The sequence below is a fragment of the Furipterus horrens genome, unplaced genomic scaffold, assembly GCF_987537825.1.
Source record: "Furipterus horrens unplaced genomic scaffold, mFurHor1.1.pri manual_scaffold_7, whole genome shotgun sequence".
Classification (NCBI taxonomy): domain Eukaryota; kingdom Metazoa; phylum Chordata; class Mammalia; order Chiroptera; family Furipteridae; genus Furipterus; species Furipterus horrens.
The window spans coordinates 1,199,598-1,267,736 of NW_028327177.1; the positions used below are offsets into that span (position 1 = coordinate 1,199,598).

Consider the following 68,139-nt stretch of genomic DNA (forward strand, 5'->3'; position numbering starts at 1 on the left):
GCGCAGCTGGTCCCAGTGGACGAGAGGCCGGCAGGCTCAGCCCCTGCAAGGACAGGGCTTGGTGGGTGGTGACAAGAGCGAGTCTGTCCCCAGGGTCAGGAGCTCAGCAGGCGTCGCCCAGGGCAGCCAGCAGTGGGGAGATGGTCACCTAGAACCTGGGCGGGGGGGAGTGTGATACACGCGGTGACAGTGGTAAAGAGGACCCGCGCGGCAGGCGGGCCCCTCTCCTGCCCCAGGCGTGGCTCTTGGCTCATGGTGTGTGTGTGGGGGGGGGGAAGGGGGGGAGAACAGGCTCAGATAGTGACCGTGCGGGGTGCGGGCCCAAAGGCACACAGGCGCTGGGCCCAGGATCCTTCCCTGGATCCCAGGGCCCTTCCTCCGGGGTGTCATCTGGAGGCCGAGGGACGCGGTCCTTCGGGAGGAAGGCGGCCCTAGGCTGGGGGCCCCCATGGTGGAGGGCGCACCTGGGCACAGCCCCTGGAGCTCCGTTGGGCCTCAGTGTCCCGGCGATAACAGGCACCTCCGGGCAGCCCACCAGCGGGCCCCCCGCTCCTCCGGCTCGGACACTTCGGGGTCGGGCTCAGCCCGGGCAGGCGCGCATTCCTGGAGAGCCTGTGCGGCCTGGCCCCGCGCGCTCCTGGTCTAACGTCACCTTCGATGTCACCCCGTCTACTGGTGGGGAGAGGCTGGGACTCCGGTGTGAGAGCGCGCAGCCGTCTTCCTGCGCCCGGGAAAGCGCGGGAGCGCAGTTAGAAGCTTCAGGGCCCCCCGCGGCGTCCCGGGCCGTTTCCGGCCGCCCGCGCGGGACGCTCTGGAACTTGTAGTCCCGAGCGCACGCCGCGCACGCCGCGTCCGCAGCTCGGGCAGCCATTGGCTGACGCCAGGCGTCCTGGCCCACGGGGCGGGCGGGGCCTGACCTCGGGGCGTTCGGCCGGCTCAGGCGGGGCCGTGGCGTGATGTTTGGGTGCCGGCTCCGCCCCCCGCACCGCCCCTCCTGCTGAGAACGCGAGGAGCGCGCCCGCGAGCGACCCAGGCCCAGGTGAGGCGGCGGCGCGCGGCGAGGTCGGCTGGCCGGGGCGGGTCAGCGAGGGCTTGGCGGGCCGGCCGGGAGGGCGTGCGGCCCGGGGCCGGGGAGGGCGAGGTGGAGCGGAGGGGCGCACTGGGCCCGCGGGGCGGGACAGGCCGGGGGGGCGGGGCCGCCGTGGGAGGGGGCGGGACGGCCCCGGCCCCGCCTCCCCGAGGGCAGCGCGGCGGCGAGCCAGGCCCGGGAGCTTTCGCCGGGTCGTGCCCCGCGGCGGGCTTTGCGCGCTCGCTGTACCAAGGCGGTGTCTTCCAAGTTTGGCTTCCACGACGCCTCCCGGTGCTCAGGGCTGCGGCCTCGCGCCCGAGGAGCGTGCAGGTGTCTGCGATCTGTGCCTTCTCCCCGACGCCCGCCAGGGTGTCCTGCTGGGAGACCCCTGTCGCCCTCTGAGCGCCGTCCGGTGTGGTGGCCCCTGGCTTCGCGTGGCACAGGTGCGGAGCACTGTCGCTGTCGCAGGAAGTTCCGTGCGCCGAAGTGCTGGGCGGCAGGGCCCGCAGCCGGCCCAGCCACCCCGGGCTCCCCTTCCTGCCTCACCTGCCCGCCACCCGCCCTCAGAGCGGGTCTGGCTCCCTTGCCTGCGCCCCTCTCCCCGCAGGGTGTCCTGTCTCAGGTTCCGGCCCCTTCCATTTTAGCGTTCCCGGTCCTGCCATGCCGCTCGTGTTCTGCCTTCTCTGTAGTTCCTGTGAGGCAGGCACGGGGGTGTGCTTCACTGCCCCTCCCCGCCCCCCCCCCCCCGTTGTGGGCAGAATGTTTCAGAGGAGGATGCAGGTGAAGGTCATCGCGTGGGAGCGCTCCGGGCTGCTGTAGCAGTGCTCTCCCGCGGGGCAGCCTCACATGCTGCAGGCCCTTGGTAAGAGTCTGGTGTGGAAAATGCCTGCCAAGGCGAGTGCAGCTCAGGAGCTAGGTTGTGACTGCAAATGGCCGTGGAAGATGGGCAAATCCCCGCAGGCTTCCTGGAGGAGGCCGGGCTTTCGTTGGCTCACCGACACATCACTCCTGCTCTGCAGGCGCTGAGGTGGGTACCGAGGCACAGGAACTACCTACGGTCTGGGGGGTTGCAGGTGGGCAGGTGTCCTTAGGCCCTTCCCTGCCTGTCATGCAGGGGGAAGGTCAGGGTCTGGCTCCTCCCTGTGGCTCCAGCCACACCTTCCCTGGTGTGCTTCACGGGCTGCATCAGCGCAGAAGTCCTGCCTCTTGTGCGTCCCACGTGTTCTCTTCGCAGCGTGGGCGTGTGGGCACCAGGCCCTCTGCTTGGCACACGCTTGTCCTCCCGATGCCTCCCTGGAAGCCTTCTTGTCCCCTGCTTCCCCTAGGTGCACTCCCCCGCTTTGTGCCTGTGGCCATCCTGGCAGGGCTGTTGGTGGGGCGCTCTGCGGCGTGGGGCGGTCCGTTCCAGGAGAGCCCTCGGAGGCTGGCCCCCACCCAGAGAGGCTTGGGACGCGTGCTGAGCCCGTGGGGCCGCCCCGGCCTTGTCAGGGACGCGGTTGTGCGTGTGTTAGAGTGGGGTCACAGCGAGGGGCCTCCCGAGCACGTGGCTGTGGGTGGGCTCGGGGGTCTGGGCGAATGTCTGGGGAGGGGCCCTGCGTGTTGGGTGCTGGTGAGGCCTGAGCTGAGCTTTGCCCTGAGGGGCCGGGGAGGCTGCGGGAGGCTGCAGGGAAGGCCCGGGGGGCGGGGAGGGAAGGGGCTCCCCACAGGCGTTGGGGCCGGGCCGGGCCTTGAGGGCTTGGGAGGCAGGCGAGGCCTAGACTTGGGTTTCCCTGACCAGCGTTAGCCTTTGTCATACACCTGTGGGCCGTTTGTGTCGTCGGAGAGCATTGCACCCAGGTCCCTTGTCCTCCCTGTAACTGGGTATGAGGGTACTGTCTCCCACTGCCGGGTGGCAGGGGTTCCTCACATAGGTTGCAGGTCAGCCCTCACCGGGCGTGTGGTTCGCAGCCACCCTGGTCCGTCGTTTCTTCCCTCCGCAGCGCAGAGCTGTCCAGTTTGACGTTGTCCCACTTACCTCCTTTTGCTTCCGTTGCTGGGCTCTCGGGGACACACCCGTGACATTATTGCCAAGACCTGTGGCTGTTTTCTCCTGGGAGCTTGTCAGTGTTGTGTCTTACAGGTGCTTACGTGCCTGGCTCCCTCTCCAAGGTCAGTGGCCATACGGGCGAGAGTTATTTCTGGGCTCTCGGTTCTGTCCCCTGGTGTGCGTGTCTCTGTGCCCTGGGAATGCTGGTTAATTACTGCAGCTTGGTCGTGTATTTCAACATCCGGATGCCTGATGCTTCCCTCCCCCGTCCGGGGGGGGGCGGATCGTGTGCGTCCTCTCGAGCTGGTCCATGCCCGTGTGTGCAGTTGGCCGCGCGCTCCTCACTGCGAAGGCCTCATCCCAGGCTTCAGTACCTCGGAGAGCTCCTCGCCTGCGCTGTGGCTCGTTTGTGTCTTCCAGGTGGCTGTCTTTCTAGCGTGTCTGTTCTTTACCCAGTTTTCCCACCAAACACATGTGCACACGCTAACCCCCCGCCTGATTGGCTGTGGGTGGAAACTGTGCTAAACTTACAAGCTGCCTGAGGGAGAGGCACGTCCTGATGCTAGGGAGTGTCTTCCCATGTCTGTCTCCGTCTGCCTCGGTTGCCTCGGGTTCTTCCGTAGTGTTTCCGAGTTTTCTTCGCTTGTCGGAATCTTAAACTTCTCACGGTTAGGATAAGGGGGCTTGCGTTCTGCTGTGACCTGCTCAGTCAGTAACAGCGCCGTTCTCGGTGTTCGCCTTTGCACGGCGAGGCCGCCTGCCCTTCTGGGACCGAACACTCAGCTCTGACTCCCGAGCTCTCACGGAGGAGGTGATGAGCCGTGGTGCCCCTTGCGTCCTCTCGTTTCCCTCTCGGTTTGTGTTAGTTGAGTCATCTCTCCCTGGTCAGAGTATTCTGTTACTTGCTTCCATCTGTCACTCCGACTGCACGTCCGTTTTAGTCTTGCGTCTGCAGTCAGGTGTGTTTGATGCTCACGGGCAGCCCCTTTTGGTCATGTTTGCTCTGCCAGCCGCGGGCGGGCTGAGGTCTGTCCTGCAGGAGATTTCTCAGAAAGGCTGGCGGGAGCCTGGGCTCCTAGGGACGTACATGTCGGGCTCTGCTCCCGGCCTGATGGACCGTGTGCGTGCTGGCGGGCTGCTCGGTTTAGATCAGCGTTCTCGGGGAGACCGGCGGGGGCCGGACCACCCCGTGGAGGCAGGGTCGCTGGCTTAGCTGGGAATGCCTGGTGTTTCTTCTCTTCAGAAGTGACATAATTTATTTTTACCTTCTTGTGCTCACTTTTCTTGTTTCTGCTTTGTGACATTTGGTCTCCCCCCTGGAAAGTCTTTTCTGCCTTTGCTTGTTCTGTTTCACCTTCACATTTTGGACCTGGAGGTGCATCGCCTCCAGCACTCGCTTCGGCGGGGCTAGGCTTGCGGTGGGGGAGGCGGGCTGTGTCCCGCAGCCACGGCCGGGCGAGCCTTGCTGTGGTCCCAGCCCCTCCGCCCGAGCCCGGCCGCCCTGCTGCCCTCCCCTCCAAGGCTGCAGCTCAGCTGTGTGGGAGGACGGGTATCGCACGCCGGTCAGCCCTGATGCTCACCTGCTTCCTGAGGTCCGCCCTGCTGCCCTGTCCCTGCCCCACGCGCGGAGGTCGCTGCCCTTCCACCTGGGAGGGTTCTGCCCGGTGGTCCTGGTTCTTGGTGACCCCTGACCACTTGGAGGGCTGCAAGTTGTTCAGTTTTTTACTTTTTCTAGATACGAAGTGGGAGCTTTTAAATGTTTTGTCTGGTGATTTTTGGGATCATCCTCCTCATCATCTTAAGGTGACTTCTAGGTGGAAATACGAAGAACCGCTCTAACGTAGGTTTATACTTGTCAGTTTCCTCACGTCAGTGAGCTCCTGGGACTGACAGTGAAAAGGAGGATTCTGCAGATGGAATGGCTGTTGCGGTGCGTGCACACAGTAGGCGCTTAGTGAGCACTCATCCTGACCCCTGCTCCCTTTTGCCGGGACAGTGGGGCCCCCAGCCCTAGCAGGACTTGGCTCCAGGCTGAGGGCAGGGGACCGAGAGGCGCTGAGAGGGCCATGGCGCCCAGCACCGTGGACAGCTCCAAGGCCCAGAGCCGTGGGTGGTGCCCATCTGGGAAGCTGTCTGTCCACGGGCACCTCCTCCCTGCCAGCCTGGATGCGTGGGGCTCCCCTGGTGTGCCAGCTGCTGGCCTGGCCTCAAGCTTAGCACCCGCAGTGGGCAGGCAGTCAGGGAGGGCCGTGTGTGGGGTTGTGGGCTGGGGGTGGGACCCCTCAGCTGGATCTGCTCTGGGTGGCTGGGCTGTCTGGTGAGGTGGTGTGCCCAAGCAGAGGCGCCGCGCTCCCCAGCGCGTGTGCAGCCCCCACCCTGCTGCATGACTCGGGCACAGTCTCCGTGCCCCTCTGCTGTTCCTCGTGGGAGAGGGCTGGACTGACGAGCAGGCAGCCTGGCGGTGGGCAGAGGGGGCAGGATCAGTGCCCCGTGGCTTCCTGGGGCTGAGCCATGCAGCAGGCGGAGAGGGAGGGAGAAGGGCGTGCGTGGCCGGCACCCCGGCTGCTTCTCTGTGGCCCGTTCTGAGCTCCTCCCTCGAGGGCCCTCGGGTGCCCAGCTGGTGTTCTGCTGATGTGGAGTCCAGGTTGCTATAGCGACGCTCCGATGTGTGTCATGGCAGCCCCCAGCTCGGCCCTGTGCGGGCGGAGAGGCAGGTGTGGCTCACGAGGGGGTGGTGGCCCAAGAGCGGGTGTGGGCACGGCCAGAGGTCTGTGACTCAGGGGCTCCCCGCCCAGGCGCCCTTCTGGGAGAGGAGGGTGAGGGTCCAGGTCACTGAGAGCGGCTGGCCCCAGCCTGCAGCTGACTCCCCCACCAAGGAACCAAGAGAACCCAGCTGCCTGGACTGGTGGCTGGCGCCTGTCCTCTCGGTGTGTCCTGCCCTTCAGAGGCCCCGGACCGGGGCTGGCTGGCTCTCGGCGGCAGCATCTGTCCTCCAGAGCCACTCTCTGGCCATCTGCACGGGCCACTTTGGCGGAGGGCCTGGGGCTCCCTTCTCCCTCTCTGCTCTGTGGTCCTAGTCAGGTCTCGGCCCGGTCCCCCATGTGAGGCCACTGCAGCCTCTTCCTCACAAAGGGCCGCGGCGAGTCGGGGGGGGTCTGCCACGCTCCTCACTTGAGCGGAGGTCCGGGCCCCTCGCTCTCAGGGTTCCCTGCGAGGGGGCTGTGGCGAGTGTCCCTGCGGGCCCCCCATGCTCACACGCCTGCTCTCTGTCCCGCTTCTTCTGTGACCCTGGGAGGCACAGTGTGTACACCCCGGGAGTGGGAGGGACTTTGTTAAGCCGCACGCTGGTCGGAGGCCGCGTGGGAGCTCAGACCCGGCGTCGCCCGCAGCCTCCTGAGCCCGAGGAGCAGGCCGCTCACGGCGTCCGGCCTGTCGGCTCTGGGGTGCTGAGGCGGGCGGCGGCCCCCGGCCCTCCCGCCACCCCCGCGGCCCCCGCGCCCCTCCTCCGATGCCCTGGCGCTCCTTAGTTGCTGCCTGGCCCGGGCCCGCTGGGGCATGGGCTGCGTCTACGGTGTTGGGACTTGTGCACAGGGTGGGGTGGGGTGGAAGCCGGCGCTGGCTTTCAGGGGGCCGCGCAGCCCTGCTCGCAGCACAGACCGGTGGCGGGCGACTTGGTCTGGAAGCCCACACTGTGTGCACCGTAACTGGCCTGTGTCCCTTCTGGGGCAAGGGCACAGGAACTCATGGTGTTTTGGGGACTTGCCTGGTGCCGGGTTCCCGCAGGCTCTCTCCAGTGTGGATGGGTCTAGCTGCAGCAGTCTGGTGGGGGGCGAGCTGCGGGGACCTCCCTGGGGCACCTCCCGAGGACAGGCTGCCCTGGCCCCGGGCTGAACCTCGCTTTGCCCTCCAGCCCTCCTGTGGTGTGGTGACCTTCATCCAGGCTTCCAAGGCTCCCGCTCCAAGGTCACGTTCGAGTGGCTGATGTGTGGGTAGCTGACAGTAGAGGGAACTCTGGGTCAGTCCATGTTCTGAACAAACATGGTGTCCATGCCCTTGGGGGCTGGGGGGGGGGCAGCATCACCTGGAACTGGGTGGGTGGCCCTGAGCCTCGCCGGGGTCCCACCCTCTGTGGGAGCAGCGCTGCCAGGGCCTCCCTGCAGCCCCCCGGGCCTGGCTTTCTCTGCCCCGTGGCCTAGGAGAGCGTGAGCTCAGCCGTGCCACCGTCCTGGTCCCTGGAGGCTGGGAGGGCTGGGGCCGAGCCTGCGCAGGGCTGCACCCCAGGGCACTGTCCCAGCCCCGACACTGGCCTGGGGCCCAGGTCATCGGCATCCAGCCTGGGCCTGGGCCCGGGTGCTCCCCCTTCTTGGGCCCAGGGGCTTTGTCCCGGGGGAGGGCTGTGTGGCTGGGACGTTCCCTGGCACGCTTGCTTCCTCTGCTGCCCTACAGACGGGATCTGGGCCGCACAGGACAGATGGCCCCTTCAGGCCGCTGGGGGCAGGGCCCTGGGAAGAGCCGGGCGGCAGCCTGGGGCGTGAGGCCGGAGGCGGCGGGCAGACCCGGTGGGCGGCCACGGAAGCTGCTCAGTAGGCGGTCTCCTTGGGAGCGGACATTGTTCCTGTGAGCTCTGTCCGGCAGCTCGGGGCAGTCTGGGGCCAGTCCAGGCACCGCCGCTGACCAGCATCCGCTCAGCCCACGGCCTGGCCCTGCCATGGCTTCTCCCCGCCCAGCTGCCAGCCGCTCTGACAGCCTTTGTTCAGCTCCTCCTCCCTCTTCCTCGCCTGGCTCCGCTGTGGCCCCAGCCTGCCCTCGCCGGTGGGGACGGCCTGGCTGAGAAGCGAGGGCCTGGCCTGGCTCTGGGTGGGTGAGCCGCAGCAGCCGGGCAGAGGCAGAGGGCACAGCTTGGGCACGAGGCCCGGGGAGCCTGGGATCTGGTTTGGCAGCTGAGTGCCGTGGCCCCTGGTGGTCTCCTGGTAGTCGGGGACAGACCTGGGGACTCAAGTGCGGCCAGCCAGGTGGGGTGCTGAGCAGCAGGTCTGTAGCTGCTCACGGGCTGAACAGACCCAGAGGTGGTCCCCGTGTTCCGGGCACAGCAAAGCGGGATTACACGTCACAGGGCTTGGGGGCTGAGGTCCCCCCTTGTCCCCCCTCGGGACCGTGACTGTGCATCAGCTGCCACTCTCCTGCCTATGCCTCTGCTCCTCTGTCCCTCCCAGCTGCCCTGCCTGTGGCTGGGCACATTGTGGGCTCTCGGGTGGGGGGTCCCCAGTTTTGCCCACCCAGCCTCTGTCCCTTCCTCCAGTTGGCCCTGGTCTCTTTTGTACTCCCACTGCCCCTCCTGTCCTCCCAGAGCTACCCCCGGCCCTCTGCTGTCAGACCCGCTGGCTGCCTCCTTCCTGCTCCTGCTCAGATCCCTCAGCCTCCTCTGGGAGCTGCCTAGCCTGGGTCTCACTGCTGTTGCCTCTCTTCATCTGCTTTCTGGGACACTTCTTTCAGCGCGTCCTCACCCTCCTACCGAGCTCTGCCTTCCTGCCCGTGGGTTCAGTTCTCAGCACTCTTCCGTGTTCTCCGACAGGCACGTTCTGGGGACCCCATCAGGGTTCTCAGTGTGTGCTCCGAGGGCCCCTGGGGGTCCCTGAGGTCCTCCCCCTGCCAGCTCCCCACGGTGGGGCTGGGTCTCTCGAGGCCCCACCCAGGGCGGTGTACGCGGAGGCAGGCGCGGGGCGTGGCCTGTGTGCTCGGCCCGCCGCTCCCGCTGCGGGGCTGCTGTGGGGACGGGGAGGCATCTGTCATGGAGAGACGTTATTTATGTTAGCAGGTAACGAGCTTACTGAGTTAAGTGCTTTTTAAAAACTTCATTTTAATTTCTGGAGCAGTAAATAGCTATGGTTATGATCACCATAAACCACAGCTCTTTGGGGTCCTTTATAATTCCTAGCTGGGGACTCAGGTGTCTGGGCCCCTGTAGGCAGACGGTCTCCTATTCTGGGTGGCCGGGCGACGCTGGCTGTGAGGAGTGTGACCCCGGAGCCGGGGCCCCGCCTCGCCTCTGTGGTGCTTGCTGTGCTGCTGCTGCGGTTCTGTGGGGGGCTGAGCAGCGGCTGCAAAGTGCTGTGAGCCCTGCGGCCGGCATGGAGCACCACCCGGCCCCACTGAGGCTGTCAGCGTGCTGCAGGTCACACTCATGCCGGAAAGGCCACCCAGCACAAGGGCGCCAGCCTGGGGTCCCAGCGGTGTGTGCACAGGCACTCTGAGAAAGCTGGGGACACTCGAGGGTCACAGGTGACAGTTCTAAGGTCAGAGGTGTCCCTTCCGCCACCCAAGCTGGGGTCCTGCGAGTTCAGACTGGGCGGGCGCACGCCTGGCAGCGGGCTCAGGACCCGGTCTGTCACCTGGGTAGCGCACTCATGCGTGTCTGCTCGCTCGTCCCAGCAGCTCGGGGCCAGCCTCTGCCACCCTCTGCAGAGGGTCCGGGGCCCAGAGGGGGCCAGTGGCGGGTCCCGGCTGCACAGGTCGTAAGTGACCGAGGTGGGGGCAGCCCTGGGCAGCCTGCCCCTGCCCCCGCCCTCCTGCCATCCTGTGAGACTCAGGTGGTCAGAGCCCGAGACGGAGGTCCGGCAGGTGGTGTGCGCCCGCGGTCCCCAGCCTGGTGCACTGCTCAGCTCCGGTGGTGCTATGGGGGCCGGCAGGCATGGGGGACCCGCTGGTCCAGGAGGTGGGCGGGCAGGCTTGTTTAGGGGAGAGCGGGGGACTGGGGTTGGGGCTGGGACCACCGTGGCCTTTGAGCAGGCTCCCGCAGGAGGGCTGTTGTCAGGGTCTCCACACGGGACGCTGGACCGGCGGCCACCTGGCAGGGGCTCCCTGGGCTGAGGGGCGGCATGGCCAGCCGGGGCGCAGACAAAGCAGCGTCGAGCTCGGGGCTGCTGCGGGGGGCCGGGGGGCACGTGGTGGGTACCAGGGCCTGAGCACTGACCCCCCTCCCTCCCGGCCCTGGTCTCTGTGTTCTCTCCAGCTCCGCGGGACGGTGGCCCTGCCCTCCAGGAGAGGATGTCCTACGGATCCATCACCGGCAGTGGCGGACTGGGGAGCCGTGGCCCTTTCGGGGGACCCTCGAGACAAGGCTACCAGCCACTAGGTAATGACAGCAGCCTGCCCCACAGGTGTGGGTGGGGGAGGCAGTGGGCGGTGGCAGGCAGGTGTCTGCTGTGTCAGGTTGTGTTGGTGGCTGTACATGGGCTCTGTCCCCGTGAACAGTGCGTCCGTGACGGAGGTGCCGCTGCCTCCGGCTGGGGCGGGGCTGTTGGCGTTGGGCCGAGGTGGCCCTTCTCTTCCCAGTTTTGCTCGGTCGGAGGCTCGTTTACGGGGACCGCGTGGTTTGCTTTGTTCTGCAGCTGCTTTTGCTCTTGAGTCGCCAATGTGCGTGGCTCCCAGGAGGGGCAGGTCACAGGGACAGAAGTGCACTGTGGCATGTTCCTGGCCCACGTGCGAGGTCAGTCGTGGTCGTCCGTTTGGGCCCCCTTGCTGGGCGCTGCTGAGGGCCTGTGGGCACCGCGGCCTGGCCGGCGGTTGGCAGGGACAGGTGCCCGGCACACTCCTGTCGGGAGCACTCGCGCCCCTGCTCTCACTCTCGTCAGCACCACACGGGGACGACGTGGGCGTGGGACGGTCTCTTCTGGTTAAAGCTCTGGTGACTAACGGGACCCATCAGTGGTTCCTGCGTATTAGGCACGTGGTCTCTCCTTCCGCTCACCCTCGGGTCTTCAATTGTGTTTGTCTTGTTCCTGGTGACTTGCGAGGTGTCCTGTGTGTCCGGCAGTGAGAGCCGTGTCCCAGGTGCCGTAAACATCTCGGGCTGGGCTCGCTGTGCCTAGGTGCCTGCGGGGGACAGGGGCCCTTGGGGGGACCCAGCCGGTGCGACCAGCCATTGCGGTCATGGCGTCTGTGTGGTTGCATCACTTCGGCCACAGGGCCGAGTCATCCTACTTTGACTTCCCTCTAGAGCTCGCAGAGCTTCTCTGCTCCAGCCTTCAGCTTGGGTTCCTGGGGGGAACCCTGTGTGCACGGCTGGAGCTGCACCCCGACCCTCCTGCCGGCTGCGACTGGGTCACCCTGCGCCCCGTCGCCTCTCCGGGGCCTCCTCCGTCTCCGCGGGGTTCCTCAGTGTGGTTCTGAGGAGCTGGGCTTTCCTGTGGCTGCGGTGGGCTCTGTCCCCGGACTGGGTCCTGCCTCGTGCTGCAGACTCTCCATCCTGCAGCAGTTCGTAGCCTCCTGAGTTTTACTGTCTACACTGTGGTGTCCTCGCGGGTAAGGACGGTTCTTCCTCTTCCTTTGGCGGCCCCCGCCGTCATTTCTGTTCCTTCATCCTGAGCCGATGGGACCCGGTGCTGTGCCAAGGGCACGTGGCCGTGCCGTTATGTGTGAGCTTCTGCCAGGGCTGGAGCCCGTTTTCTGGGGGGTCGTTTGTGATTGCCAGTCAGTCTCCAGCTGTCAGGGTCAGGTGGTTTCCTCTGGGGACGCTTGTGTTACATTGCGTTTCTCTGGACATGAGGCTGCTCATCTCCATGTTCAGGTTCACTGAACTCGGGCGGTGCCGCGTCGCCCCTGCTGTGAGGGATGTGGGGCAGCAGCGCCGTGTGGAGGGAGCCTGGCAGCCATGCCGCATGCAGGGGGCCTGGCCCGGCAGCGGTGCCACGTGGCTCCGAGCCGCTTGCTGGCCGTTCCCCAGCTGCCGAATGGGCCGCCCTCCCCATCAGGGCGGCACGGGCCGTGGGGCGGGGCGGTCCCATGTTCATATCCTGGTTATTGCTCTCTTTTCTTTATGTTGTTTATAAGCAGTGTGGATGGAGACAGGCCGTTTTATAACCTTTTCCAAAGAACTGACTTCGGGCCTCCTCGGGTCCCTCATGTTGTACATTAGCCTTAACGTTTGACTTCTGCTCGCGTCTTCATTGCTCCTGTCCTTTTTTCTTGGGGTTGATCTGCTTTATTTAATTCCTAGGTTGGGTGTTTACTTTGTTCATATTTACGTTTTATTCTTTTCTAGTACAGGTATTTAAGGTTATTAAAAAAATCACTGCTCAGGTTGAGTGTCAAACATTTGAAAATATACGTAGCGTTTTTATTAATGATTAGTTGCAAATAATTTATTTTCATTTTGATTTTTTGACGCAGGATTCATTTAGAATTGTATTGATCATTCTCAAACATGTCATTTTCCAAATGATCCTTTAAAAGTGGTCTGACTTTACCGCATTTCTCTCGGGAAAGAATCTGTGTGGTCGCGCTCTACTGACAGTGGCTGAGATGTGGCTGCTCTGGGGTGCTGGCCGTGGCTCTGACCCCGGCGTCCCTCTCTGCGGGTGACCTGGGAAGGCTCCCGGGCACGGGGCCGGGAGGGACCCTCGGAGTGCAGGCACAGCTGCCGTTCCCCAGGCCTGCCCCGCACCCCACCCCACTGCGTGCACGTGCCCTGTGGTGACTGTGCAGAGCTGAGGGGCGGCTCCTCAGGCTAAATTTCATCCTAAACACAGCAGAAAGCCACCTGGCAGATGACTGATACAAAGAACCTGTACATGGGAGGAAACCCCCAAATCTCGCAGAGATGGGCCAGATCTGCGGGACAGAGGACACATGTGTGTCTCGTGGTGTCTGGGAGGCCCAGCCTCACAGTCACTCAGAGGAAGAAGTGACATCAGCACACATGGGGCCCCTCTCGGCCTAGCCCTACTCTCCCTGGACGGTGAGGAAGCCATTGGAGCAGCGGCAGACGTGGTGGCTGCAGGGCATTTACGAGAGAGAGAAAGTTCAGAAATGCCACCCCCCCACCCCCCCACCCCTCGCTGGGGACAGTGCAGTGAGATGGGCTTGGTTGTGGAGCAGAGCTGGCGGCCTCTGCACACGTCTGTGGTGACAGGCAGGGGGACCAGCAGAGTAGCGTCCCAGGCGTCTGACTGCAGCAGCCCCGTCCCCCATGGGCACTGCTTTCTCGTAACTGCCTGCTCTGGAGCGCTTCCGGGGCTCATGTGTGTTATTCTGGCCATCAGAAACGAACAGTAGCTCTCTCTGGCCCCCCGCCCCAAAGCTCGAGGGTCGCGTGACTGCAGAGAGCAGGTCAGAGGCGCCTCCCTCCGCAGGTGTCTGGGGACTGTGTGGAGTAACCAGGGCCTGGGTTTCGGTGACCAGGTGCTGGTGTGGTGAGGCCATCGAGCCGCAGTGCGAGCTGCCAGCCCGGCCTGCAGCCTCCCTGCCTCCGCAGGAGAGACCGGGGCCCGAGAGGTGGTGCCCCTCCCAGGTACCTGCACCGCCGGCCTCCTCCTCACACACCGTCATCTGGGCAGCAGTCCCCGGGCTCGGGGTTCAGGTGGGGAGGGCCTGCCTGCAGGGGCCCTGGCTGGATGTCTGGGGAAGACGCCCTTCCCCACCAAGCCCTTCAGAAGTTGGGGAAGCAACAGGCCCTGCCCTCTGGGAGCCGGGCCCCTTCCGGAGGCTGAAGGTCGGACTCTCAGACCCACAGCGACGTGTGGACGCAGGCATCAGCCTGGCCTTGCTCACGTGCTGTGCCTGCCCAGGGCTGGGTCCACCTCCCAGAGGACCAGGAGGGCTCTTGTGACCCAGAAACCACTTTGCGGCTGTTCTCTGTGGCCTGAGACCTGCTGTCCCTCGGTGGCCTGTGCCCCACGCTTCTGCCCATCCTCCCACCCGGCGCCGGGGCCGGGGTGAGGGTCCCTGATCATGGGTCTGGAGCCGTCTGCAGCTGTGGGCCTGGGGCGGGAGGATGGGTGGCATGGCCTCCATGCCCTTCTCCACCCCTAGCTGTCCCTGTAACACCAGGCTGCAGTGTGTCCCAGAGGGCCGCAGAGCAGCAGCTGGACTGGCGTCCCCTGTCCTTCCTCTGGGGAGCTATGGGTCTGAGGCCTTTATGAACTGGAGCTCAGCACGAGATTGTCCAGGGGCGCCGTGTGACCCGGAAGCTCCCGCCAGCGTCGATGTGGTCAGAAGGGCTTGCATGGCAGCTGGCCAGCGTCACCTCCTGGGCACCTCCCTGGAAACCAGCCTCCTCTAGAGAGCCTGGTGACAGCAGGCCACAGGCCCACCGCCTGGCGCATGGGGCCTCCGCCAGGCACGCCGCTGCCGCCGCCTCGCAGGTGCTTCAGTTGAAAGGCATCTTGGTTCCAGAGATGTCAGGATGCACTTTATTCAGTTTCAGCAAATTTCAGCAAAACACATCCAGGGAATGTTTTTAAATAAATGACAGTTGTCTAAGGCGGTCTGGCCTGTGGGCCACACCTCAGGGCCCTGCTCTAAGGGATTTCATCCTGCTTCGGAATCATTTTCAGAAGGACTGTGGTGCAGATAAATACCTAGAACATCTAAAGTTTTGAATTTCCTTCTGTCTTTTAGCAAAAGGGGCATTCTAGAGGATATGGCAGTCGGAGGGCTTCCTGGAGGAGGTGGGCCTGAGTGGCACTTCTTTGTGTGGATGTTTGGAGGACCTGAGGTGCCTGCTGTCCTGCATGGGGGCCTTGCTCCACCAGCGGTGCCTTGAGCCACTCTGGGCAGGCTGGACATAGTGGTGACTGTTCCTTGCTATCTGTAGAGTTTGCTAAATGTTGACTGGAGTACGGAATCTGCCATCTCCCCTGCCCATCGCCAGAGAGCAACCTGCAGGACTCCTGTGAGGGCAAGGACAGGGAAGGTGATTTGGGGCCAGCAGGCACGTCCAGAGGCCCCAGGGGCCAGGAAGCGAGTCACTTCAGCTGGGATGCTGGGTCTGGGATCCCAGGAAGGCCACCAGAGGTGTTAAGCAGTGAGGAGGGAGGGTCATGGGTGGGCGGCAGCAGGGGAGCCCAGGGGAAGCAGTGGCAGGGGTCCATCCCACTGCCCCTGTGCCCCCCAGGCGTGCCCTCCCTGAGGATGGGGGATGTCGGGAGGGTATCACCCTGCTGTCGGGGCGCTGGACCCTGGGCTCTCCTTGCACAGTGGGCTGGCGTGCGAGGTCAGGGCCCCTGGGGCGAGCTTTAGGAGGAGGGGTGACATCCGAGATGGGGCCGTCGCCCCGTCTGCTCTCCTGTGCTGAGGCCCGGGCTCACGTGGCTGGGCAGGAAGGCGGGCGGCATCCGGGGTGTCACTGGTGAGGGCCGTCCCCAGGCCTGTGACATCTTAGGAGCGGCCTCGGCCCTGGCAGTGGCTGTGGGTGCAGGCGGGGCAGGTGCAGCCCTTCCTGGCGGGGGACAGTGTTCGGATGTGAGGTGGCTTGCTGATGGGCAGCCGCAGGCTCGGGCGTGGACCCAGGCTCTGGGCTCCCAGCGGGGCGCAGTGCTGACCAGGGACCGGTGGCTGGCCCTCACCTCATGGCCCGTGCGGGCTGGCCTGCGGCGGCCTCAGGTTCCCCAGGGCGCTGAGCATGGCTCCGGCGGGGGCGCTGTGGGCTCTGTGCCGACCAGCGCGTGTCCTGTGGGCCCCTGCCGCATCCCCTTGCGCAGGTGGCCCGGCCTGTCACTGCTGCAGGTGCCTTTGGGTCCCGGCGAAATGCAGGGCGGCTCACAGTGCAGACGGGCACGGAGCCTGTGACCTGACACAGTCGCCACCGGCGTTGGACGTCTTCATTTCTGTCCCTGCGGCGGGCAGATAAGGCGGCGGCTGCAGTGCCGTGGGGGCCGCGATGCCGGGCGGGCGGGCGGAGGGGAGGCCGGCTCTTCAGTCCCTTTAGAAGAAGTCCCATTATCTCTGCGCACAATGGAAGCACAGGGCGGGGAAGGGGCCCTGAGAAGAGCCGTGATAAGCTCTGCTGATTTGTATTTTATTTTACTGAGCACGAGTGGAGTCATTCAGGGGAGAAGGCGAATCTCTGATGTGGATTTTCCTTTCATTTTCTGGGCGTGTTGTAGGGAATGGAGAATGAGGCCCCCCTCCCTGCCCTCCTTTGGGGGTGCTGCTTTCTCAGCAGACTCAGGGAGGGCTGCCTGACCACACTGCCCCCGCTATGGCAGGGGAAGAGCCTCTAGGACTCGGCTTGCTCCCCGCGCTCGTCCTCGCAGCCACGTCCTCCCCCAGCCCAGCCGCTAGTTAGTGTCCGGCCGCAGGGGTCCCTGCCGGGCCCACCCTCCTGCAGCTGCACGCGTCCGCAGCCCGAGGTGGAGCGCTGTCCCTGTCCCATGGTGTGTCAGCAGCTTGGCCTTGACTGCTCAGGAGAGTACATCCCGCCTTGTCCCGCCCACCCTGACGATAGTCCCCTTGTCACCTGTGGAAGGTCTCGTCTGAGCAGAGGTCCCTTTCGGGAGGTTTGAGAACTCCCCGACTCAGGGTGCTGGTCATACGCTGAGAGTGTAACTTTTTAGGAAAATGCTGAACCCTTTTCAATGGGGTGCTGCCCAGTCAACCTCACTCCACGCAGGTGCTCGGTGGGCCCTGCCCCCCTGCGCTCCCACGGGCGGGGCTGTCCTGTGACCGTGCCTGGGGACCCTGAGGCCAAGGCCACGTTGTGAGCCCACGGCCGCGTGTCCGTCTCGGGTGTGGGGTCCGTTCTGCGTTTGCTGGTGGCCGCGCTGTGGTCCGTGAGCCCCGGCCCCATTCTGGACGAGGGACCGGTCAGGTCATCTGTATCGAACGTCTTTCTCTCGGGCCCTGCTTGCCTCGGGTCCGCGTCACTGGGCCTGGTTGGAGGGTCAGAAGTTACCCGTTCCGATGCCATCGTCGTTTTCTTCGGTGTTTTGGTCCTTTGGTGTTTAGAGTTTTATAGTTTCAGCTTTTACGTTTCGGTCTGTGATCCATGTTGGGAGTATTTTGAGTTTGGTTAATTTTGGGGTGCAGTTCGGGGAGGTGCCCAGTGGCTCAGCAGCGGGTTGGAGAGCGTCCTGTCCCATGGAATTACCCCACGTTCCCGTGTACAGCTGGGGGCTGCCGTGTCCTGGGCCTCCCGGGTTCCCAGGACGCGTGTGCAGTTGGCGTCGCTGTGCCGCCCAGCGTGGGGCAGAGCCCCCTGCGGCCCTGGGAGCCGGGGTTTCCCGGGGGGACGGTAGCTTAGCCCACAGCCCGACGGAGGTTACGCTGCCCTCCACGCGTCTGCGCCTTCTCAGGGGCGGCTTCGCTCTTGTGGTTTTCAGGGAACTTCCCGTTTCCTCGAAGTTGCCCTGACACTCGCTGTGTGGTGTGCGTGCCGGGAGGCTCGCCGTGTGCGCCGCTGCCCTTGCCGAGATGACGGATGGGTGTCTCCTCCGTTCTGTTCTGATTAGTCTGGCCGAAGTCTGTCCGTTTATTGATCGTGTCAAAAACCCAGATAGAATTTCATTACTCTTGTCCTTATCTCGTGTCGATGGACCTGATTTCCGCTCCTCTGATGTTTACTCCCTCCGCCTCCTCGGGGTCGGTCTGCTCCTGTTGGACCCCCGACCGGAGACCTTCCTACTGTGTGTTCGTTGCGGTCCATGCCCCGGGCACTGCCGCACTCGCCCCGGCTCGCAGGGGCGGCACCCTCCGGCGCTGCGCTGTCTTCCTCTGCTCGGTGACGTAGCAGTACGCTGTTTCCCTTGCAGATGACTTTATTTGCAGACAGCTTCGGGTTACTGAGCCCTAGTTTAGGCCTTTTGTGTGTGTTCAGCTCGTACATGAATACGGAGGTGGCTCTGTCTCTGACTAGCGCATGACCCCACCATGTCGCGGCTGCGCTTGGCGGGGCGACCCCAGGCTGTGCCTCCCACCGGTGGGCGGGCCCAGGCTGCACTGACAGGCGTGTGGCTGGAGTCTGTGTGGCCTCACTGGCTGCCTGCCGACCTGCTCTGCTGACCACTGAGGGCGCGGCGAAGGCTCAGTGACGACTGTGGGTTTGTCCTTTGTCCTTGCAGCGCTGTTTCTGCTTCATACGTTTCCAGGCTGTGGTGTGAGGGGCGTGCGTGCGCTCTGAGGAGCATTTTGTCTTCTTGGTCTGCGGACCCCGTCACTGTGAAAATGTCCCCTCCGTGCGCAGTGACGTGCATTGCTCTGAGCTCCTCTGTCTGATGCTGGTGTGGCCACTCCTGCTGTCCTGTGGTGACTGCTCCCCGGGTCTCCGGTCCTCTCACTGATGAGCCTGATCCAGTTTCACACATGAAGTGGGTTTCCTGAATTCCGTGTGTAACGGAGGGGCCTCGGATCACGTCAGAGCCCCTCTGCTCTGCAGAGGGAAGGTTGCAGCCGTGCCGCCCGCCGGGCCTTCGGGTGACGGTGGAGGTGGCTGCAGCCTGCGTGCAGGGTGGTCGCCGCCGGTCGCCCCGAACAGCGTTTCAGTGACTTGCATGTGGATCCTTTGCCCTTGGCGTTCATGCCGCTGGTTTTAGGTCGAAGCCTCCCGTCTTGACGTCTGCTGTCTGTGTTTTCTTTGTTCTCGTCTGCTCTTCCTGCCCTGGAGTTCACGGGTGACATCGAACCCTCCGTGGGCCTCCGCTGTGCGTGGGGCCTTCCGCTCCTGCAGCCCGCCAGCGGAGTGTTGTCGTCAGTGCGCGGCCCTGGCTCTGGGTCCCCGCTGCCCGCGTGGCGGCTCTCCTGCACCAGCCGCGGCAGTGACCACACGGAGTCGCCTTTGCCGCCGGCTGTCCCTCAGAGCCTCGGGCGGGTTAGAAAGGAGACGGGCCCTCTGCCCCAGCCTCCGTGCTCGCCGCTGGTGCCGCACTGCGCCGCAGGCCGGGCGTCCTGCCGCTGGTTCCTTCGACCTGGCGCCCGGGGCCTCCTCTGGGTCGCGTCTGGGGGAGCAGGCTCTCTCGGCTCTCTGGTCCGACCAGTGTTTCTTCTGCCTCCGTGTTTGAAACGTTCTGCCACTGGCTACGGGGTTCTGGCCGCGGGTTTTGCCGTTCTGCCGTAGCCTGTGAGGGCGGCGCCCCGTCTGCGCTCCCACGGCCTGGGCTTCGTTCGGCGTTGGTGGGACCGTTGTTTCTCCTCGGGCCCCCGAAGTCTGTTTTTTTATCACAGGTTTTCTGCAATGTTGACCGTAACTCGCCTTTGGCTTTTTAGTTTTAATACATACTGTGTTTGGGACTTAATGAAATTCTGGGAACTCTCAGTTGATAATCACGTAAAACCTGGAAACTTTCGGCCCTTATTTCTTGAAATTCGTTTTGTTTGTTTGCTCGGCCTCGCACCCTGCCTGTGTGAGCGGGCAGCTGGGGGGACCCGAGGGGTCTTTGTGTCCTCGCCTGGGGGGGCGTGTTCCCTGCGTCCTTGCGCCCTTTGTAACTTCCGTAAACGCACCCTGCAAGTCCTGTCCTCTCTCTGCTGTTGCCGGGTCAGATTTTCTGCTGATTGATTTTTGCAAGGTCAGGGGTCACATTTCCCTACTTTTTCGTGTGTCCAGTCAGTTGTGATTGTGAGTTTTGTATTATTTGTGCTGCGTTTGATTGTTTTCCTTTGAAGTCATTGGACTGTGTTCTGGGGCAGTTGTCACTTGCGGGTCACTTGGATCGTTCCGAGGCTGTTTTGAAACTCCCTCAGGGCGCCCCACAAAGGCGGCCACCACCGTGTGACCGTGCACAGCCGCGCTCGACTCCCTGGGTGCTCAGGGGCCCCGTGCAGCCACGGGCAGCGGCACAGCCTCACCCGGGGGCCTGGGCCCATGTAGTTCTGAGGCTCAGCCACGTCCTGGCGGGGCCACGGCAGGCTCCTTCCACGTCTGAACGGCATTCCGTGGTCGGGACAGGCCTCACCTCGTCGTCACGGTTGCATGTAGGTTGTTTCTGCGTTGTGACGCGTGAGCACGCGTGTGCAGGGACCTGGGTTCTCGTTCCTCGTGGGCCGTTCTGAGGAGCCGCCCTTTGCTGTCTTCCCTGTGGCTTCTGAGTGCTGCCTGGCAGGTGACTCCGTCTCCACTCCGGTGCGCTGCCCGCCCAAGGGGCCGACCAGGAAGGCGGTGACTGTGGCCTCCCGGCTCCAGAACTGCTCCGGTGCTGCGTGGGGTGGGCCCCGCGGACACACGGTGACCATGCCCTCCCCCGCCCTGTCCCCCTGCAGCCACCCAGGTGGATCCGAGGGACCTGCAGGAGCTGTTCCAGGAGGTGTCAGCCGATGTCTTCCACATCAACGCCAACGGTGAGTCTGGGCCCCAGCCCTCCCTGCCCTGCTGACCTGGGCCACCGCGCGTGCTGCTCAGGGTCAGTGCGCACGGGGTGGCGGCTGTGCCCGTGGCCTCCCGCCCGCCCCCACTAGACCACCCTGCGGTCCCGGTCCAGGGGTCTCGGGGTGCGAGGGCCGGCAGGTCGGAGTGTCCCGGCCGCCCTGACCTTCCCACCGCTGACCCCTGCGCTGCCCCCACACGCAGCACCGGCGCCCACAGCAGGCGTTGCCCTGGGCCCTGCTGCCCTCCCCTTCGCCCCCCCCCCCCCCCAGGCCCTGAGTGGGCTGGACGGGTTCTCAGGCCGGCAGGGCTGGTGGGGTGCTGCTTGCCGAGGCTGGGCCGGGGCGATGGGGGCTGACTGCTTCTCGTAGATGAGGGTGGGTGTTTGACCCTGAGCCCCGAGATCCGTCAGAGCAGTGAGAGCGCAGACCGGGGGTGGGGGGGTGGGGAGAAGCAGGAGGGGAGTGAGGAGGGAAGCCCCTCCCCAGGCAGAGGGCGGGGCTTGGGGGGGATACCCAGGAGCCCTTGGGCTCTGTGTGAGCGACTGAGTGTGGGGCTGTGCTGTGCCACCCCTGGGGTCCTGGCAGGCGCGTGGTCTCCCAGGCCCTGGGCATGTACCCCGAGTCTGGGCCTGGCCAGGTGGAGGGGCTTCCGCTCCTGATGTCTGCTCCCTTCTCTGCAGTGACCTCCTTGGAGCAGAGCCTCCGGTCCCTGGGGACGTCGAGTGACACACAGGAGCTGCGGGGCAGCCTGTGAGTGTGTGCCTGTGTGCGGTGGTGGGGTGCACAGCTGCGCCCTCGGCCTGCTTGCGTGTCGCCTGTCCACACACCTGCCTGGCAGCCATGTGGACGGCATGTGTGCCCCTCCCCACGAGGGCCTGTGGCTGCTGCCTGCACCCTGAGGCTGGGCCCCAACATGGACGCCACGTGTGTCTGCTGTGCCCGCACAGACACACCTGCGCGCAGGCGTGTGCTCATGTGGCTAGCCTTGTGTCCACGTGCACACGTTGTGCCCACCAACTATCCCCACGTGTGCACCACAGCCCAGCACCCGCCAGTGGGGTCTGTACACGTGTGAGCACCCTGCGGACACGGGACGGGAGCTGGGCGCACCACTTGCGCAGGACGGGGCAGGTGGGGACGCAGAGGCTGGGTGACACACCCTGTGGGGGTCCTACTGGGCCTTCCTTTCGAGGGCCCCAGAGGCCAGCCCTGGGTCGGGCCTGTGAGGGGCTGGGAGCAAGCTCCGGTCTCAGGGGAGGGGAGCCCTCACTGAAAAAATTCAGCGTTTTAGGGGCCTCCCAGGGTCGAGCCTGCTGTCCCCCCGTGAGGGGGTGTGGGCTTGGTCATTCCCGTCAGCCGCTCAAGGGGGCCTGCGTGGCCCCGACACAGTCTCCCGAGTTGGCCCAGGTTGCCCGGCTGGTGGTCTCTCCCCAGTGGGGCTGCTTGGTGGCAGCAGGACCTGCCTGCTTGGGTCCTGGGCTGCCGGCCCTGTGCTGCTGGCCCGTTAGAACAGGAGCTGGGCGGGCGGGTGGAGACCCAGGAGGCTGGTGGGAAACCGGCCCATGGGCAGGGCCCTGTGTGCTCACAGCTGTGCTGGTGTTGCCTGCGCTCTGAGGCCTGAGGGGCCCCATGCGCTGCCTGGGCTCCCCCGGGGCGCGGCAGTGATGCTGGTGCCGGCCTGCCGCCGGGCCTGGTGCTGCCGAGCCCATCCTGGGCGCTCCTTAGCCTGCATTTGCGGCAGGCGGGGCTGATGGGGAAGGCACGCACCCCTGCACTGGGCCTGCGGGTTCCCAGCTCCAGGTGGTCCCAGCCCGTCCGGCAGGTGTTCTAGACCTCCCTGTGCCTCTCAGCACCCTTGAGCCCCCAGTGATGGTCAAACCCCTGTGGGGACCGGAGGGTGGGTGAGGTGCAGAGGGGCTGCAGCTTCCATCCAGGCTGAGGTCTGTGCCGGCCCGGCCACGGTGCACCCTGCTTCCTGTGCGCTTCCGAACTGGTGGGGACCACCGCTGCCTCCTCTGCTGCTGGGGATCCTTGTTGCCATGGAAATAGCAGCAGAGCTGAGAGTGGCACTTCCTGGCACCCCAAAGGGCAGACACCCAAGCAGGGGGCGGGCTTACTGCCCTTCCGAGCCCTCCCATCCCCGCCACAGGTGTGCCCTCAGCTCGGCCTTCAGCGCACCCCGCCCCAGCCTCGTGGGAGGCCCTTCCTTCTCTCGCCCCCCCCCCCCCCTTCCTTTCCCTGCGTCCCTTTGTCCCGCCCTTGCTGTCCATCAGCTGTCAGCAGCTAATGCCTCATGAGTGGAAGGAGCCCTTTCAGGAGGCCCGTGCGGCCTTGGGCCCTGGCCCTCGGTCCTGGCCCAGGCTTGGGGCCCAGAGAGAGTTTTGGGGAGTAAGCACACTGCTCTTGTCGGGGGTGTCTCCTGGAGGTGCGGGGCTATGGCGAGCTCCTCTCTCTGGCCTTATCTGCTGCTGGGACGGAACCCAGGTCCTCCTTTAACACGTGGGGAAACAGAGGCCAGCAGGGGGAGCTTTCCTGGGGCCAAGGGCGCTTCCCCAGACTCGGGGCCGGGAGGCGCTGTTGAGGATGGGGCACGGGGCTCAGCTCCCCTCCTAGGGGCCCGCGCAGCTGGACTCAGCCCCGGGGCCGGTGGGACTGAAGGCCCAGAGCTGGCGGGTCAGGAGACTGCAGCGCGGAGCCTCATGTGGCACCAGGGTGTCTGCTGCCTCAGCGGGGACCACTCAGAGCCTGGGAGCGCCTCAGCTGGGGCCAGAGCCTCTGGGAGCGTCTTCACTCCGAAGACCAGCAGCGCTGATCCTGGGCTCAGCTGGGGTGTCCGGGGGGGTGTCTGCACCCCGTGGCCGTGGGGCGCGGGCTCCCGTACAGCATGGCGGCCTTGGGGGAGCAGAGCGTCTGCTCCGGTGTGGACGTCCCAGCGAGGCGAGCAGCGGTGCCGTCACCTCTACGACCGCATCACCCGCGGCCCCCTCTGTGGTCCGAGCGGCCGAGCCTCTCCAGATTCACGAGGGACGCGGCCCCCTCTCCACGGAGGGCGTCAGAGAGTTTTGTGGCCGTGAAATAAAAGCAGCAGCGGACGTAGCATGTTTGGGGCAGCACTGGGGGCCGTGCTCAGCTGCAGGCAGGCGCGGGGCTGGTCTCCCGGTTCCTTCCAGGTCACACGGGTTACAAACTGCGCCCGCGCCCTGTGTATCTGGGCCTGGAGAGGGCCTCACCAGCAGAGGGGGCCCGGGCTCCCCACAAGTGGTCACCCCCAGGGGCGGCCTTTCCACAGGGCGGACTTGCGGCGGGGCTTCCGGGGGAGCAAGCACTGGCCCAAATCCGGAGGCTGGGGTCGTCTGCGGTGGCTGTTCAGGGCGAGGGCCCTGGGACGGGTGACTGTGTGCGTGGGCTCCCCCTGCCCCGAGTCACCGTGTCCTCTCTCCTCACCCCGTCCCTGCTGCCATGCTCCCTCCTGCCCTGACTCTCTGTTCCCTCCTGTCCCCCCGATCCTTGGCCGCCCTTCCTTCTGTCTGTTTCCCGGTCTCCGTCTGCCTCTCGCCTTCCCGCTGCGTTTCCGCTGACCCCTTTCCTCTTTCTCCATGTCTCCTGCTCTCTCGGTGCCGCCCCCTTCCTGCTCCCCCTGGTTCCGCTGTTCTCCCCATCTCCCTGTCCGGCCCGCTCCCTGCTGCACCCCTGCCCGTCTCAGGCACGCGGTACAGCAGGAGACCAACCACACCGTGGCCGCCAGCACCAGCGCCGTGAAGCAGATGTCGGAGCTGCTGCAGGGCTGCTCCCGGGTACGTTCCCCGAAGGCCGCCGGGGGCCGGGCCGGTGGGGCGGCCTCCTGCTCTGGGCACAGAGAGAGAGGCAGGAGGGACAGCGGCGCGGGCAGGTGTGCGCATGCGTGGTGCTCAGATGGCCCCCCCCAGACACAGACCTGGCCGCACACACTCAGCGCTGCGGCCGCACTGGCTGTGAGGCGCCCGTTGGAGAGCTGGTCTCGCCGGCGCTCCCATGGCTCTGTCTGTCCTGGGCTCAAGTGGCGTGTGTGGTGGGAGAGGCCACGCTCAGGTGGGAGCTACACAGAAGCTCCCCAGGCTAGGATGGGCTCATCTGTGACTTGAGACATGGTCTGGGGACTGGCGAGGGCCGTCCAGGGAGATGGCAGCGGGAGGAGCGGGCAAGAGGGACCAGGAGCCCGTGTGGTCATCCTGGTCCAAGGGCTTTGTCTGTGCCCACGCTGTGTGGCGACAAGTGAGGACTGGGCTCCTGGCCGGCTGGTGCTCGCGGCCGACCAGAGGAGGCAGGGCCAGGCTCCAGGGCCGGCTCATCCGTTCCTGCGTTTGGCGGCATGTCTGGCACCTGCTCTGTGCCAGGCAGCGTTCTGGGCGCCGAGGTGCGGGGTGACCGAGCCAGCCGAGGCCCACTTCTGCGGGAGGGCGGAGGCCGTGGCGCGGGCCGGGCGTGCAGACGGAGACAGTTTTACAGGGGCTGCCCCGGTCCCATGGAGAGAAGCCGCCTTCCTTGCGGCCAGTAGCCTGGCTCCACCGTCTGTGTGGCCTTGCACAGGCCACCTAGAACCGGGGCGGAGGCCTCCTGCGCTGGCCGATGGGGGCTGTCACACTCCTCTCCTGTGTGGGCTGTTCCAGGGACCAGACGGGCGCCGAGCCCCAGTGGCGCTGGCTGTGGTCAGTGCGGAGGCCGTGTGTGTCTCAGCCCCTCTCTCTGCAGCAGGAGCGGCTCCGGCTGGACCGCCTGAGGACTCAGCTCTCTGACGCCCTTCAGCGCTATGGAGCGGTGCAAAAGGTGAGGCGCTGGTGGGGTGGGCCTGCTCCTTTGGGCACCCCTCAGGCTGTCGCGTCCGGGTTGGGCTGGTGCAGTCACGTCCCCCAGCTGAGGGAGGACCAGCTACCACGAGGTGTGACCGCAGGGCGTGTACAGGGAAGGAGGGTGACCTTGGTGTAGCCTCCCAGGAGGGGGGAGCTGGGGGCTGTCCCCTCTGGTGGGTAAGGAATGAAGACAGGGACTCAGGTACCTTGGCTGAGGCTGTCCCACAGGGCACCGGCGGGACCTGACCACGCACCCTGCTTCCGCGAGACCCCGGTGAGGCCATGCTCTGCCGGCAGCCACGGCCCCGTGCTCCCCGCCCGCCTGACTGTCCCTCCTCGCCTCCCTGCCTCCTGTGCTTTTCTCAACAGAAAATCGCGGAAAAATCCCGAGGTCTGCTTCCCACTGTGCAGAGGGGTAGCCACCCGCAGGTGGGTGTGGGGACTCTCCATGGCCCGCGGGCGTGAGGGGGGTGCACAGAGTCCCGCTGGGGGCCTCAAGCTGAGCGTCTGCTAAGGCAAGTGACCGCTGAAAAAGTTGGCATTTGCCCTTGGGCCGAGGCCTGGGCTCCGTGCAGGGCCGCTGGGGCAGGTCGCTCACCGAGCATGCCAACGTGTGTCAGACCAGCCTTCCTGTGAGCGGGCACTGGGGGGCGGCCCGGAGAAGAGGGGAACGGCAGCCCTAGATGGGGGCGGGGGGGTTGGCAGGAAACTGTGTGAGGAGGTGATGGTTGAGTTCCCCAAACCTGTCCAAATGCTTCAGGCCCTAGGCCGGGAACCCCCCCGATACACAGGGTAAGTTGATCCTGTTTCTTAGAACCGCCTTCAGTCACGTCAGGACAGCGCTTTGGATAAGAGAGGCAGCAGCAAAGTCTTCAAAGCCTGGGAAGCCGTCAGCCTGCTCTGAAAGGGGCGAGAAGACCGCCCCGGCCCCTTAGGAGGGGCGGTGGGGACTGGAGCCCGCGGACAGACGCCCTGGAAGCCGGAGAGGGAGCGGCTCCCACGCCTCGGGGCGCCAGTGCTGCATGCGCAGACGTCCTGACCGCAGACGCTATAGTTCAGGGCAGCTCAGCTCCCCCTGGAGCGCAGGGCGCGCACAGAGGAGGCGAAGGCGTTTGCACAGAGCATGCCTCGAGGGGACTTACAGCCGAAGGCAGAGGTCTCCTACGAGTCAGTCACAGGAAGGCGGTGGCTTAATTCAAAAGCAAAAGGGCCGGAGCCTCACAGCCCGTGGCTGGGGGCACAGCGCAGGGACCAGCAGGCCAAGCCCTCAGCACGTGCCATTGGGAGAGGGCGAGCGGGCCCGGCCACGCCTCCTCGCACCCACCCAGGCACAGCGGCGCGGGAGGCCCCCTGCTGGCAAGGATGGGCTGGCAGGGGCGGGAACGGCCCCACCAGGACACAGGGCCTGTGCTGGCATTGAGCGTGTCTCCCCGGTGGCCTTGCACTCCCAGCCCAAGTGCACCGAGAGGGCAGACCTCATTCTCCTTCCCAGAAGTCATGTGGGACACTCACATCCCGGTCACAGCAGGGCTCGTATTCCGTGGGACTTCTTTAAAGCAGAGAACGGTCAGTAGCAGTTCGGAGAAATTATGGAAGATGAGATGATTTCAAAGAGTTCCGTGATGTACACAACGACAGGACTTCTGCCCTGCTCCGTGCAGGGACTGGCCCGGCTGAGACCCCACCCTCGGGCTTCCGTCCGCAGGCTGGGGGTCCTGGCCAGAGCCAGGGTGCCTGTCGCCTGCCTCTCGTCTGAGCCAGTGCCGGGCGGCTGGGAGCGGCCGCCTCCCTGGCGTGGCTGTCCTGGCGGGGGTTGGCCACAGCCTCAGCTGGGTCCCAGCGCCTGGGCCGGCTCCCGCCCTGCACTTCGAGCTGCGTGTAACTACTTGGGGAGCCAGGGGCCCCATTACAGAGCGGGCTGCTGGCGGCAAACCTCGTCCTTCTGGTGGCCCTGGCGCTGGGGCTGCCGTTGCCACCAGCGCCTCCTTCAGGGGTCCCTCAGGCGTGCTGACGTTTTTCAGATGGTGCCGCAGTTCTCTGTGGGTTTCTTGGTTTTTGTGCCCAGCTCAGCACACCCGTCGCTCTTCCCCACGCCTGGCACGGGGCAGGCCATCTTGGTCCCCAGATGCATACTGGGGAGAATTCGAGCCTTTAGAGTGTGTTGTCCTGGCAGGCCTGTGGCTGTGGTGGGGCTGTGGGGGGACCCGCAGGGGGTAGGCTCTGCCGGAGAATGAGTGTGGCCCCATAAGTGCCACCCATGATACACCCCTGCAGAGTGGGTCTCCTGAAGTCCCCTGGAGGCAGCGCCCTGGAGGGCTGGGAACATGGAGACTGCTCTGCAGGGCCTTCTGCACGGCCCTGACTGTGGCTGGGTAGGGGTCCTGCCTTATGCTCCCTGTAGCCAGGCCTGGGTGGCCAGAGGTGAACACGCGGGTCAAGGGCAGGGCCCTGTCTGCCTGCCCCGACTCCTGCCCACCGTTTGCAGTAGCCCAATGTCCAGTGGCCCCGAAGAGCTGTCCCCTGAGCAGCAGGCCCAGCGCCCCATGTGGCTGCAGAGGCCAGGCTGGGACCGGCTCTCCCCTGGCCCGGAGGCTGGTGGGATGGGGGTGTGGAGGGGGAGTACACAGACCCTGGGGGCTCCTGCTGCTGGCCCGGGCAGAGGACGTGACCTGGGCCTGGTGGCAGTGAACTGCAGCAGGGCACCTGGTCTGCCTGTCATCAGCAGAGCCCCAGGGCCCCTTTTGCTGAGCTGGCCGATGACGAGAAGATCTTTAACGGGGATGACAGCGCGTGGCAGGGCCAGGAGCAGGCGCTGCTTCCGGAGGTCACTGAGGAGGACTGGGAGGCCACCCGGCTGCGTGAGGAGGCCATCCTGCAGATCGAGGTGAGGCCCAGCATGCACCTGTGTGCGCGTGTGTCTGTGTGTGCGTGTGTGCACGTGTGCCCTTGGACCCCCGGTGTGGTGACTCTCAGCTCTCCAGTGGTAGCTGGGCCAGCCCTACTCTGGTGACACCCGCCCCATGGCCAGCAGATGAGGCCGTCTCCCGCCCGAGCCTTGCTGGTGCGGAAAACCCTGCGCTGGCCCCCGGGTTGCGCAGAGGTTGGAGTCCAGGGACCCCGGCAGCACTCGCCCTGTGCCTCGTGCCCACCTCCCTGCGTTTTCCCAGTAGGACGCGGCCCTCTGGCCGGAGTCACGGCCTGCCTGGGGAGGTGCGTCTCAGTCCCCGTGGCCCTTCCCTTTGCTGCACACCCCGATGTCCAGGAGGCTGCTGTGCTCTGATGAGGGGGTTCTGTGCCCAGATCTTTTGAATGAACCTCCCTAGAGCTGTACCTGCAATTTTGGGGTACTGCCAGCAGGTGGCAATGTGAGCCTAGGGGGCTATTCTTCCTCTTTTAAGGCTCACCCTTGGGTCATATGGTCTGCCAATGTGCCTGTAGCCACAGACACCTCCTGCGACAGCTGCCCAAGGCCGGCGGTGTCCTGACCAGGGTGGGCGTGCGGGAGGGCCTCCCGCCTCTGGCTGCAAGTGCGTTTCGCACGCAGCACTCCGGTCACTCGCAGGGCGTGCCGGCTCTGTTTGGGTGCCAGCCTGGTGCCGTCCCCGCCCCCGCCCCTGGGCCTCAGCCTCCTTCTCTGCGGTGGGAGGGGCTGGAGCAGTGGCTCTCTGAGGGCATGTGCGCCCTGCAGCTCCAGGGGCTTGGCTTCTGGAACAAGGGTCCCCTGAAAGCAGCTTCTAAGAAAACAGGGACCTGGCAAGCCACCCGCTCAGGACCTGGTGCTGTGTCTGCCACAGCAGGTCTTACACTCGGGAGGGGGTGTGGCTCCTCGCTTTGGGGTCCTTCCCCACTCTGGCCCTCCTGGAGCCCATCCTCACCCCCATCCAGCCCAGCGCGCCCAGCCCTGCATGGACTGCAGGGCCCCGCGCCCTGCCCCGATCTGACCGGTGCAGGGTCCGGTGCAGAGCCGTGGTCAGCCCTCTGCTGCCACAGCAGGAGAAGCAGGAAAGGGGCCCAGGGCTGCCTCCCTGACAGCAGGGAGGGCCATGGGAGGGACCCTGGGGCCGTGGGGGGCAGAGTGGTCGTCTTGTGAACAGGAGCCGGGCCAGCCTGGGGCATGTGTGTCCCCGACACATGGTCCAGGCAGCTTCCCGATGGGGGAGGTCACACGACACCATCTGACCTGCCTTGGGTCCTGCTGGCAGCCCTGGCGTTTGACCTGGCACCGCCTGACCCCCCAACCAAGGCGAGGTCCGCACATGCAGGCCGGGTCTGGGGTGTCCCTGCAGCGGGAGGCCGGCTGCTCTCTAGCTCCCAGCCTAGGGGACCTCCCTGACACTGGCCCTGGGTAGGCCGGGCCTTGGGGGCCTTGGACCTCCCAGGATCCCGAGGGTCAGGGTGTCAGTGCCACTGGGGCGGGTGCTGGTGGCTTGCAGCCTCCTGCTGGGGCCTTGTCTGGAATGGAGAGGAGGGAGAGGCGGCGGGTCCACCCTGGGTTTGGGCAGCGGCCGGAGCTGGGTGCAGGTGGAGGAAGCAGGGTCTGCGGGGCGCGAGGAGGTGTCTGCGCCCCCCAGTTCAGTCATGTCCAGGGGCTGCTTACACTCCCCGTGTGGGCCGGTGGGTGACCAGGGGGCAGCAGCTCTTTCCCAAGCCTGTGTCCTGCCCCGCGGCTGCTGTTTGTTCCCCGCAGCAGGGCTCGAGCCTCAGCCCACCCTGCCTGGGGTCCGGCGTGCAGGGCGCAGTTCCCGGTGCCTGTCCCCGTGGCTGCGCATCCTCCATCCTGTGCCCTTGCTGCTGAGCACGTGGGGGCAGAGGGGACCTGGGTCCCTGCACTGACAGCGAGACCTCAGCACCCCTGCTTGGCCTGACGTGCTGTTTAATTGATCGTCACGTTGTTTATCTCTGTTCACGAGCACGGAAGCCTGGCAGGCAGGGCAGCTGTGTGTCCTTGCTGGGTTCCCAGCACCCAGAGACTGTGTGGCCATGGGCGGAGCTGGGCCTCAGACCCGGGCTGCCTGGCTCCCAGCAGGGCCGTCCCAGCTGAGGCACCCTGCCCCCTGCCCCCTGGGCTGGCCTCTCTCCCAGATGAGGAAGATGTAGGAGGTCACGAGGTCACCACTCAGTGGTGGTAGAGCCAGCTCTGTACCCAGATGGTGACTTCACCCTGGCTGAGGCCGCTCTTCCTGTCTGCAGGGCAGGGCAGCGCCACGTCCCCTGGGACAGGAGAGGCCAGGTGAGCTGGGCCGCCCACGCCACTGCGGTCATGTCGCTGGCTTGCCAGGGACTGGTCTGGCACACGGAGCTGCAGCCAGAGTCACCTGCCCCCTCCGGCTGGGGCTGCGCCAGGCTGCTCCTGCCCCTCTCATCTGGCCTGCCCTCCAGAGGGCGCATCACCTGACCCAGGTGCAGCTCAGAGCCCGCTGCTCCGTTGCCATGGGTACCTGGCAGGCCTTGCAGGGAGGAGGCTGGGGGTGGGGAGGGGCCTGGAAGCGCCCCCAGGCTGCACAGAGCCCGAGGCCCGGCCCCTCCCAGAGCCGGCGCTGTGCAGGTGGAGCGCAGGGTGGTTGGTCTGGCCCATCTCTAACTATAAATACTGAATCAATCCACACACACATTTGGCTGTTCCGTTAACTGGAACTGATGTCTCTGTAGGTGGGTGGTTGCCGAGGCCCTAATCACGAGCAGAGAGTGAGTGATAGAGAAAATGCAGTGGTATTTTCGGCCCACACGCACCCCCGCCCCCAAGGCTTGTCATGTCCCGTGCCAGGCAGTTTTTCCGCGGTGCCAGTGGGGGAGGACAAAGAAGGTCCTGGGGAGCTCTTAATGAGTTCCAGCTTAGGAGCAGTCGGGAGAACAATGGCGCGATTTAAACATTCGCTGAGCTAAGGTGTTTTTGTCTCGTCCCCTCGCCCTCGCTGTCTGGCGCTTGGTGCCCATGCCCGGCACACGGCCCCCCGTGCAAGTCCCACTCCCGCAGGCGCCTGAGGAGCCTGGCCTTGTGCTCATGCCCCGGGACTGAGGACAGGACCCTGCCTGGGACAGGGTTCCCCCCTGTGCATCTCCTCCAGGGGTGCCTGGGCCTTGGGCCCCCCTTGCCCCTGGCGGCCTCCTGTGCCCAGGTGCTCCTGCTTTGCACTTCTCCCTGGGCCCCGTCCTTGAGCCTCCTGCTGGCCTGCCCCCGCGCACCCATCCGTCCACTCATCCACCCCTCCCACCCATCCACCTACCTACCCACCCATCCACCCACCCACCCGTCCAGTCACCCACCCCTCACCCCTCAGGGCTGCCTGAGCAGCACTTGGGTGCCGTGCCGGGTGCCAGGCGCACGGGGCAGAGCTAGGCCTGGCTGAGCGCGGGGACCGAGGCGCGTGCAGGACGGACAGGCCAGGCCGCCTCCCCCTCCTCTGGGGGCTGCAGGGCAGTGTTGGGGATTCCACCTGCACAAGGCTGCGACCCTGGATCCTCTGTCCCCAGTGGGGGTGCTCATGGCCCTGGGGTCCGGGGAGTCAGGAGGCAGTCTTCAGATCCCAGCCCTTCTGTGACCTGCGGGGTGGCCCGGGGCATGACCGTGGGCGGCCCTGCCATTGGCTCTCCCTTGCCTCGCTGGGGGCAGTGCCCTTGGGCTGGGCCCCTGCAGCCGGCAGGCCCCTCAGGACCGTCCTCTTGTTTCCCCAGAGCGACGTGCTGGACGTGAACCAGATCATCAAGGACTTGGCCTCCATGGTGTCAGAGCAGGGACAGGCCATCGGTGGGTACCCACGCCACCTGCACCCCACCCCCCGTCCCTCACCCAGGTGTGGGCACGGCCTCCTCCCAGGGGGGCAAGGCTCAGGGCGGGTTCTGGAGGTCTGAGCACTTGCTGCCTGCTCCCCCGCTCCCCCGTGCTCCTCCCTGAGGGGGGCCCGGGCAGGGGAGGCTCCTGCAAGAGGGTGGCCTCCATGCCCCCCACCCTGGGCCTTCCTCACCCAAGGGCTCTGCAGAGCAAGGGCAAGCTGTCCAGGGTGGGGATGCCATGGTGCCCCAGGGGAGGGTTCTGGGGACGCGGAGCCCAGAACTGCTTTGCGGTCCCAGTTCTGCTGCTGGTGCCTTCCTGTGGGCCCCGTCTCAGGGCTGGGCGTGTGCGGGGGAGGGCTCTGCGGGCAGAGCCAGAGCTGGTTGGGGTGCTGTAGGGCGGGGTGGGCACCCTGGGGGCTGAGCAGGAGTTGGCAGTGTGGCCTTGGTGCTCGGACGCTCTCCTGCACCCAGACTGGCCTGCGTGGGGGGGCCTGCCCCTGTGGAGCTGCCTTGGCCGACCTGGGGCCTTGGAGAGGCAGCGAAGGCAGTGGCCTGGGCTGGGAGGCACTGGCTGTCGCAGGTCGTGTGGGCGCTCGGCGCTGGCCTGGCGGCCCCTGGGGCTCCGGAGTGGGGAGCTGCCCTTCGAGGTGGCCTGTGGATGCCTCTGGGTGGAGCTCTGTCGGGCGTGGGCAGCACCCTGCAGGCCGAGACCTCCCACAGCACAGCTCCTGCCCCGGGCAGCCCGGCGCCTGTTCTCTGGTCAGCGCTGACACCGAGGGGCGTGGAGCGTGTCCAAGACCAGCCATGGCGGCTCTGCGAGACGTGCAGGGGCGGGCCGCCCTCCTCAGGGGCCGAGGCTCAGCCGGCAGCGGGGTACCCAAGGGGGCAGCATCCTAACAGCCAGCCCTGCCCTCTCCTGAGTGGGCTGCCCGGCTCCGAGGGCACCCCAGGCCCTCTGTCCTGATGGCTCGGGACAGCCAAGGTGTGCGCCCTGCAGGCTCCCAGCGTCGTCTGCTGCCGGTGCTTCTCGAGAGGCGGGACTCCTTGCCTGGACCTGGGGGACCACAAAGGGGGAGATGCGGTCCCCACTCAGTAACTGCCTCTGCTGTCTTGTTTGCAGACAGCATCGAGGCCAGCCTTGAGGCCGCGTCCTCTCACACGGAGGCCGCCAGCGAGCTCCTGGCCGGGGCCAGCCAGCACCAGGTAAGTCAGTGCGAGGGGCCGCCTGTGGCCCTTGGCCCCCTCTGGTCCCCGTCCCCAGAAGGCCAGGCCCTGGCCTCTCCTGAGCGGGACAGGCCCGCAGGGTCTTTCCTGAGCCCAGAAGGACTGGTGTGGGGAGGGGAGAGGAGGAGGTGGCAGGGTCTCTGCCTCCAGGGCGATTACTCCCCTGCGCTGTGCGAGGCGCCAGGGCCTCTGCCCACTGGCTCCGTGGAGGCTGCAGGGCGAGGGGTGTCTAGAGTACGAGCAGGGCCTGCCGGGCGGGCCCCCCCGCGGGTGCAGGGCCGGCGCGGTTCCCAGAAACCGCTGCAGAAAGCTCGCCGGCCCTCCCCTTTGCTCAGAGGGGGGCTGGGCCTGTCGGGGTGTGCCGGCTCCCCGACGCTGTGGACCCCCCACTGCTCTGCCCGTGCGTCTGCCCTGACCCAGACCCAGGCTCCAGCTGGGAGGGGCTCTCTCTGTGGACACAGGACTTCGCCTGGGACTAGGCGTGTGGCTCAGAGCGCGGAGAACCTAGGCTTCGGGCAGCCTTGGGGACTGACCGCCGGGGCCCTTGCTGGTTTGCAGTCCCCGCCGGGGCTTGGCCTCCACCTGCGGGGAGGGAGACCCTGGCAGCTGGCCTCTGCCCCCCCCCCCCCCCATTATCCCAAGCCCTCTGCTCCTTGCTGGGCCTTGATATGCAGAGAAGGATCCCGCAGAACCCATCCCTCAGGGAGCACGTGTCCCAGTGGTGGTGGGGGTGGACCTCAAACCCCGGGACGGGAGGGTCCTGCTTTCTGGGAGAGTGCGTGCTCCATCTTTAAGGTCATGCAGGCGTTGTCCTGGCAGAGGGGACAGTGCGTAGAGGCCAAAGGAGGGGCTGCTGAGACGCGCTGGGAACATTGCTGACCAGAGTGGAGACAGCTAGGTGGGCTCTGGGAAACGGGAAGTGTAGGGGAGGGCGGGTGGCAGGCGTCCTCATTCTTTGGCTTCGAGAAGCCAAAGCTCTTCTTGGGAAGGGGGTTCTGGTTGCCATGGGCAGGGGAGAGTGGAAGGGGCGTGGGGTGGTCCCAGCAGGACCGCGGCGGGACGGAGTGTTCAGGGAGTGGGTGGAGTGCCCCCCAACACTGCTGTGCTCCCTGTGTCCCCGGCCCCAACTGGCGGGCCTGCCACCCCTGGGCTCTCGGAGAGAGTGGTGCGTGAGGGTGCGCGCCGCCCCCAAGGCTGCCCCCTGTTTCTCTGTCAGTGGCCTTCAGACTCAGAGGTCAGGGGAGCAAGGGGCGGCCTCACAAGACAGCCAGTGGACGCTGCACTGGAAGGGGCAATTGCTGGGTCAAGGTCTTGCCCTCAGGGTGCAGCAGAGGCAGGGTTGGATCGTGTCTGTCTACCCCAACTTGGGTCTCCCTGCCCCAGCCCTTCACCCCAGACGCGCCCCCGGCCTGGTCTTTCCAGGGCCTCTCAGGGTGGAAGGTGCAGGCTACGGCTGAGGGGTGAGGCGGACCACCGGAAACCCAGGGTCTGGCCTCGGGTGGGACCTCCCCCGGTGTGGCGCCTGCCAGGGCTCGAGGGGCCAGAAAGCCTCATCTGGAGAGCGAAGCAGCAGCGAGAGGTGGCTCCTCGCACGACCACCAGGGCCGCCGGGCCAGAGGGTCAGTGGGTGCCAGCACGTGGGAGGAAGGCATGGCGGCAGGTGTCTGGACCATGGAAAGAAGATGGGACAGGACTGCCAGGACTGCAGAGGAAAGATGTGACGGGCAGGTGCAGGAGCCGGAGGAGGAGCGGGAGGAGGAGGGGGAGGTGGAGGAGCAGGAGGAGCAGGAGGAGGAGGAGGAGGAGGAGGAGGAGCAGGAGCAGGAGGAGCAGGAGGCAGCGGCATGGACAGCCCTGTGTCTGTGGACACCTCCTCAGGCTCAGATCCCGTCCCTGTCCCTGGGGTGAGGCTGTCGCTGCCCCGTTGCCCCTTCCAGCAGGAACCGCTGTGCCGTACAGAGATGCGTGGGGCCCAGACCCCAGAGGCACAGCCAGTGTGGTTGCCGCGCGGCCATGCCCTCCACTCCCTGCCAGTGCACCCGTCCTGCGGGAAGTGCCCAGTAGGACAGGACTCGCCGCTGCCCGTGTCTCAGCCCCTGGAGGGTCCCCTGGGGTGTGTTGGCTCCCCCCCACCCAGAGCAGCGGGAGGGTTAGAGGCCCCAGGCCAGGCCCTTCCTGTGCAGATGAAGGGTTTGAGCCCCAAGGGGGAAGGGTTCCCTGCAGACACAGCCCCCCAGAGGCAGAGCTGCTCTGGGAGCCCAGCCCGTCGGGTTCCATGCCCAGGGCGCTCCCACTGCCCCGGGGAGGCTCTGCTTCTGTGTGCACCCCTCAGCCTCCTGGGACACCCGCTTGGCGGGCGTGTGGAGGCAGGGACACAGATGAGGGCCTGGATGGACGGCTGGGTGGACAGACTGAGGACGGGAGAGGGACACCCAGGCGGGTAGATGGGTGGGCGGATGGCTGATGGGTGGATGGATGGTTGGTGAGCGCGTGGGTGGAAGCACGGGAGTGGGTGGGTGGGGGCGGATGCAGGCACGGGAATCGGCTGGCTGGGTCAGTGTGAGCCGGGGGAGCGGGGTAGGTGACTGAGCACCCGCTTGGCAGGTAGGTGAGCAGAGGGGTGGGCAGATGTACGTCAGCAGACAGGATGGTGGATAATTATGGACAGGTGGGTGGATGGAGGCGTATAGATGGCGGGTGGACGGGTGTGTGGATGGATGCAGACTGATGGCAGGTGGATGGGTAGCCATGGCAATATGGTGGCTCTCCCTAGGCTTTGGAGTGCCAGGGTTTGGTTTCCATCTCAGCCACACTGGAGTCTTTCACCTGCTGAGTTTTAGCATCCTGGTAAGGGTGCTGCTGCCCACCGCAGGGGTCACTGTGACCCCTAAATGGTACATGTGCATAGGGCCTTGCACAGGTGACAACCCCAGCGTGTCCTTGGACCTCCTGGTGTCACCCCCGCCCTGGCCCATGAGGCTCATGTCTCCTGTCTCCCTCCACTAGCCGACGAGGAGGACAAGGCCCTCAGCTGCCTGTGGCTGCCCCCGCTGCCCCTGCACAGGCTGAGTCTGCCTGGACCCGGCCCCGTGGGTCTCCGAGGAGCCTTTCTCACGCCCATCTCCTCACCCTTGCCACCCGCCTCCCCTGCTGTGGCCCCGGCCGCAGCTGTGTCCCTGGGGGCCTCCCCGTTGCCCTCCTCTGTGTCCCCCGCCCTAGCTCTCCCAGAGGCCCATGGCAGCCGAGACCTCAGAGTTGGAGCGGCAGCTGCTGGTCTTCCTCCGGTGGCAGGACGCCCTGCGCTCCTCCTGGTCCCAGCACGGAGGCGCTCAAGCGGGTGCTGGGGAGGCTGGCGGAGGCTCGCCCAGCCTTGGGAGTCCTGCCTGCTGCTCCACACGGCAGCCCTGCTGGTGCAGGTGCCCAGGGGCCTGCCCGAGGTCCCCAGGGATCCCCCATGTGCCTGGAGGTCTTCTCAGGGATTATCCTGAAAGTGGAGGAGGAGCTTTAGGGTCCGGCCGAGGTGGGAACTGGACTCAGGACACAGGACGCCTGCCTGTGGCTGCCCCGCCTTCCCTGCCCTGTCAGTGGGGCGGGTGATGTGTGAGGAGGGGCCTCTGGAGCCGGTCTGCTGGTGGCCTGGCAGAGTTCTACTCGGGGATGACGCTGTTGGCAGGGGGGTGAGCTGGCACCTCCCTGCAGGTGTCTGGCAGCGGCTGGAGCAGCCGGAGGAGCACACAGGTGCAGAGCTCCCAGACCCTGTCAGTGGGGCCCTGGTCATGCCTGGGAGCCAGGAAAGGCCCCAGACTGTGCTGAGTGACTCCTGGAAGTCCCACCTTTGTGAGTGTTGACCGTCCCGGGGACCACGTCCCCTGTCGTATGTCTGTGGTGTGATACGTGTATGCACATGTGTTTCCTGGTACTGTATTGAGGGGTGCCATTTTGTACCTGTTGAGTTTTTCTTTTTTACAAAAATATTTTTCTTGTTTAAGCATAAAATAACCAAAACAGGCAGTGCCAGCGACGGCAACATTGACGCGTCCATGCGGTGGGATGGGGCCCCAGTCCCTCGGAATGGCTGCGTCTCTGCTTCGTGGCTGCGAGCTCGCCTTTGCTGCCCCGTGCCACGTCTGGCCTGTGGTCTGTCCCTTGGCACCCGCTCCTGCCCATTACCAGGGTCCAGGTGCAGCCAGACGGCCTGGGTGGCTCTCGGGGGCCACCAGGGGGGCGGGATGGGCCATCTGCCCTCGTCCAGCCCCTGCTGCCTCCTCCTTCATCCTTCTTAGGGCCGAGGGATACTCCCTTGTGCACACGCACCCCTTCCTTTTACCCACTTGTCTGTGGACGGCACTTAGGGTGCCTCCCTCCTGTGGCTGCTAGAGACGGTGCTGCCGGGAGCGCAGGGACACGTATGTCTTCCTGGATTGGCGTTTGGGTTTCTTTGGGTCAGTGCCCAGAGGTGGGACCGCTGGGCTCTTCTCTGTCTCGGTAGAGCCTTGGTTTCAAGCCCATTTTGTCTGGTGTTAGTGTCGCTACCCCAGCTTTTTACAAATTTCTATTTTCGTGGAACATCCGTTTTCCTTCCTTAGTCTGTGTGTCTGTCCGCCGCAGCGAGTGTCCCGAGGCAGTGTGTGGGAGGGCCCATCTCCGCCTCCCTTCAGCCACGGGGGCCTTTTGTGGGATCGTTTAATCCCCTTACGTTTCATGTAATTGTTGATGGGTGTGCAGTTACTGCCACTTCATTATTTCTGTTTTCCACTCCTTCTTCTTGTTCTTAAAGGGGCCTCTTTCACACTTTTTGTGACACTGGCCTGGCGGCGGTGACCTCCTGTAGCTTTTTCTCGTCTGGGACGGACGTTGACGAGTTCCGACGGTGACTCAGGTCAGGTGAGGAGCTGCCACCGCGCTCAGAACCAGGAACGCGGAAGCACCGCAGAAGACGCCCCAGGAAAACGCAGTCATTAGCTGGCAGCAGCAGAACATTAAAGTTTCTTGTATGTTTGGAAATTCAAAACCAGTTCTAAACAACTCCGAGGCCACAGAAAAAACCATTCATGATGTAAAGAAGACAGATGTGAAGCCCCGTGAGAACAGCGCACGGTCAAGTCCGCGGGACCCTTCAGAGGAAATTACAGCCTATGTGCTTGCGCAGGAAGAGAGAGCCTAAAAATTAATGCTTTGAGATATTAAAAAGAGAAAATAAAAGTGAAGCGCTGTAGAATCAGCCCAGAGAAATTAGCAAGGAGGCCTGAGAGTCGAGCGGAACTCCGTGAGTTGTGATTATCTACACACAGCCAGAGCTGCTGCTTCGGAAAGGCCATGAAAACGGGAACCTTGAAGTTTGACCCAGGAGGAAAACAGCAGACATTCCAAAATAATGAAGATAATTCTGTGAACAGTTTTATGCCTACAAATTTGGGGACTTGGGGAGAAGGTGGACAGGCTCCTGGGAGAGTCCAGCCTGCAGGCAGGACGCAGTACCTGGGCAAGAACCCGCGGCCCCGGGCACGAGAGACATTGAATCAGTGGGAGGTGCTCTGTCCAGCGTGGAAACGTGGACCCGAGGGTCTTGGAGTGCGTCCTGCCCACTCACATGCGGAGGGCCACCCTGACACACACTTCTCTAGAGAACGGGGAGAGGGGAATTCCCTAAATGTATAATCTGGGGTAAAATCAGACATGCCCCGCGGGAAAGGAACATTGCAGGCTGCCGGTGTCACGGTCTCAGTGGTGGCCATCCTGAATAACACGTCAGTGAGCTCTTGGGCCATGTGACTGGCCTCTCTGGAGCTCCTGGTTTAGCAGGAAGACCACCCCACCCCCGTCCTCCTCCCCGGCAGCACCCCGGACGGACTGGGATGATGCTGACCGTGGCCGAGGCCCTATCCGCGTGTTAAGCTCAGGGCCAGCATGGTGCCCAGTCCTGGGACCACGGGGTCCAGCTCAGGGGCAGCGGAAAGTCCGGTGCCTGTCCTGGCCCCTGGCAGGTGTGGCATTGATGGCAGCTCCTCCCCTCCTCTGCTCATGGGGGCGGGGTGAGCGTGTTGGGAATGGGGAAGGGGGTTGGCTTTTGCCTTTTCATTTGGAGGCCGAGCAGGTTAAGTAAATGGTGACTGGGTTTTGCTGGGGGAGGGCTGAGAGGAGGGTGGGGGCCCCGCATGGGGCACAAGACAAGGTCCAGCCCCCGCGCTGCCTGCCCCCAGCGGACGGGAGGCAGGGGCGTCCGGCCACCCCTCACAGTCACCACCCAGACTGCTAATCAGACAGGGCTCTCCCCCTGGGGGGTCTTCAGAGGCCCAGACCCTGCTCTCCTGTGCCTGTGGGTTCTCACCTGGAGGCAGGCAGCCTCCCTGCTCCCCTGCTGGCCTGGTCACCTCCTGGGCGTAGCTTCCATCCCAGACCGGGCTTGTGAGCGCCGGACCCACAAGGCCTGGGCCCAGGGTGCAGGTGGGGCTCCCACTGAGAAGTTGGGCCTGGAGGAGGGAGACACCCTGGGGCTCTTGGTCAGGCAGGCAGCTCGAGAGGCCGAGCCGGGCACCCTGCCTGGCCCAGGTGCTGGGACTCACTAGGCCAGCTGCGCGGTGGTGGTGGTGGGGTGTTGGCTGCAGTGAGCTCCAGCCCAGCATGACCCTGCCCCCAGCTCTGCTGCGGTGACCATCGCTGCTCCAGAGGGGCGTGGGGGCTGGGCTGGGGGCAGGGAATCGCATCCTTCAGAGGTGACGAGGGGACACCACCCGAGGCAGCATGACTGGGGGTGGATGTGTGCGTGGGAAGGTCCTTTTCAAGGCAGAAACAATGCAGTTTTCAAGTGGCGGGGAACTTGGGCTCATTTTCAGCAGCTGTATGCAAATTTCATGCAAATGAAGCTGTTTTCCTCTGAGTTCAGAGAAACAGGGTTCTAGGGCTGGCAGCCAGCGTCTGGTCGTCTCTCCGAGGCTGCTGCTCACGAGCCTGGGTCCTGAGCCCAGCTCCGCTGGGGACCCCTCGACCCCGCGGTGTGACTTCGAGCAGACAGATCCTCGTTTCCCCGTGCACGGCACAGCCCAGCAGGCTCAGACAGGGTCCACCCTCCAAAGTCGGGGTGAAGCTGGGCAGAGACAGCAGGGCCTCCTGATCTGTGGGGCGGGGAGGGAGGGGGCCGGGGCCCCTTCTCGTCCTGCGCCCTCACTGCCAGCGCCACCTCTGTCCTTTCCTCGTCTGTGCCTGAGGGGACAGACCCGGAGAGGCCCAGCGACTTGCCTGGGTCACAGCCAGTGGGGGCACAGCCAGGAGGAAAGCGTCAGTGCCTGGCCAGCCCCCCTGCCCCCCTGGGCCCACAAATTATTAATCCACCCTTCTTAGGAGATGAAACAGGGGGTCTGTTTACCTCTCGACAACAGAAAAGAAAAACAACAAAATTAAACCAAACGGACCGCCCAGGCATCAAACAAGCTCGCTCTCGAAGCGCGTGCCCCGCAGACGGAGGGGCGCTGTGGGCGGCGAGTGGCGGTGCCTGGCCCTGAGGACGTGTGGCCGACGTGAGCTGCTGCTCTGCTGAGCCGCAGGCCTGTCTCCTGGGCCGACGCACTCAGGGCCTAACGGACGCTGCGAGAAGACAGGGCGTGAAGCAGCACCGCCCGGGACGGACAGGTGTGCGCGCCTTCCTTGGGGAACCGTGGCCACCTTGAGCGTCTCCAGGCGTGTGGGGTGAGGGCAGGAGAACCCGCTCTCGGCCACTTCCCAACCTCTCTGTCCCTCAGAGTCCATTTTTGTCCTTTCTTGATCATGGCTGTGGGGGATGTGGCTTCTCCTTTGGATCCCCAGCCACAGGGACTTGTCAGCTGCCTGAGAAGCCCCAGCAGGAGACCTTGCATGATGTGGGTCCCTGTGACGGGCTCAGCGTCTGAAGAGCAGAGGTCTGACCACAGGCAGGATGCGCTGTCCACCTGGGCGTACCTGTCACTCGCTTTCCTGTAACTCGCCTTCCGTGTGATCCTGGCCTCCGCACGCCCATCGGGTAAACAGGCGCCCTGGTCCACAGACGCAGTTCCGGGCTTGAGCGTCAGCACCGCGGACAGCTCCACGGTTTGCGGCTCTCAGGAGGGTCCCCTGTGCCCTCTGCTGGACATAGGCCTCAGGCTTGTCACTCTGCAGGGGGCACGGGATGGGAGAGACAGTCCCTGAGGGTGGTCTCTGCCTCAGAGCAGGAGGGGAGGGTCTTTCTCTCACTTGCACTTAGCGCTGGGGTTACCAGATCGGGCATGTGAGTGATTCACCTGCATCAGGTGACAGGGAACGGATTCCAGTGACTGTGAGCTGTCACACCCTCACCGTCGATACCAGTCTCTCCAGGATGTCTGCCGGCAGAGTCCGTGATTTTGCCCGTCTGGTGGGTGTAAAGCAGTGCCTCACTGTGGTCTTCACGTGGGTTTCCCTGGTTACCAGCGAGGCGGAGCCTTTCGTATGTTTCTATGGGTTTCCTTTGCTGCGGAGCCTCTTCATGCCTTTGGCCCATTTTTATCATCACCTTGTCTGTTGCCTCCTGTGATTGGAAGGATGTACAAACACATGCACACGCTCCCACACACGTGAGCATGTTCTCCTGTGTATGCGGACGCATGGTTGGTGTCAGGAGGCCCCGCCCTGGCTCTGGCTCCTGCGTTCCCTGGGGTCGCCCTTGGGGGTCTCTGGGTGGCCCCCACACCCGTAACCTGAAGGACTCCAGTCTTACCTTGGTGTTCTGTGTGGTAGTTCGTGCCCTGAGCCGCTGGGCAGAACCCCTGCCCCGTCCTGCTGTCCAGCTGTCCTGCTGGCTCTGTCCGGGCTTGGCCCCTGCACATGGCCTCTCTGTCTGGTCTCTGCTCCTCACTACATGGATCCTTCACGGCCACAGCTACCCAGCTTTTGCCCTCAGTGACGCTCCCTGGTAGGCAGACTCCGTCACCCTCCTTTCCGGGAGCGCTGGACCGTTCCTGGCCCTTTGCTTGTCTGTGAACACATGAGAGCTATATTGCCGGCTTCCAGAACCTTCCCTGTTAGCATTTTTGTTGCAACTGTATGACCTCTGTGGCCCGGCCTGCGAAGAGCTGACCTCCTTGTGATACTGGGTCTCATCTGTGAACACGGCGCACCTCCCACATAGTTACGTCTGCTCTAATGTTTTAAATACGTGTGAACGGTGATTTCCTCCAGACACAGCCTTCAGATCTTTCTAAAGGACTATTCCTAAGCACAGACTTTGTGTGTGTCTCCGTAAATGGCCCATGTGACAGCGGCTGCTGGAGTGTGGCATGTGTGTGCCTTCTGTGAGTGAGCGTGGAGGTGGCCGGGGGGTGACACCTTGTTTCTGACGCTTTGCCTATGAATTGTTTCAGGTCACCCTTGGCGATGATCCTATTATTACAGGGATAGTGGTTTTACTTCTCCCTTCTCCACACCCCTGCCTTCCTCTTCTCTTTCTAGATCACCGTGCTGGGTGGGGGCTCTGGCATGTGTCGGCTTAACGGTGACAGGGACGTCCCCGTTTAGGTTCTCATGGGATAAGGGATGCTTCCATTAAAATGTCAGTTTTAGATTTACTATAGATGCTCCTTGTCAGATTGAGAAAGTTTGCTAAGGGTTTGATAGGAGCTTTAAAAAAAAATCCTGGATGGGTGTTCAGTGTCATCAAATTTTTTTACTCTGTGGGATGATGATTTAGTTTTTCTCCTTTTATCTGTGAATGGGTTGAATGCCATGGATACACTTCCTAACATTAAACCGCTCAACAGTCAGGGGTGAACTGAACTGGGCCAGAGCAAACCATCATCATCACCATCACCACCATCGACATCATCACCACCATCGCCATCATCCCCACCATCACCATCACCACCATCATCACCATCACCACCATCACCATCACCACCATCGCCATCATCACCACCATCACCATCACCATCACCGTCACCATCACCACCATCACCATCATCCCCACCATCACCATCACCATCACCATCACTGTCATCACCACCATCACCATCTCCTCCATCACCATCACCATCACCATCACCATCACCATCACCATCACCACCTCCCTCTCACTGAGGGCCTAGCTGGTCCCATTCAGTTAAGATTCTTGCCTCTCTGTGGCCCCCACCTTTCCTTCCTTTTCCTGCTCCTGTCTGAGTTTGGCATCAGGTGTGTCACAGCCTCACAGGTCACCCTGGTGTCATTCTCTCCTGCTGTGTTTATGGTACACATCCCACTGTGCCAGCAGATGCCGTGGCCCCGACCCAGCACGGGAGCTGCAGGCTGGTGGTGCTGCTGGGAAGGAGCGGGGCTGACCGAGCCCGGAGCCCTGGTGCCTGAGAGTGCACACATGGCTCCTGTCCCTCCCAGGGGAGAGGCTTGCGGGGATGGGGTGCTAGAGCCATGAGAGAGATGCCAGGGTCGCCACAACATGGGATCAACTGAACGGGCTTCCTCAGATGGGCGGGGCAGGCCACCTCAGTAAGACACAAGGAGACCCAGGCAAATGGCAGGATCGGAGAGAAGAGGACAAGAAAACAAGCAAGTGTCTGAAGTAGACCAGCCTCTGCCCCAAGCCTGACGCTCACCCTGAGGAAGACGCACCAAACGGCCACCGTCCCCACGGCAGGAGCAGCAGCCTTGTCCCAGACGCTGCCAGAGAGAAGTGTCTGCTGAAGACCATCCTGAATGCAGTTTTCTGCTGTTCCCGTCCCAGAGGGATACCTTCCGGGCATGATCCCCGCTGTGGGGAAGGTTAATGAGGGTGACAGCTTGCGTGTTTCAGCATGACGTCCCCGGGGACCACGGGTGCCACCTCCTGACTCCATGAGACCCGACTGTTGGCGTGACTTGTGCGTCAGGAAGCCGAGGCTCAGGGCCGGTCACCAGCTGGTGCTCAGTGGCCGAGCGGCACCTGCATGTCCTCTGGGAATCACCCTCCTGTCTGGCCACGCAGATGGGGCAGCTCTGGTCACATCCGTGAATCCCTTACGTGCTGTGCTGGGGCCACCACACTATGTCCCCCAGAAGGCTCACCTGTCCTGACCAAAGAGGGTGGCCCCCACCCCGAGGAGCCAGGAATCAGCCTTCAGTCTGGGACCTGGCAGGGGGAGGCTGGTGCAGGCTGGTGCAGGCAGCCCCTGGGGACAGGCCCCGAGCTTGTACGGGACCCTGTGGCTGCCAGGCCGTCAGGGACGTGAGCGTCACTGGGGAGCTCTCTGCTGCCCCTGCCCCATCCTTGGGGTGGCTGCTGACTCCTGTCCTCTGGACGCAGCGCCTCTAAGTCAGCTCGTAACTCTGCGACCTCCTGCAGTAGGATGTGTCGGTTTCAGCACTTCCGGCCTGTGTTGCTCACTTAGGAAACAGGGCGTCTCTGATGTGAACACTTAAACAGCCCTGCCCACAGCCACCTACCCGAATGCTCCAGTTCTGAAGGATTCTTTTGAAATGGAGTCTAAATATATACAGATAGACATTTCTGCAATGCCATGCATTCTGAATACATTTGCATGAGAAGCAGGCTCAGAGAGAGGGAGTGTGGGCCAGAGGCTTCTGAGGGGGGACAAGGGTCCTGGTGGGTCAGAGGGACAGAGTTCCGCACCCTTGAGCCCACCTAGTCCCTGCTCTGGGAGCCTCTGGGTGGGGGTCATGGCCTTTCTCCGAGTTGCTGCAACCTGGCCAGAACCTGACCAGCACCCATGGCCTGGGTGCTAGGGGGCCCCTGCCTCACCTCCACCTTCCTGGAGCCACCCATGTAGCTCCTGCTGCTGGGGACAGGCCCCCAGGCCCCTTTGGTTCTGTTGGTTTGTCTTCCACAGAGAAGACAGAGAAGTATGGCCCAAAATGGGGAATGGATCAAGGTTCCAGTGGGAGAACTAAGTGATGAGGAGATAGCCAACCTAACAGACGCAGAGTTCAAAACACTGGTGATAAAGGTGCTCACAGGCTTGACAGATGTGCTTGAGTATGGCAAACGCATAAGGGAAGAAGTGAAGGCTGTGCTACGTGAAACGAAGGAAAATCCACACACAACCCGTGGTGAAGGGAAGGAAACCAGGGTTCAAAGCAATGATTTGGAACATAAGGAAGAATAAAACAGTCAACCAGTGCAGAATGAGGAAACCAGAATTGAAGAAAAATGAGAGGCCAACCTACTCCAGGAACGCCCAGCACCCCGGTGCCTCCGTCACCAACAAGCTCTTCCCTTTCACTCGGCTGCCCTGCTGTGCCTCACTCTGAACACACAGTTTATGGCCACTTGAGAAAGTGGAGAGACAGGCAGGAGGAACTGCATGAGGCATCACTTTCTTCACATGACCTCTCAACCCCTCCCCACTGAGTCCCCAGTGCAGGTCTGTATGTCTTTCTTTCCATGAGGCCTGTGATGACGTGGCCCAGAACTTGCTACATTAGTCATGGCCACGGCACTGTACGGGACGATAAGGCTGCCAGGCGAAGGCCACATGTCTGGGACTGGCTGGACCCAGGCTGTGTACCCTCTGTGTGTCCTCTTAATCGAGGCTTTCCAATGTCCCTGGGGAGTCTGTGACATCGTCCTGTGCCTACAGGACCCGTGACACTGAGAAGGGGTGTGGCTAAGATCCTCCAGCCTGAGCTGGCCTGCCTGTCCCTGGCGCTGGCCAGTGTCCTCCCTGTGGCCTGGCTCCAAGGCCCAGACCGCTTTTCAGTGAGCGTGTGTGCCAGCTCAGGGCAGAGCCCTTGCACGGGACAGGTTCTGGCTGGGCCCTGCCCCCTGTGTGCCAGTGTCCAGCAGGCACGAGCCACATGCCCCCCTGGGACAGGAGGCTGGGGTCGGGACACAGTAACACCCTCCTTCTCTCCTTCTCTTCTAGCTCCAGAGACGCAAGATCAAGTGCTACTTCCTGTCAGCTGGAGTCACTGTTCTGCTGGTTGTCATCCTCATCATTGCCACCTCTGTGCAAAAGTGATGCCACCTGCAGTAAGTGCCCACCTGCCCTGACACCGTCCAACCCTGCGTCGTCTACTCATCCGTTTTTCTATCCACCCTCATTCCATCCATCCGCCTACCCCTTCTTGATGCATCACCCACCCTTCCATCCATCCATCCTCCATCCATCCATCCACCATCCATCCATCACCCATCCATCCATCACCCATCCATCCATCACCCATCCATCCATCACCCATCCTCCATCCATCCTCCACCTGTCCATCCACCACCCATCCATCCATCCTCCATCCATCCATCCTCCATCCATCCTCCATCCATCCATCCTCCATCCATCCATCCTCCATCCATCCTCCATCCATCCTCCATCCATCCATCCTCCATCCATCCATCCTCCATCCATCCATCACCCATCCATCCATCACCCATCCATCCATCACCCATCCATCCATCACCCATCCTCCATCCATCCTCCACCTGTCCATCCACCACCCATCCATCCATCCTCCATCCATCCATCCATCCTCCATCCTCCATCCATCACCCATCCTCCATCCATCCTCCATCCATCCATCCATCACCCATCCATCCATTCTCCATCCATCATCCATCCATCCTCCATCCATCCATCATCCATCCATCCTGCATCCATCCATCTATCACCCATCCATCCATCACCCATCCTCCATCCATCCATCACCCATCCATCATCTACCCATCCTCCATCCATCCTCCACCTGTCCATCCATCACCCATCCATCCATCACCCATCCTCCATCCATCCATCCACCATCCATCCACCATCCATCCATCCATCACCCATCTATCCATCACCCATCCATCATGCATCCATCTGTCCACCGATCCACCATCATCCATCCATCATCCATCCTCCTCTGTGTCAGGCCCAGGTCAGGCCATGTGACTCAGCAGTGAACATGGCAGAGGGGTCCCTCTTTTGCTGGAACTCACAGCCATGGGGCAGGCCAACCTGGAGCTCCTATGTGCTCACTGACTTCCCGAAGGTCACGGCAGGATGTGCCCTGGGCAGTCAGTGAGTAGAGCATGTTGGGGTGTGTGGCGGGTGTGTGTTAGGAACCCCAAGGAGGCAGCCAGGCCCCTGGTGGGGAGAGTGAGTCAGAGAGCCTCACCGAGACATCTCGGGACTGGGGAGCTCGGTGTTCCCGGAGCATGGGGCCCTGGGCAGGAACCGAGTGGCCAGCTGATGGGGACGGAGCGCGAGATGTGCTTGAGCGACAGCATGGAGCCACCGCAGCGGGGCAGGCGGGTGCTGAGTGGTTTACCGCTGGGCAACAGATGAGCCGACAGCCTAGTGTCTGCAAACAAGAGGCATTTATTACCCCCCAGTTCCTGTGAGTGAGGCATTGAGAAGTGACCTAACCGGCGGCTCCGTTGCGGAGGCTGGGCTGGGGGGCCAGCTTCTGGTGGGCACTGGCCCTGGGGGGCGGGGGCGAGCGCGGGGGAGGGAGACTCACGTTTGTTGTCAGCGTGTGTGGCCTGGACTGGTCCTCCTGCCGCCCCAGGCAGGCGGGGGCCCCAGCCGGGTTGCGCCCTTGGGTCAGGGGGATGCAAGGTGCAGACTCCCCTAGAGAGCAGGGCTGGTGGCACCCCAACCCGGCACCGTCACGTGCTGGGGTCAGAAGAAGGGACAGAGGGGCTGACCAGGAGGCAGGACAGAGGGTCCCAGGGAAGGGTTGTGGGGAGCAGGGTGGGCCTGGGACGGGCGCCCAGCAGACGGGCTCTTGGTGGTCCAGACAAGGGGTGAGGGGCCTCCCCTGTTCCTGAGACCTGGGCTGGGCAGAGCGCCCCGCTCGCAGGTGCGGCTGTGGAAGAGGCTTCCCGATTTCTCCAGCCTGACCCCTATCCCCTCTGAGGCTGGGGATCCGGCAGGGCCACCAGCCACCTTCCAGTTCTCTGCTCTGCTCAGGCCCAGCCTCCCGCTCTCCTGAACATTCAGATCAGACCCCACGCTGGGGCCCCTGACGCCCTCCCTTTGCCAGAGGGGACCTGAGGATGGGTTCTGGGGCCTGGGGTCCCATGGCAGTTCTGCAGACGCAGTGGGGACAGCGGTCCCTTTTTAGTCAGCCCCCTGGTTGGAGCCCCCTGGTTGTAAGAAGTGGGCCCTGTCTCCTCTGGGGAGATGCCAAGGCTGAGGCCCAGGCTGTGTGGCCAGCCCGTGGCCACTTATGTGACCCTCCGGCACAGGTGGGAAGAGAGGGGCCTCTAGCTCCAGCAGCTTGGAGCACAGGGGTGGCAGGAAGCGGGGCCAGGGCACTTGGGCCTGGACAAGCCAGGAGGTCCTGCTCCTGGAGCCAGACCCCTGGCCATCTGGGCATCTGTGGGTGTGGGTGTGGGTGTCCCTGGGCAACATGGGGCGGCCGGAGCCCTGAGCCCACCTGGGGACCCGTCAGCCCTGGCGTGTGGCTGACGGACACTGGCCCCAGCAGCCTGGCGCCAACCCCACCCGCAGCCCCGGACTCGGTTTCCTGCAGAGGAAGGGGGCCAGGCATCTGTCCTCTCCCCGCACTGCTGGGCTGCTCTGAGGACAAAGGCAGGTGGCGGCCACATGTGAGCAGCACTTGGAGGAAGGAAGGCGCTGCTCGAATATGGGGGGGCGTTATTTCTGCAGAGAACAGTGGTCTCCAAGGGGGAGCTCGGGCTCCCTGGCCTGGCAGGAGCTGGGTGCACATCCCCACGTCTGCATGAAGGGTGAGGCCGCCCCAAGCGCCCCTGCCGGGTCCCGGGGCTGCGGCCCTGCACGGGCTGAGCTCCTCCCTGCCTACGTTTACTCAGCCTGCTGCTCGCGGGCCTGGGGACAGGTCAGGATGGGGGCTCACTCAGATGGGGCAGAGAACAGGTCACATGCCCAGAGTCTCCAAAGTAAGGGGATGGTGCTCAGCCAGGCCCCGGGCTCAATTTATAGCTCCTGGGAAAGCTACTCTGGGCTCAGAGCCCAGGCTCAGTGTGACCAGGGTCAGGGCTCAGTGTGACCGGGGTCAGGGGTCAGTGTGACCAGGGTCAGGGCTCAGTGTGACCGGGGTCAGGGCTCAGTGTGACCGGGGTCAGGGGTCAGTGTGACTGGGGTCTAGACTGAGTCTGTGTCAGGGCCGGGCACCCTCGGCCCTGACGGCATCAGGGACAACACAGGACAAGCCAGCTGCCTGTCCTGGTTGAGCTGAGCTCTGGCCTCAGCCCCTGGTGTCTGTGCTGGGACCCTGTTTCCCACTCAGGAAAGGTCAGCTTTTCCAGAAGCACCTCCAGGCTGCTCGCTGCGTGAGGAGGTCGCAGATGAAGGTTGCAGGTCAGGCTCAGCGTGTGGGGACAGGAAGAGGAGTCCTGGGGATTCTGAGTTCCCGGCACGGCCCCTGCCACCTGTGTGTGTGGAGAGGGGCCGAGCTCTGCCCCATGAGCCTGGCTGCGAGGCCTCGGGGTGCCAGGGTAGAAGGCCGTGCAGACAGCGGGCAGACGGGCCGGAGCACGACTCCTTCGGGAAGGAGCCGGCGGAGCCTGCAGGAGGAGAGGCGTCCTCGGGGTGGGGGGCCCTGCCCCAGCGTCCCGGAGCCCTCGGCTGCAGGGGCTGTGCCCTCAGGACCCTGTCCACGTTGGACTCGGTGGCCGTGGACTTGTCCGCGGGCCGTGGGATGTGGGCTCTCGGTGGTCACCGGGCGTGGCGCAGGGCGTGGGGCAGGAGCCGGTGCCCGTGCGGGGTCCTGCTCCCTGCCAGCGTCGCAGGCTGGGCCGCCGTGAACAGACAAGTGTGTCCCGCAGACGTCAAGGGAGCGTTCCTCACGCGCACCACGAGGCTGAGCGGGGGCTCATAGCCAGTCACGTGTGTAGTGTCTTCTGAAAGCGGCGAGGCAGCGACCCGAGGGCCGGCGACTCCCACTCGGGAAGCGCGGGCGGGAGCTGCACCCACAGCCTCCCCCTGTGCACGTGGGTGCGCGTCTTCCTGTGCATTCTCCGTGCATCTGTGTGCATGTCTGTGTCTGCATACGTGTGCGCAAGCGCATCTCCTGTGTGTGTGTGCTTGTGTCTGTGTGTGCGCACGGCTGTTACATGTGCGTGTGTGCATGTGCATCTTCCTGCGCATCTCTGTGCGTGTGCGCCTATGCACGTGACCATGTGTGTGCCTGCGTGCGTCTGTGTCCATGTGTCCACGTGACTGCATACATGTGCACATGGGCAGGCTGGGAAGGACAGAGCCCTCTGTAACCACCCGCCCCCCCTGTAATTTGATGAAGGGGCTGGAGCGTGCTCCCCTGGGAGGGCAGGGGGCACCTGTGTATCTTCTGTTCACCGAGCACGTAGTGGGGGCTTCACGTGGGGGTCCCCTCACTCAGTCCTCACCGCAGCCCCACGGAGACGCAGCGCAGAGCTGGTGTGTGGACGACGCAGGCTCTGACTCAGAAGGGGGCGCGTGGGCAGGTGGTCGTCTGCAGGTGGGGCTGCCAGGCAAATGCCGCCCCGCCTCCGAGGCCCCCCATAGATGCAGGGCCTGGTCTCACCTGAAGGGCGTATCCCCTGACAGACCTGGCGGAGAGGAGAGGGTCTGCTGCAGGAAGGGAGACTTCAGTGGGATGGGCGGAGCCCCTGGGGCGAAGCCCACCAAAGAGGCACCTGAGAATCGGGGTGCACTTGGCAAGAGTCCCCCCCAACTGTCTCCCCACTCAAAGCAAGCAATTTTGCTTCTGGTGCTTCTCAGTAATTGCAATAATAAATTGAATAATTAAGCTAAATCCACAGAAGAGAATTAAATATTAACTGCTAATAAGCTATGCAGAGTCCACCGCGAACACCAGCAGAATGTGTATACATGGGACACTTCCTTGCCCGGCCCCCAGAGCCCGGCTGGGACCCTCCCCCGGCTGGAGGGGCCTGCACGTGGCCTCAGCCCTGAGGGCGGCGGTCCCAGCGGGCCTGTGGGGCGGGCGTCAGGCCACCGCAGCGGCAGGATGTCTGCAGGTCGGCGCTCGGGTCTCCCTGGCAGCTGAGCTCGCCATCGTGGGGGTGGGGGTGCAGCGCCCCGTGGCAAAGTGGTGAGAGGATAAGAAGGTGACAGTCTGAGGACAGCGACATGATGGGCGGGGTGGGTGGTGTCCCCCAGGGCCCTAGGGGGTCAGGCTCAGGCTCTGAGCAAGGCGAGTCCGTGTGGCACCATTGGCCACAGGCGGCCGCTTCCCTCCTAGGACCTGTCCTCTGTGATGGGGACCCGCCCCCCACCCCCTGGGGTGAGGACAGGGCAGTGACGACGGGCCTGCTACCTTCTGGCCCCTGGCCTGGCCTGGCCCCAGGAGAGCAGGCGGCTGCTCCCGGCTCCCAAGGGGGCGGCAGGCTGGAAAGAGCCAGGTCCGGAGTCTGCGCCGGCCTCTCAGCCACCCCGCTGGTCCGGCCAGGCCGCGGCCGAGCGCCGAGCCTCCGCTTCCTCAGTGGGCGCTGACGGGTCCATTGCTTTGCAGACTGACGCTGCCACCTGGCCTGCAGGACCCGGGAGAGCTGTGCACCTGCCTGTCACCCTACCGGGCGCTGACCTGGCCCCATGTCCTGGCCCCTGGCCAAGCCGCCCCAATAAACTGCCTCCATGTCCCTGCTGTGCGTGCGTCACCTCCATCTGCGGCTGAGGGGCGTCCCTCGGGCTCCAGAGGGCGTGGCGGGTGTGGAGTGTGAATGTGAGTGTGTGTGTGTGAGTGCACAGGGCAAGAACTCGGGGTGCGGTGGCCCCTGCTCCAGAGCAGTAGGCTGGCTTGGCCTGAGGCCCCGCCTGCCCCTCCCACGGGAGACCCAGCCCCCACCCAGGGCCTTGCCCCCTCGTCCCGGAGACAGGAGACTGAGCACCAGCCCTGGCCAGCTGGGAACATGGGTGGGCTGGGGTGGGGTCATGCTTTCCCTGCCTCCTGATGCCCAGCCGGGTGGGCCAGGAATAAAGGGGTCCTGGCTGGGAGGGACCTGGCCTGGGCTGCCCCAAGGCTCCCCACTCTTGCAGCAGAGGGGTGATAGTGGGGGAGACACCCCTAAACAGGAGGGGGGCAGAGAAGCCCCTATGGACTGACGGGGCAGGAGGCAGCCCCTCTCGCTTCGGGGAGTGGGTGCCCATCAGGCAGATTGACGTCCCCACAAGCACCGGGGGTCAGCATGGCCTGTCCCAGGTCCCTGTAGAGCTCAGGACCTCACGGAGGGGGACAGGGAGGCAGTGAGCCCACCCGGGAGCCACATTCCAGAAGCATCTGCGTCGGCCAGGGGCTGCTTTCCGCTCAGGTGGGCAGGAGCAGACGGCCTCCAGCTCCTGCACCCAGACCCCCAGTCCTCTGCAGGGGGGCGTCTCCAACGTCTGGGTCCAGGCTGCTTGGTCCCGAAGACTGCTTCAGGGATTCGGAGGACGGCGCGGGCGGGGGCAGGCCCGCCCTCCGCGGAGAGGCAGCGGCCCCTCGGCTTCGCAGTGGCCGGGGGCTGCCGCCCCATGGCTGTCTGCAGGAGGTGCCGGGAGCGAATTGGATCTCGCACGTCCCGGGCAGGGGCGAGCGGCCTCTGCGCGTCTGCGGCCACAGGCTGGCCGGGCTCCGGGTGGGCGGAGGGGAGGGCGGTATAGAAGCCGCCCTGGGTTTGGGGGCGGGGGGCCAGTTCTCTCGCCGCACTGGGAAACCTGAGTGTTGGAGGCACCGGGTTGGGGTCCTGTTAACTTGAGGTCCCCATGCTGGGGCTGAGGCCGGGGCCCCCATTTTACAGATGGGAGCGCTGAGCCCAGAGAGGAGGGGGTTGCCTGCAGGGGAGCTGCAGGCTCTGCCCCGCCTCCCTCAGCTGCAGGACCCTGGAGAGAAGGGGGAGGGGTGGGGGGCGGGGGGGGGCTGACCAGCCCTCCTCTGGGCACGCGGGGCTCCGAGCTGCAGCTGGCCGGCCCTGCCAGTCAGCCCTCCCCGGTGGCTCTGGTGGGGGCAGCTGTCTGGGTGAGGAGTTCAGGCTGTGACTGAGGGCAGCACAGGGCCAGGAGGCAGGCGCCCGGGACAGTGCTGATGTCAGCGGCAGCTGCCACCTCCTGGCTGGACGCAGCCTCCCCACTCAAGAGCACGGTGTCCGGGTGACCTTCAGAGGCACCGTGTGGCTGCCGGTGAGGCTGAGAGCTGTGACAGCCACCCTTGCTGAGTCAGCCCCCGCCAGGGGCCTGTCCAGTGCGGGCGCTGATGTGGGCACAGGACGGGGCAGCTGTGACCACAGTGTTCCCTCCCAGGACCCTGAGCCCCCGTCCCTCATCCTCCTGGGAAGGCCCAGGGAGGAACCTGGTTTTCCTCAGTCGCACAGCGTGGCCGGCGGGGCAGAGCAGGAATGAGAAGCGTCTCCCGGTCCCCAGGCGACATGGCTGCCGGAACCCAGAGCTCCACTGGAACTGCTGAGCTTCCCTTTGGGGAGGTTGGGGGCCTGGAAGAACGGGGCTGCGGCATGTGGCGGGCGACCGGAGGTGAGTGGGCAGTGGGGACCGCATCCCGTGTCCCCTCCATCTGAGTCTCTTCTCGCCACCCCCTCAGCCACCGGGGCCGTGGAAGCTCCGGGGCACCTGTCCGTCTCCCCCATCGTTCACCCACTCATTTATTCCCCTGGCAGCTGCGGGTGCTGGGTGCCCCTCTCACTGGGTGTGGTTCAGGAAGTGAGCCAGGACCCCTGCCACCAGCAGTGCCCCGTGTGGTGGGCGTCACATGTGCAAACAGGAGCCACAGCTTGCTGGGGGGGCCCAGCGGTGCAGGTCACGGGAGCAGAGGTGGCACAGAGCCGGCAGCCGTGGGCTTGGGCTGCGGTCCAGGTGCTTCTGAGGAGGCGACCACTGAGCCGCGGGCAGGGCAGGACCAGGCGGCCTCCCTCCAGCCTGGGGTGCCCAGGGGCCCAGCAGCATCAGAGGCCGTGAGGCAGCCTTTGGCCTGAGGTTCCCAGTCCTCCTCTGACCAAACCTCCGCTCCCTCCACTGGCGCGTCTCCCACTTACACACGCAAGTTGTTGATGTGCTGAGACCGATGGACAAGGGACTACCTTGTATTTGCAATTCAATCGACTATGATACACTGCATTACAATCACAGCTCGGATGGATTTCTGTTACATTTGTTTTCCTCTGAACACTCCTCCGTGGTGATTCCGAGACTAATTGTCCTCGCGATCACGCTCGTCGACGGGAGAAGGATCACGAAGCGCTGCTGTTCACGGAGGCCACGGCCGCGCTGCTGGGCCCGTCAGGGCTCCGCTCCACTTCCCTTTGTCCTCCCGTCCCCTGGGATCTGCAGTCCCCACAGAACGTACCCCCAGGGGAGGTTCCACAATGTGGGTTCAGCATGGGGGGGGAGGCCCCTTCTGGCTCCGAGGACCTGTGCCCCTGCTGGGCCTTAGTTTCCCCACTTATGAAGTGGGCCTGAGGGCCCAGCTTGGCCTGAACACTCCACCCTGCCCCAGTGTGTCCCCAGATAGCCAGGTGGTGACCCCTGCAGCCAAGGCCACCAGAGCCAGAGAGGACGTGACCCCGTGGCCTCCCCTGTGGTGCGAGAGTGTCTCTGTGCACACGCATGCACATGCATGTGCATGCGTGTTCTCAGCCTGAAGGAATGGCACTGTGGCCCCTGCCTGCCCCGCCCGAGGCCCAGGAGATGGGGGCAGTGCACGCCCCGGGCTGGGCCTCAGTTTCTAACGTGTGGTGTGTGGAGGAGGGACTGCAGTGCAGATTTTACAGCCGACCAGATGTCTGACCCTCGGACAAATGTGGGGCAGGAGTCAGTCATCTGCCTGTGCCAGACAAGGAAACTGAGGACCGGGGCCCTGGCCGCACAGCCTGGAGCCAGTCTCTGTCCCCCAGGGCTGCCCGGGCCAGCACGTGGTGACAGAGCTCCCCGGGGCCTGTGAGCGGATTTGCTCGGCACCCCAGCAGGTGATGTATCCGTGCGTGAGGCACCTGTGCAGACGCAGCTGGGACTCCCTCCTGCACTGCCTCTGCCTGAAAAGTCCTGGCACAATGGGGGCTTGCTTGCTATTTTGGGACAGAGGACCTCACGGAAGCTGAGATGCTATTTCCATTACGGTGCCGTGTCTGTGAAGAGAGGAATCAGTGACAGAGGTGCCAGGAGGCGGTGGGGCTGAGCGAGGGGAGCCCCGTGCTGAACCGGCACTGCCAGGCCAGCCCGCAGACTTCCAGAAAGGTCCAGGGTCGGGAGGGCGTCCAGCCTGCCACCTCTGGTCTCACAGCGGCTGCCACAGGTGAAATTGGCTGGAACGTGGGGGCCTCGGGGCTGGGAAATGCGCTGATCAAATGGGCTGGAGGGGGCACGAGCCCCGCACGGGCGTGGCCACAGCGGGCTTGGGGGGGGGGCCGGCTCTTGTCCAATCCCTCGGTGTCCCCCACGGCCGACCAGTCATGCCGGCCAGCGGGAAGCAGCACCCCATTGCACGCAAACCCCAGGGAGAACCTCACAGTCTGGCTTAGCTGGCGTCCGCCGGGTCCCTCGGCCTGCTGACCCTGCGGCAGATGGTCAGGGGCAGCTCAGTGCAGGTGGCCGGAGCCTGCCGTGGGGTCCTGCACGGCGTGTTGATCCAACTCCGCCAGTTTCCCGACAGCTCAATGGGAAATTTGGGTCTCAACTTCAGGTTCCCCATCCGTAAAATGGGCACTTTGGCCTAGAGGTTTTGAGGAGATGCTGTTTGCTCATTAGGTGGGTTCCTGGCACACACAGCTCTACCCCTTTTCTGTCCCTGTCTGCCTCAGGCATGGCAGGCTGTCTGGGAAGGGAGGCCCTTCCATGTGGGGGGGTCACAACAGAACAGTGAGGGGCTCAGGGGACTGAAGTGACCCCCGGAAGTCCTCCTTGAGGTCACACCTTGAGCCTGCATGCTGCAGTCAGGAGGCACCTTCTTTGCTCTTCTGCTCCTGAGGGGGTCTGTGAGCAATTAGCTGCCAGGGAGCCCGAGTAAATGATGCACCAGGTGTTATGCATGGGGCACGCCAGGAAGCCACCGGTCCCTCAGGTGACAGATTGGCTGGCGATTGACTAATGGACGAGCTTGTAGATGAGATGTATTGGATTGTGCAGGCAGCCTGGCTGGGTACTGGTGTGAGGTGATGGGACAGATTGATGAGCTGGGAAGACTTCTTTCAGGTGTGGTGGAGGGGCACTGACCGACCCCCCAGCACCTGGGCCCCAGGGGAAGCCAGGAAACCCCACTTCAGGAGGGCTGGGTGTGCCAGGGACTGGCCACCGGGTTACCGGGGGCCCCTCCAATGACCCTCACAGCCATGAGTCTGATGATGACGGTCAGGGCTCAGTGTGTGACCAGGTTTGGGGTTCAGCACGTGACCAGGGTCAGGGGTCAGAGTGTCACCAGGGTCTGGGCTCAGATCACAGCACTGAGAGACAGTCGAGATTCCCTGGACCACATGTGATCAAATTTCTAATCTCCTTGGCTCTTTGCTCCATTTCTTAGCCAAATATTTGACCACGAATACCACGAGACACACAGAGATTCTGGGCCCACCTAGGCCCGTGGGGGACAAGAGCTGCTGGGCCACCTGTCCCTGCCGAGGGCTCCATGAGCATCCCCTTAGGGGAGGGCCGCTTGACGTGAGTTCACGGCCCTCCTAACTCTCCGGAAGCTTTCCGGGCCCAGTGACGGTGTCTCCAGTTGATGTGAATGAGCTCAACGGTTGTTAACGCGCCGCGTGAGGACTCCCACGTGAAAAGGTTTTGACATTCAGCATAAAACACCCTGTTGTTGGCTGTGCAGCCGCCAGGCCCTCTGCAGGAGCCGGCCGCTCCGGGGTGGGTGGCGGCCTCGCCCCTGGCCCAGTGTCTGCAGGGGCCCCTCCCCAGATCCCGCAGCGGGAGAATCGTATGGTGAACACTGAGACTGGAGGGGAAACAGCGGAGGGGAGGTGTCCGCGTCATTGTCCCCGCGGTGGCACCACTGCCCACTCACTGACGAAGAACAGTGTTTCTTACGTGGCCAGAGGTCAGGAGTCCCAGCCGAGGTCAGGGTGAAAGTCCAGGTGTCGGCAGAGCTGGTTCCTCCCAGAGCTCCAGGAGCGAGGGCGCTGCCGTCTTGGGTTTCTGTCTCTGTCGTCACCACTGCCCCCACCCCCGGCCCGACTGCCCGCCTGTCCTGCAGAAGACCCGGTGATTACATGCAGGCGAGCCCAGGCAGCCGCCCCTCCCGTGGCCTGGACATACCGCAGCCTGACAGCCACTGTTGGGACAGGGCCCGGCTGCGGTCACGCGGGCCCTCGGTGCGAGGGCGCCCGACCCATGCGGGGAGTTACATCCTCTGCACGAGGGAGGCCTGGGCTGCCTTCTCCCTGAGCTGGGGCACGGCCCTGTCCCTGGGCCCAGGACCAACCCCCTCCTGGGACCCCTGCAGTCCCCGAGGGACCCGGGGATGGCCGTGGAGGACCTGCGCAGGCTCTGGCCTCCACCTGACCCCCCCGCAGACCCCACTCCCCTGCAGGTGGCCTCGCATGCTCACCATTTCTTTGGTATGAGAGTCCCTCACCCCCTTTTCCACAGACAAACTCCTGTTTGTGCTTCAAGATGTAGTGCTGGCGTCTCCTTTTCCATGAAGACTTCCCTGATTGCACTCAACCGCTGCCGCTCCTGCCATCTGCTGTGTGCCCCCTGTGAGCTATCGCCCTCACCTGTAGCTGTCCCCTGCTCAGAGCAGCTGCCTGCCCTTTCCCAGGGGGTCTCCCTGGGAGGCGTGGAGCTGCTGGTGCAAAGCCCCCGCTTGCTCGGCCCCATTATCTCACGTGGAGCCGATGCTTCCCATCATGCTCCTGTCTTCTTGGAACAACCTCAGGGTTTATTGGATCTGGAAGGAAAGGAGAGCACCAGAGCGCCATGCACTTCGCACAAATCACGTGTTCTGACAGGTTTATTAAATAATAGGGTGGTTTGGTCAGGTTGGAAAACGAGGCTCTGGGGACGGAGGCTGGGGCCAGGGCTGGAAACGCAGAAGGGGTCTGGCCTCTTCCAGGATCGCTCCTGGGGCTCCTTCAAGCTGTGGAAGGTGTGGGTTCAAATGCAGGTCTCCCACTTGGCAGAGGGGTGACTGTGAACAGTGGCCCTGCCCCCGAAGGCCTGGAGCTGCCTCGCTCCTTCCCGAGCTGGAGCTGGGCGGGCGCTGACCTGGCCTGGAGTCACTGGAAAGTGCCGGGAAGCCATGTGGGCTGCAGCCCTCGACGGGGAAGGAGCCAGTGGGGAGCAGAAGCGGAGGGCAGGCCGAGGGGAGAGCGAGGAGAGAAAGGAACAGTGTTCGCAGGGGACTCGGCTTGAGCTGGATGCTGGGGCCTGGGGTCCCTGCGGGAAGGGGTCGCCTGGCTCCTCGGCAGGAGGCCTGGCTGCATCCGACAGGTGGCCCTGCTAAGGGGGGCGCTGGCGCTGGGCTGACCGTGGGGCTGGCCGTGGGGAGACCACAGCAAGCCTGGAGAGCAGGGTGCTGAGCCCAGCGGTGCCCCTGGGTACTGGGCGGCTGAGGTCGCCGCCAGCTCACGCCGTCCCTGGGCAGTGCCCGCGAGGTTCCACCGAGTCGGCCGAGAGAAGTGAGAACAGGAGTGGGCGGTAAGAAGTGATCCCCTTGTTTCTCTGCCCCACGGCGGTCCTCAGCGGCGGCTCTGGGGGCTGTCCTGTCCGGAGTGAGGGTTGTGCCCTGTGGGGGAGTCGGCCCTCAGGGTAACTTGCTGTCTGCTTCCTCCAGACCCGATTCTGACAGCGTCCTCACTGTCCCCGGCCCCTGCCAGCCTGGAGGAAGGTGCCCTCTGCACCTGAGGTTGCTGTTGGCTGACCTCCCACCCCTGGCCCCTGACCCCTGACCCGCTGGAGCTCCCCCAGCCAGACAGGCTGCCTGTGCAGCTGAGACCACTGGAGAAGGCAGCCCTTCCTCCGCTGCTCCCTCCCTCAGGCTTTCTTCTCTTAATAGACCAAAAACATGGCAATTTTATGAACAAGTCAAGCCATGCAATACACATTTTTATATTCCTAAGCTGGCGAAGTGACTTTGAATCTATAAAAAGCGCCACAAATAAGCATTCCATTTAGTTTTGTCCCCGAATGGCCCTCTGTTCCATTGTCTCTTCTGGAGGGCCCGGGCTAGGCCCAGGCTTCAGCTCGTCTGAGGGCTGGTCCACCCGTCCTGGGGCAGTGGCCTGGCCAGGAGGTACTGGAAAGGCTGGGCCGGCCCGAATCCTGGCGTCCCCAGGCGCAAGGAGGCTCCTCTGATGTGCGCGCGCTGGCGCTCCAGGCCTGCGGGGGTCCGGCCCCTGCCTCGTCTCCCACACCTGACTCTCTTGCTGATCCCTCTCCCTTCCCCAAATAGTCTGCACCTCAGTGTCTTGCTCAAAATGCTCTCACTTGTCCAGCTGGCAAACTCCTACACATCCTTTGAAACCCAGCTCAAATGGCCCCTCACCTGCGAAAACGCCCATGAGAGTACTGAGAAGTGCCCACGTCAGCCAACTGGGCTCAGGCTTCCCCTCTCAGAGCCGAAGCACAGCTTGGGCCGCGCAGCCAGCAGCGGCTCAGACCTGGGAAGGGGCGCAGAGGGATTGGGAGAGGTGGGGGGGCCGCTGCAGCCTGGCGGGGAGGGGCCGCCCGCTTTAGGGTGGCCAGAGTGTGCAGGCAGGGCTGGGACCCTCCTGGCCCAGTCAGCAAAGGTGAGGCCACCAAAGTGCCGGTGCCATGCTGACGGCGTCTGTCACCCGGTCCTTGTCCCCTGCAGCCCCACCTGGACCGTGGTGACGTTGGGCCTGGCTGACGACTGAGCCCTGGCTTTCCGTCCTCGGGCTGCCCGGCAGAGAGGGCCCGCGGGTGCGGGCGCAGAGGCCGGCCACGCCTGCTGAGCGTGGGAGCCTCGGCGGGAGGGGCCTCCCAGACGGGTCCGCCTGGTGCGCCGACCCAGCCGCCACCTGCCTTGGTGTCCTCTGTTTCCTGCCTGAGCAGCGCGGAGGTGGCTGATGTTCCCCGGGGGTGCGCCTGAGGCACAAGGTGGCCCTGTGACCTGAGCGGGGAAGCAGCCTCGTGGACAGTGGGCCTGCGAACACAGGTGGCATCCGGGGCGGAGGCTGGCGGGCCCGGGCTGGCACCCAGAGGCTCTCCCAGTGTGCGGGGTGAACTGCGGGTCAAGGGGCCGGGAGATGGCCGGCACGCTGCCCGCTGGGCTGGCTGCGGCATCGCGCCCCCCACGCCCGTGCCAGGTGGGGAGGGGGAGGGCCGGGCTGCCAGCTGCCAGCTCTCACTACCACTGTGCCCCTGGGCCGGGCACACGCGGCCTGCCTGTGTGCACCATGTGCATGCACTTGCACACGTGAGGGAGTGTGCATGCACGTATGGGTGCGTGTACACATATGTATACATGCGTGAGTGAGCCTGGCTGTGTGAATATATGGCTTTCTGTGCCCGCACCCCCTAACCCCTGTCCTGGGGTCCCAGTGAGCATCCAGCTTCCTTTACAGCCTCCTCCAGCTACAGCGATCACTCAGAGGGGGCCCTCTAACCCAACGAAGGGCTGTCAGCACTCACAGGATGGGGGACGGATGGGGCCCCCCCACTCTGGGTGTCCCGTGAGCCATGAAGCCCCCTTTGGGCCACTCCATTGGGGCAGGTTTCTATGGCCTGTCCCCAGGAGCCCCGTCCAGCCTAGTCCCTGTGGTCGCCTGTGGCTGTGAGGGAGGCCGGGAGGGCCACCTAGCGGGACAGATGGCTCAGAGCTGAGCTGCCCCCATAGGAAGAGGACGGAACCGAGAGCCCAGGAGCTGCTCTGCTCCCGGCTGGCAGGATCCAGGGGTCGGGCCTGGGCAGCGCCCGGCCCCCATGCGTCCTGTGCTCACTGCTGTCCTGCCTCCGTCGCTGCTGCTGCTGCTGCTGCTGTGCACAGCACAGCCTGACCTCTCCGTCCGGCCTCGCCCCTCCTACCTGTCCGGACGAGCACCACTTGTTTATAACTTCATACGGTGGGCTTCCATTTATTTTCTGGAACTTCTGGTTATTTCTGGTTTTGCAGCAGTCGTATTCCTTCTTAGTTGTGGAGGGAGACAGAGTGTGTCAGTCTAGGGCTCCATCTTGGCCAGGAGTCTCCTGTGTTTCTTTGCCTCCGTGTCCCAGGCAGAGCTGTCGCTCTACTACGTTTAAGGGGCGGAGCCTTAGGGATTCGTCAGTACAGGTGACCCGTTTCACCACGTTGTGACGCTGTGTGTGGGGGAGGGGTCTCGCCCCTTTTCCAGGCACTTCTCCCGCTTCCATATGGGACTAGTACCCCTCTAACTGCTGCCCTGGCCGTCGTTCCCAGAGTGGGTGGGTCTGCGGACGTTCTAGGACCATGGGGGCCCCTTAAACAAGCGGACTCAGGTGAGAGACCGGCAGTTTCTGCCTCCACCCCAACCCCCACTGGTCTGCACAGTCAGAAGCAATGAGGCTTGATTTTCCCCGGTGCTGGGAGCGTGAGCTGCGTGGTCTGGTCTGGTGCTGGGGGTGCTCCCCAGGTGTCCCTCCTGACTTTTTAAAACACGTGACTGTGCATTCCGCTGGCCTGCCATTGCTGCTGCTGTTGCTGCTGCCACCACACCGAGTCCTCTCTGCCCCGGCTCCGCCCCTCCCACCTGTCTGGGTGAGTGTTTCTTCTTTATGTCTTTGTTTGCTGGGTTTCCATGCAGTTTGATTTTCTGGAACTTCTGGTTGTCTCTAGTTTTGAGGTGATTGTGTTCCTTCTTAGTTGTGGAGGGAGACGCAGCCTGTCTGTCTAGGCCTCCATCTTGGCCGCAAGTCCCACATTTATTGATCTTAGGTAACTGGTGGCTTTAACACTCTCGCACATAGCAGTCCGTTAATCCTCACAGTAAGACAGGTTCCGGTATCCACCAACATTACAGGTGAGAGACCAGGACCCAGGAGTTGCGTGCACGATGTCCCATGGCTGTCCGTGTTGGAGTCAGAATTTGAACTCAGAAGTCTGACCTCGGAATGCCTGCTTTTAAGCAAATCTGGTAAAATGCCGCCGGCCGCCTCCTTGCCTCCTTGTCTGCCGGGCTTGCTCGTGCAGCGGTGACAGCGCCAGCAGCTGGCCGGGGTCGCCAGCTCGTTCCCATGAGCGGCGGGGTCGCCTTTGTCAGGCCTGCACTTTCCTCCAGAGCTTGACTTCCCTCGACACTCGTGTGCTGACCAGGCTCCTGCGGGGGGTCACGTGGCACGGCTGCCCGTGACAACAACTGCTTTTCCAAGGAGATTAGTGTCATGTGCTAAATGGGAGATTTGAGGGCTGCTTGCTCCCCGGCCGCCTATGACTATTTTACGAAAAGTCATAACTGAAATAATCGAAGTGTCGGCAAGGAAACAAAGAAGGGTACGAGGCCAACCAACAGCTTCCTTTTCACTTACCAGCCTCCCGGCTTTGTCTGTATGTTGGCAGCCCACCAGATCCTGACCACTCTCTGGGCAGAGGGAAATGCGAGGAGGGAAAGAACCACAGGGGGCCCCCTGAATGGGGCGCCGTGAAGAGGATCCGTGCATTTCATTCTGGGGCTGGTGACCGAGAAGAGACCCAAGGTTCCCACCAGCCCTGAGCCTCTAGGAGTCTCGGAATGTAGGCCTGGACCAGAGACACAAAGCGACTTCCCCGTGGCCGCACAGCAAAGCCGACACTGGCGTCCAGATGGTGGGAAGTGCGGGCCTGGCTCTTCCTGTACGGAGTTCTGGAAGAGTTGTTGTGGCGGGACTGGGGGTCCGCTGTGGCAGAAACGGGGAGACTGGAGACCCGCCTTGATTCCCATGTCTGCGCATGTCTGCTTCGGAGCCTCGGCGGGTTGGCTCTGCAATCCACGGGGCTGAATAATACGCTGGAGGGATATGAAGTGGCGTCAAAGCCAGAAATGATGTCTGGCCAGGAGCCCAGACCTATCAACAGCCTGTCTTGGCCTGCAGGCCGGGCAGCCAGAGGGAGCAGCCGGGCCTGGGCCGAGCATGTCTGGCCTGAGGCGTCCCCTCCGAGCCAGCGTGACAGCCACCCGCAGCGGGGAATTAGCTGACTCTGGCAGTCCCCCGAATCCCCCGGCTCTCCCTGCCAGTGCTTGGCGTTGTGCCACTTGGAGGGCTGGCGGGGGGGAGAGGAAGGACGGGGGCGTGGGCAGCGGGACGGCCTTGCTGCCTGTGGCTTTGTCTGGCTGACCCTCTCACTGTGGCGCTCGGTCACTGAGGGTCTAGCTGGCCTGAAACCTCACTAGGCACGTCCGGCCGGTGCCTGAGACTTGGTGTTTCTGACCACGTTGCTGGTGATGCCGGCCTGCCGGTCCTTGCACACACTGCCTGGTGAGCTAGGTGAGGGACTGAGCCAGGGTGGGTGTTCCTGACTCTCGGTCACTTGAGGAAGGGGAGCCTGGGCAGTTTCTGAAGCCACTGATGCGAAGGTTCTGTTAAAAATAAGACAACAGACTCAAAATGGAGTTGCTGAAGCTGAGCTCCACGTCACCAGACTAAGACTTCGTTAGCGCTCTGGCTCCCCCAGCCCCTGGGAGTCCCCTGGGTGCTGGTAGACCCTGTGAGTGGGACAGAAACTGCAGGCTCTTCGTAAAACTGATCCTGGGGGGCCGCCTGTACCTTGGAGCCGGGGGTGGGTCCTGCAGCCCCACCACGTCCACGGCCTGAGGACCAGGGAGCAGCTGAGCAGGCCGCCGCTGCAGGGGACGCCTCCCAGCACACCAGGTGGCTAAGAGGCGGCTCACCTTTTGCGACAGCAAAACCATTATGCTGAGCAAAGTAAGCCGGTCAGAGGAGGACGAGGACCGTGTGATCTCGCTTACTTGTGGGATCGCACAGACAAACTAAAGTAACGGACAAGCCCCTGGATACAGAGAGCAGACTGACGGCTGTCGGCGGGGCGGGGGCAGGGGACCCGAGGGAAGGAGGTGCCGGGATCACGCGTGACCCTCAGACACAGGCCACAGGGACGGCCAGAGGGAAGGGGGGGATGGGGACATTTGTAATAGTGTCAACAATAAGATTTTAAAAAAGAGCTGCTTGCACCTGAGCAGGTGGGTTCCCCATTTCACAGGGCACAGGCCCCCCCAGCCCCCGCCCCTGCAGCTGCATTGCAGCCCAGGCTCCCCCTGGTGTGGAGGGGACTGAGACCCATGAGCTGTGGCCCTGGGCCTGGAGGACGCTGCTGTTAAAATACGGCCTGGCCAGCGTGTGGGTGTGGCGTGAGGCCGAGCAGGGCAGCGGGGTCAGCGGGGCCCAGGGCGCCTCCAGCCGTCCCGATGCAACGGGGCGACGAACCCCGAGCTCAGACTGCCCAGCCTGGACGTGCGGGCGGGCGGCATGTGCTGCCTTTAAATAAGCCTTATGTAACTGGGACGCCGGGACGGCTGAGTCCCCGCACACAGACCTCTTTCAAAATAGATCCTTGTCTTTATATAGCCCACGCTTCTTTCTTCTGGCTCCACTGTCTTCCCGAGGCGCTGATGTAGGTCACATGCTGCTTGGTGAGAATTAATTAATCTATAATTGTGTCAAAGGACAGGGAGAAGCACCGGCGGGCCCCCAGCGTGTTCGCCGGGCTCTGGAGCCAGTGGCTCAGAACGAAGCTCTGGGAAGGACCTGCAGTTCCGGGGCCACCTGCAGCTCGGGGGCCACTCCTCCCAGGCTGGATCTCAGATCCTGCCTGCCCGGGGCTGGCGGGGAGAGCTGGGATGTGGCCTCCTGAGCTGCTGCAGACCCGGGGGAGCCAGGCCTGCGGGACGGTCACTCAGGCTCCATGGCGGCTCCTCTGGCTGCACCGGGTCCCTGCTCCCACAACCTGTGCACCCTCCCCGCTCTCGCCCCTGTATCTACACTGGCTCCCCAGTGTCTGCTGCAGCCAGGTATCACTCCAGAACCCCGACATCCCTCTGCCAAACACCCCCCCCACGGGGGCGTCTCAGCCGCCTGGGCTCAGCATGTCCAACCCTGAGCTCCAGAACGTTCCCCAGCCACCACCGCCACAGACCTTGTGTCTGCAGTTGGCAGCTCTGTCCTTCCAGGATCTCAGGGGCCTGGGGGCCGATAGACCTGCCCCCATCCCCCTGCATCTGATCCGTTGGCAGAGTCTGTGGGGGGCCAGGAGTGGGCGCGCCGCCCTGGTCCTGCCCCTTCCCGTCCATGCCGCCATCTGTGTCTGCTGAGCCTCCAGGGTCTCCCCACCACAGGGTGTCCTCTGAGTCCCTGTCCACACGCCCTCCGGTCAGGTGGCTCCTTCGGTCCTGACTCCGCAGCTGCCCCCCAGGTCCTGACAGGGACTGCGCAGCCTGGCGGAGCCTGGCCTCGCTTCCCCATCGCGCCCCCCAGCCCCTGTGACTCCTCAGACTCGCAGTCCCAGGCAGGGGCCAGTGTGGTTCTGGACCGAGAGGCACTGTCCCCTTCTTGATGAAACGCCGCCACTCTTGGCACGGAAGATCCCGCCTCCCCAGCTTCTCACCTTGGAGCCACCATCCCCCAAACCCGGTCCTGGGCTCTGAGGGTGTGCCCGGGGCCCGAGCACCAGTTGGTCAGTCCAGGCTGGACACGTCGGTGCTGGGGATGAGAGCTGTGAAGGCCACGTGCAGCCCAGGCCAGGGCCTGGGTCAGCGTCTTGGGCATCCACTTCCTGGAAGCTTGGACCCGAAGCTTCTCCGAGGAGGGTCCGGTCAGGGCGTGCATCAGTCCAGGGACTTTCCAGCCTTGCCTGGCCGAGGGCCATGGGTCTGCGGTCCGGCAGGCGGGCTTTGGCTGACGCCAGAAGTGAGGATGTTTGGAGGAGCCCCCCTCCTCCCTGGGCCACTCTGCCAAGTCCGGACCTAGATCCAGGGCCATGGTGCCTGGAGCCTCCCGGCTGCACGTGGCCTGTGACCTCCATAGGCGTGATCCCCCAGCTGGGTCCCACTTCTCCCCAGCTGAGGGCCCTGGGCCAAGACGCTGCCCCTCTGAGCCTCCATTTCCCCCTCCGTGAAATGTAGACGGTGGTGCCCACCTCCTGGGGCTGGTGGGAGGTGCGTGGGAGCCTGCCTGGAGCCCAGGGCTGCCTGTCCCGCGGGCTCCTGTCCTGCAGTGGGTGGCTCCGGGCCCCCCACACTTCCCCTCTTTCTCGGGACGAGGAAACCCTGATCCTCAGACATCTACCTCCAGCTGCTTTGTTCTCTTCTCCGTCATGGATACGTCAAGAACTAATTTAAAGGAGGGAAAACTGCCTCAAGCTTGTGTTTCTGGCAGGATTTCAAGACCCTTGTCATTGGGGCTCAGCGAGGGCCTGTCCTGGCTTGGGAGGCAACAGCCCAGCAAAGATGGAGTGGGTGTGGTCAGCGTGGCCTGTGCTGTGGGGACAGGGAGGTGGGCCGCTCCCTGCTGCCTTCTGCGGGCCTCCCGCCCTGTCGGCTACGCCTCTGAGCTCCGGGCAGGGACGCGGGGCTGAGGTCTGAGCAAGGTGGCTGTTCCCGCCCCACCAGGGCCCCTCCCGCCCCCGGCCCCTCATTGTCACCTCCAGACCCTCGTGGTGGGTCTGTGTTTAATTTCCTGGCTGATGGTCTTGCTGTTGCTGCCTGGCCTCATGGCGCCCTGCTCCTGTTGTTCATCCAGGAAGACATGTTCTGCTGTGAGCTCTCCGTTCTTCACTGGGAGCCTCCTTTGTTTGGGTGGGGGGTGTCTGGGCCTCTAAGTGCTGTGCCCCAATCTTCCTGTAGGTCCCTGCAGCAGGGAGGCCAATGCGAGAAAACCCCTGTGTTTGGTGAGTGTGACCTCATTAATCCTCGCGGCCCTGTGAGGCGGCCCCGACAGTCACCCCCACCTTTCAGGTGCGAAAACTGGGGCCCAGAGAAGCCTAAGAGACTGGTCCAAGGCCCCTTGAGATGTTGGGCTGGATGGATGATCATAGGCTGCGTGTCCGCTGCGTGTAAGAGCCTTCTGTGCCGACGCCGCATTAAATCCAGGCTCCATCCTGGGGCTCAGCCCTGCACAGGCAGGTGCTCGGCAGTTTCTGTAGGTTCAGGGGCTCTGGACACTGGCCTCGCTCTCCAGTGGGTGACTGACAGCCACACGCCCTGTTGAGTGAGCAAGTAGGCCTAGGACTCCAGTGGAGCAGAAAGGACGGCTCTGGCAGGCTGCCTGGAAGAGGTGACCTCTGAGCAGAATCCTGGAAAACTGGCTGGGGTTAGAGGGGTGAAATGTGTGGGCACCTTGGAGGCAGCAAGGGGGACAGGCGGGTAGTGGGGAGCCGGCGTGGGAGGGACCAGACCAAACTTCCGACAGCAGCAGAGGAACCTGGATTTCACTCTGGACTGTCAGCCACACCTCACAAAGGAAGAACAGGAGCTCTGAAAGGTGCAGGGATTTGCCCAGATTGGGGGGGGGGGCAGTGAGAGTGGAGTCACACTAACGCCAGCTCAGCAGTAAAGACAAAGCCAGGACTGCCCGCTGTCCCCAGCCTGCGGGAGAGCCAGAGCCAGCCCGGAGGAGACGCGCTGCGTGAGTGTAATTAATCACTTTTCAATTAGTATTCAGGCGCTTTGTGCAGGATGGGAAGCAGGTTGGCTCCAGATTGCAACGCCAGGGCCTTCGGGCGCAGCTTTATAAATGCTGGGAGCCGGAATAGACCGCGGGCAGCTGAGCCGAGGCGGGGACAGACCGCAGGGCAGGGAGGAGGGGCGGGACAGGGGCGGGGCGTGGCACCCACGAGGGAGTGGGACGCCGGTGTGGCCTGGGGGTTCCCCGCTGGCCTGGGGGGTGTTCCGGAGAGGGACGGGGCTTTCTCTGTCTCTGGGCAGTTCGGGATTTCTGAGCGGCTGTTCCGGGAGGCAGCTGGCCGCACCGGCCGGGACGGCCGCCAAGAGCTGCGTGCGCTGTACACAGATCTCGGAGGCTCCACACCAGCCCAAGGAGGGGCCCGCGGTGCCGTTGTACAGGTGACATGTCTGTCAGAGGCAGGCCTCTCGGGGTGGGTGTTTGCTCCTCGTGCTGGGAAGGCCGCCTGTCCTGGCTGGTGTGTGACCTTGGGCACGCCCCTCAGCCTCTCCACGCTTGTGTATAAAAAGGGATGAGGTTTGCCTGGTTGATGAAGAGCAAACTGGGGGCCTCCTGTAGGCCCCAGGCATGGAGCCGGCTCCCTGACCTGTGTCACCCAACCCCACAGTGGAGGGCCCTGTCTGATGTCCCCAGAGTGCTGGAGGACCAGGCCAGGGCTCCGCCGTGTCTGGGTCCCACTTTGTTCTCTGG

At 64.1% G+C, this 68,139-nt stretch overlaps 1 protein-coding gene across 1 annotated transcript; it reads left to right on the forward strand.

The window, feature by feature from the left end:
- Positions 1-897: 897 nt before the first annotated feature.
- TSNARE1 (t-SNARE domain containing 1) lies at positions 898-51,512 on the forward strand. The gene is made up of 12 exons (XM_090283310.1): positions 898-1,039; positions 10,105-10,227; positions 20,067-20,144; positions 20,852-20,921; positions 23,875-23,965; positions 24,900-24,974; positions 25,367-25,426; positions 27,723-27,881; positions 31,670-31,742; positions 32,889-32,971; positions 45,832-45,938; positions 51,386-51,512. Exons 2-11 carry the CDS (start codon positions 10,140-10,142, stop codon positions 45,925-45,927), a joined length of 873 nt encoding a protein of 290 aa, XP_090139436.1. The 5' UTR covers positions 898-1,039; positions 10,105-10,139; the 3' UTR covers positions 45,928-45,938; positions 51,386-51,512.
- The last annotated feature ends 16,627 nt before the right edge of the window (positions 51,513-68,139 follow it).

Coding starts and splice junctions, on each gene's coding strand:
- TSNARE1 (XM_090283310.1), top strand. CDS start 10,140: ATGTCCTACGGATCCATCACCGGCAGTGGCGGACTGGGGAGCCGTGGC. Junction 23,966..24,899: donor TGCTGCAGGGCTGCTCCCGG/GTACGTTCCCCG, acceptor CTCTCTCTGCAG/CAGGAGCGGCTCCGGCTGGA. Junction 32,972..45,831: donor CCGGGGCCAGCCAGCACCAG/GTAAGTCAGTGC, acceptor CTTCTCTTCTAG/CTCCAGAGACGCAAGATCAA.